This window comes from Pagrus major, chromosome 19 (genome assembly GCF_040436345.1).
Source record: "Pagrus major chromosome 19, Pma_NU_1.0".
Classification (NCBI taxonomy): Eukaryota; Metazoa; Chordata; class Actinopteri; order Spariformes; family Sparidae; genus Pagrus; species Pagrus major.
This window is the reverse complement of record NC_133233.1, coordinates 21,123,449-21,184,396: the sequence shown is the minus strand read 5'-3', so window position 1 is coordinate 21,184,396 and position 60,948 is coordinate 21,123,449. Positions and strand designations below refer to the sequence as shown.

The 60,948-nt window shown below is 41.1% G+C and overlaps 3 protein-coding genes across 4 annotated transcripts; all 3 read right to left on the bottom strand.

Moving 5' to 3' along the window:
* Positions 1-520: 520 nt before the first annotated feature.
* Positions 521-14,109, bottom strand: gyg1b (glycogenin 1b). Its single transcript, XM_073488040.1, has 7 exons — positions 13,977-14,109; positions 11,682-11,817; positions 11,393-11,567; positions 11,140-11,302; positions 4,154-4,280; positions 2,780-2,996; positions 521-1,471 (listed from the first exon to the last, which is right to left on the bottom strand). Exons 1-7 carry the CDS (start codon positions 13,981-13,983, stop codon positions 1,322-1,324), a joined length of 975 nt encoding a protein of 324 aa, XP_073344141.1. The 5' UTR covers positions 13,984-14,109; the 3' UTR covers positions 521-1,321.
* Positions 14,110-16,162: 2,053 nt separating this feature from the next.
* Positions 16,163-23,009, bottom strand: cpb1 (carboxypeptidase B1 (tissue)). 2 transcript variants are annotated; one of them, XM_073488038.1, is made up of 11 exons: positions 22,862-23,009; positions 21,668-21,743; positions 21,259-21,383; positions 21,051-21,150; positions 20,866-20,967; positions 20,658-20,762; positions 20,466-20,576; positions 20,269-20,359; positions 18,655-18,857; positions 16,790-16,874; positions 16,163-16,532 (listed from the first exon to the last, which is right to left on the bottom strand). In XM_073488038.1, exons 1-11 carry the CDS (start codon positions 22,960-22,962, stop codon positions 16,345-16,347), a joined length of 1,287 nt encoding a protein of 428 aa, XP_073344139.1. In that variant the 5' UTR covers positions 22,963-23,009; the 3' UTR covers positions 16,163-16,344. The 2 variants fall into 2 exon arrangements, with proteins under 2 accessions (XP_073344139.1, XP_073344140.1); XM_073488039.1 differs by lacking the exon at positions 22,862-23,009 and having other exon boundaries at positions 21,255-21,383.
* Positions 23,010-23,285: 276 nt separating this feature from the next.
* agtr1b (angiotensin II receptor, type 1b) lies at positions 23,286-30,848 on the bottom strand. The gene is made up of 2 exons (XM_073488523.1): positions 30,689-30,848; positions 23,286-25,309 (listed from the first exon to the last, which is right to left on the bottom strand). Exon 2 carries the CDS (start codon positions 25,201-25,203, stop codon positions 24,112-24,114), a length of 1,092 nt encoding a protein of 363 aa, XP_073344624.1. The 5' UTR covers positions 25,204-25,309; positions 30,689-30,848; the 3' UTR covers positions 23,286-24,111.
* Positions 30,849-60,948: the final 30,100 nt, after the last annotated feature.

The window sequence follows — 60,948 nt, the reverse complement described above, 5'->3', positions numbered from 1 at the left end:
TGTAATGTGATGCAAGCATCACAATATTAAAGTAATGTAATTTGATTACTTTTTCGTTACTTTTGGATTACCTCAATACCAAACGTGCAAATAAAGATGATTTTTAGTTAATCTTCATAACAAGTGTGTACTGTTTACTTGATTTCACTCAAGACCAGAGTGCTTGTGTGTTGTCATGTGTGCGCAGGTTACATCAGTGTTTATTTAGAAATTGTAAGCCTGTTAGTAATCCTCTATTTTACTGAATGTATCTGTAATTTAATTACATATTTTTGTCTGTAACTTTACTAGAATAATTCACTTTTTTTTTATTCCTAATTATTTAATCCTGTTACATGTATTCCGTTACTCCCCAAGCCCGCCTATCACTTGAATATAATCAATCTCAATCATCTATAAAAAAACATTTTTAAAAATTAAAAAACAACAACAATTACAACCTAGTTTTACCCACAAATATAAAAGAGCACACTCCAGTGGTAAAAAAAAAAAAAAAAAAAAAACATCCAAGGAAATCCAAAACTTTTAAAGACGGTTTTATTATACCAGATGAAAGATTTTGTGGTACAGTCAACATGCTGGTCAAGTAAAACACAAGAAAATAATAAATCTCATCACCTACAGAAAAAGCTGCTAGTCAAGTACAGATAGGATGATGGCAATAGAGAGAGCAAGACACTAAGGCACAAAGGATCTAGTGTATATGTATGGCTAACTGACCATACCATGGCCTTTAGAAGTGCTGTAAACATGTTTTATATCTATGAGGCTGTTTTAATTCAAGAGCAATACACTTCTGAGAGAAGGACATATTAATGCTCAGAAGATTTCTAGATGACTGCATGGTAAAAAAAAAAAGAAAAAGGACAGAATGTTCATGTAAGTGACTGCTAATCTGAGACACAGATACAAAACGCCAGTTTAACTCTTGTTGCCACATCCTTTTTTACAAGAAGCACTGACGTGAAAAAAAAATAATGCAACATTTTTATTGCAAAAAACAAGTGAATTAATCTTATGATAAATCTTTTGATTTTCTTCACAGTGTAACAGAACAGCTACCCGTGGCGGGTCACTGAATAATGACAGTCTTGCATAGACAATTAAAGCCGTTTGATATTTAACTTTTTATTTCCCATTTAAACGGCTCCGTCTTTGGAGTATGGAGAGGGTAGTGCTGGTGGAAGGAGAGACTCAACTCATTTCTAGTTGAGAAACAGGTACAAAAGGAAAACCTGTCTTACAGTATCTTCTTGAGAGACGCGTGGTGATGGTTTGTTAAACTGCAAGTGCTCTGTTGATATCCCGCTGCGTCGCTTCTCTATTTGAGGAAAGTGTCAAGCTTTTTCTTGATGTTGTCAAATGAGTCCATTCCCATGTAGTCTGCCTGACCTTGCTCCCATTTCTGCTTCCGTTCTTCTGAGGACAGCTGGGGTTCTTGTGCTTGTGCATATGAAGACTGGCTCTCAAACTGAGAAAAAAAAATATATAAAAACAATACAAAATAGGGAAACAAAGAGAAGGGGAAAAGAAAATTAATCTGTGACAGGAGATACAGACTGCGCAGAACACATCCTTAGCGCTCATTGCTCTTTGAAAGCACTGGACTCGCCATTCGTAGCATTTCCTAATTAATGGCCGTAGGCAAATGCAAGCTTAAGCTCTAATTTACGAGTAGTAATTAAGAGCAGTACTAGCATTAAACCAGCTTTGATTTTAGAGGAGGAGCAGTAATAGCATTAAACCAGGTGCCAACAAACTGCTTACAAACAACACCAATATTACACCATACCTGTTGTTCACTCTCACTCTCAATCTCAGTGACTATTTCAATGTACTGGATCTTTATGAGATGAATGGGAAGACAGAAAGAAGTGTACCATCCAGAATCGGAGACAAAATAAAATAAAAGGCATAAATTAAAAAAAGGGGGGAAATGTGACAGCAAAGTGCAGTTTAACACATTTCCAAACATTTCCTGCATTTACGACGCACCACGTGCAAGTATCCACTGGCTTTCACACCCATCAGTCACACTGTAAAAGAACCAACGGGTGAAATAAATTGAAGATTGCTCGTCTCGTTACAGTGCAATGATCTGCTGGGAAACCTTGGGTCCTGGTATTTATGTGGATGCCGCATCACTTACCAAAACATTGTCAAGAGACCAAGAAAACCCAGATGGTGGTGGCCTCCCCAAGCAGGACAATGCACCCTGAGACACCGAAAAACTGCTCGGGAATGGCCCGATGAACCTGACAAAAGAGCTCGAGGGGTGGCCTTCCTGCCTCCAAGTTCCCAATCAAGTCCCACAGATGCTCAATCGGATTGGGATCAGGCCAGGTCGAAACCTTGAGCTCTTTGTCGTGTTCCTTGAGCTATTCCTTTGCAGTTTTTGGGTGTGGTAGGGCACTGCAATCAGGGAGTGCAGTTGCCATAAGGGGGTGTACTTGTTCTGCAAAAGATGTTTGGTTGGGTGGTGCATGTCAAGTGGCCTCTACATGAATGCCTGAATCCAAGGTTGATCCAAGGATCAGTGTTATTCACATCACCCGTTAGTTCATTCAATGTTGAGGCTGATCGGTGTACACTTGGCCATAACTGTGGCATCTCAAGTCAGCTCTGAAGTAATTTAATTTTGTTGCAGGCTAGACATATAAACAAAAAGTGATACTGTAAAAAAGGCAAATCAACCACATCATTTGTAAGATTAAAAGATCTCCAACTCTCGGTGTAAATGCAGGACTGATGGTGCAAAAAAACAAATGTGTTCATTCACCTCCACACATCCGGACTGGAAAGGCTCATCTCCATATTGCTCCTGCAGCATGGGCACCACGGTGCTCGAGTACAGGGTCCACCAGTCCATAAGGAAGGTCGGATGTGAGGTGGCTTCATGCACACTCCCTGCGATCTGTTTGGCTTTGGGGTCAAATGTGTAACTCCATGGCTTGGTCTTCCCTAGGAAATGGACCACCTTGGCATTGCCACCATATCTGAAATGAGTGAATATACAAGTATTTTCATTTTAGAGATGAATTTAGGAGAAGAAAATTAAGGGTCAAAAATGCTCCCTGCTAACTGCTAATTCCATTTGTGCCAACACGTGTTTCAAACAATTTACTTTAGCATTTGTTTAAAAACTGACAGAAATGCCAGACTTTTTTCCAGAACCAACCCGTGGTATCCATCCTCCGTGGTTGTTAACGTGTTGTAGCGATGCATTACTTTAAAATTAAACCCTAATGTCAATAATGAAAGAAACACAATAGTAATAGCACTCTGTAGAAAGCTGTGGTCAACATGTTGTCAGCAAGCAGAAGTATATTACAGTTTTAGAAAAGCTCTGCTGTCTCAACCCGTATCACAACAACAGGAAACTCATTTTAAAATAAGGCTTAACGTTGCTTGTTGTAGATGTGTTATCAGGCTTGCACTGGACTACATTATATTAAATTGTGATTATTACCAACCGTGCCAAAACTGCATATGAACACATAAATATGAATATGGCCTGGGGCTGGGGGGTTGTTTTGCTGTGTTTGGCAGCCATTGGAAGCGCTACAACTGCTGACAACTACCAACAAGCAAATACTTGTTTATCACCCCTGTCATCCTGATTTGATTGCCAGGAAATACCAAACCTAAGAGCTTGTTGATGAGGTTTGCATCTAAACCTCTCTCCTCATAGAAACTAAGAGGCGGTGAGGATGGGAGGGGAGGGGGAGCTTTAGACGTAGTGCACAATGACCAGTCCTAGACGCGAGCATAAAAGGTCTTTAAATAAACCACTCTATTTTAGGATTTGGTTTCAGCTGTTGGGAGCTCAGTGGTGGATATTCAACCCAGCTCTGAGGCCTGTTGGGGGATGCACCGGCAGAGCCGCTGGAATCTTCTCATCTCGCGCGTAACCTGATGTCATGTCACGATGTGACTGCACGTTCATGTGATCCAGTATCTGCTTACAACCTGGCTTTACCTGATACGCAAGACGACAGTTATGTTGACGGACCGCTGTAGTATAATACAACTGTCTAGTTGAAGTAGCTTAGACTGTGGAAACACACCAAAAGGAAGTATTCACAATCTCACGTCTATCTACCGTGTGAATGTTTTTCTTTTTTTAGAAATATGACCTGTGATTGACACTTACTGCTTGAATGCTGGAAGGTAAGTGTAGATGGCTATGCTGCTGAGGTTGTAGATGAAGGGGAGGTGTTTTGATATGTCAGCTGTTGCCCAAGTGTTGAAGTAACCATTCAGAACACCTTGGTCTCCTCCTGCAGAGAGAGGAAAACATAAAAATCAACATATGGCACAATGCTTACAACATACTACAGGAATCATCTGTGCAAAACTGCAGTTTAGATGTGGTTAAACTCTCTAAAAAAGGTTTAAAGATTATCACTCAAACTGCTTTAATGGTTCAATTAATGTATCATCTTTAGATTGGTAATTTATACTTGTAGATTGTACTTCTGCAGAGTCCCAGTGAGCAGTCAACAAAATCTGTTTAGGCATATATTTTTTTTTTTTTTAAATCAGTCAGTCAATCAAGAGCTTTCTCTTCCGATTAAAATTCTTCTCAAAAACTACATAGTGCGCCTTTAACTGTACGGATGAGCGTAACAAAATATTTGTTAGTTGCAGCCCTAAAACCGAGGATTATGGTGTTTTATTGGTCTTATTTATTTGTATAATAGCGTGGCCGTAACAGTCGAGTGACCTTGCGAAAACGCAGCCGACAAAAAGCTTTGACAGCTTTATTGTAAGACTGGAAAAGCTTATTTGAAAGAGGAAAAGCTGTGAGAGAGTGCAGTCAAATGATCTGCCCACCTGTGACAGCCAGATTAATTAGCCTTTCCGCCCAGTCTACATTAGTCAGCAGTCTGCTGCGATCAGTAATGACGAGCTGGTAGAGTAATGTTCCCACACATTCTGAGCACAGAGCTGCATTTCCTTCTTTTACAAACTGCTGTGGTTATTTGAAATTAAATGATCTCATTTTTATTATATACACTACAATATGAAGCCACGCATGTGCACAGAGTAGATTCACAGAGACATAATGTACAGAACGTGTTGTCACATGGGCATGTCTGTGACACCCTACTCTTATCCTCTGATGGAGAAATATCAAAGATCAGTGTGTTGTCGAAAGGCCCGGGGGTATATATATAGGATGGCCAAGTTCTTTTGGCTTATCCACCACAGCAGTGAGGATTTATTCATCTCATATCTGACAAAGACTGATTGCCTTTTGCGCTCACTGACCTCCAATAGTCAGCTCAAAGTCAGAAACTGCTCAGTAACACCAGAAGCCTTTCAATAGGCTGCAGTAAACAGATGGCAGTGCTGATTTGAATGCTCCATTGTGGACTGACATCCTTCGTGTATTAAACTCCCCTCACACAGGTGCTTAATAAAGTGTATTGTATTCCATATGGATATACTTAGTCATATAATCGTCACAGAGCTTAATGAGATAATGGCAACATAGCTTTTGATATTAATATCTAAACTCGTTCTCCGCTCGAGGTGCGCAAAGTTATGGCGCGGTGTTGTCAGCTGCCTGAAGGTTTGTCAGAGAGAGCTCATAAAAAAACACTGCTGTGTTTCACGTCATTAACATATTAAGTTTGCAGCCTCGAGACTCAAGAGATCAGATCATGTAGACACAACAATTTCATCACCACAGAAAGTTGATATGCCAAACGTGTTACGAAACAGTTGCTCGTTACGCATCCAGCAGAATGAAGCAACAGTAGCATTCATCTGGACTCGTGTTTCGGTTGCCATGTTGGCCTGCTAGTGGTCAACTTTGCCATTTGGTGCTGAGCGTCAGAGCTTTGTCACTGACCACATCTGCTCGCTGCGGAGAATAACTCAGCACAAAAAGGTACTAAAAGGCTCTGTAGAGCTGAGAAGAACTGCCACGTCTGGTAATAATCTCCGGGTTTGTCAGTATGAATCACACAGTGAGATATTTGATCCATTGTGAAATATCTCTCTTCATTCAAAAAAAAAAAAAAAAAAATTCAAGTCCGGGAATGACATTTCAAATTAAGTTTGATGTGATATTAATTGATAGCTCTTTCCCTGAGGGGCAGCACAATTAAACAAGTTTGTGAGCAGTCAAGCACAGCCTATACACACCCACACAGCCGTGAGAAGAGGCCTCGAGTCAAAGCTACTCTGTGGGTTATTTTTGGCTGTAATTTTGATGTTTTACTGTAAAATTTAAAAACGCGAACAGTGTTTTAGGCCATTAAAAACGTAGAATACTTGAAATGCCTTTTAAACTGCAGATTTTTCAGAACTCCTCCCCTTGTGCGTCTGTGTGGACAAGTAAAACGAAACGTTTGGAAAACAAAAGAAATCACATCCATTCATTCATGCATGATGCCCATTGTCGTTTTGTGTCATGAGAATGCCCTGAAAGAACAATAATGGCAGAGTACCAGTTTGTTTACGTCTGGACAGTGGCAGACTCAGGATGTTTGATGGCAGGGGCAAAAACAATAAAAAGGGCACCAGCTCTGTCTGGTGGGGCAGAAAGTCGTGATATATTTGTAGTGTAGAGAGCCATAGAGGCATCCAAGAGGGCACTTTTTTCAGCATTTATTCGAACATGGCAGTACCGGAGTCCACCAGTGCATGGTTAGCACCAATCTAAGCTCTTTGTTAGCACGGCTAGCTCGAATTACGAGTTCACAACTTTGTGTTTTTCTATGCTTTTGGACAATTTTATTTTGATAGAATAAGCTCACTACGCAGTCTCAGAATGTTCTTGTCTGGTACACAATTTATCGTTAACGTATACTTTATTGCCACCTCCTGTCCCAGCATGCTTGTTTGAAGCATGTAGACAGAATCTTTTTTCAACAATGGAGGGGGAAAATATCCGTTTTGAAAATTATCCCTATACTTGTTGACAAGGCCTTATCCTTTGATACGGTTTCTGATTTAAATGATAATTTTACCAACTTTTGAAGTTTGGTTTGCTGTACTACATGAAAAAATATATATTTCTCATGTAAATAATCTTCAAAAGTATTATTTCATTATCAGTATTGGAATGCAGGGATTTTTTTCTGTAGTTGTGTTGTGATCCTCAGCCCTGTTCATGACGACTCAACTTTAAATAATACAACGAGACATGGCTATTTAAAATGTTGTGGTACTCTCTGGGCTGGTGACTTGAATTATCGTTGCCCCCTGGGTTGAACCCATTTTAAAGTTTGGACTTGAGCTGCCCCAGGTCCCGGGGGCCCGACTGGAGGGCTGGACAGCCACTCGCCCTCGCTCAATTTGGCTAATTTAGAACTGGGGCATTGTCGTGGCGTTGGCTTACGTAAAACACAGAACTGGGAGGACAGTTTGGGACGAGGGGATGCATTTGACGCTAAGTAGGTCGGTTACAGTTAAGAGTATACAACCAGATTTGAATTGAGCCTTTATTAAAATCTTTTTGTTTTTTGTGAACATCTCCGCTGTTACATCACTAAATCTGAAAGCAAGCAAAGACATGATGCAAGCATTCACTATTCATGCTAAATGGCTTCACCCAGCAGCCACACAGTAATTCACAGGGCTGACACTGGCACAAGGGGGGATGTTGGCCGTTAATAGAACTTTCACATGTAGCTCCTAAAAAGCACAGGCCTGTACAGTCTGTGAAACCGCAGCCTGCCGCAGTTTAAAATAACACACATAGCTGCTGTTTGTCCGAACCCACAACCTCCACTGGGGATTTCAAAACTTAATATGGGGCCAAGGATCTTCATTTTGAGGGGATGAGCAGAGCTCGGCAAGAATGTGCATCGAACTCTGCCAGTTTGTCTTGGCAGCAGACAACACTGGAGCTACAGATGAACAGATAGGGTTCAACCGCAGAAATGATTTTCTTGTTGTCTTTCCTCAGCTACTTTTCAATATCATCTCTGTACTGCAGAGAGCTGCATGTGTACATCATGTATTCCTTACAGTAGAGGAAGTGAAATGCTAAAGGTCAAAGAAAATTCATCTCATGCCTCAGCGCACATGAAAAGACCATCCATGTCTATAAATAAGACGGCTTTATTCATTAGGATGCCATCAGGCATACAGACACAGGAACATCACATGGAAATATTGGATATAAGAATATAAATAATATTAAACTGAAAAACACATCAATATCCAGTGACAACAAGGATTTTTTTTTCTGAAAAAAGCGAGACAATAATGTCTGTGTCTGAGGCAATTCTGATGGAAAAATTCTTGCCATCAAACACTGGTGGCAGCCAGAATGAGTCGGCACTTGAAAGCTTTGGCCACTATCAAGCAAACTAATTGGTTTTTCCGATGAACTCTCCCTGATGAAATCTCTTTCAGAGTATCACAAGGGAAAACAGCTCGTAATTTAATGTTAAAAAGGTTCACTGCTGCTAACAAGGACAAGCTCGGCTGAGCCCTGCTATGGAACTGCATCCTGATTTGTTTATCCCACAAGTATTTCATTTGTTCGGTTGCATTTTGAGGTCACAATGAATCTGAATAGAGCCCAGCTGGTACATAGGCAGGTGTGATTTTAGCTCATTGCACACTTGCATGAACTGAGTTTGGATATAGTATTTTGACAAAATAATCTTAAAACTTAAACACGCAGTATGCGATTTTTGCCGAGTCTCTCACTGAAAACCGTAAAAACAACAGACGTAGCTTGATGACGTCATAATGTAGCATGGGATCATGGGAGTTGTTGTCACTGTTTCACCAAAAAAATCTACCTGACGTGACTCCGGCAGGAAGGTTCACAGACAACTTAATATATTAAAGTTTTATTCATGTCACGTTTAGTCACATTCGCCGACTTCCTTCCGCAACGCATCATTTGACGTTTTCCCAGAACTTACAGCGACAGGCTACCAAAGAAACAGCACCACTACCTTGAGTAAAATTTCTCTGGGTTTGGAAACATTTGGGATAATTTAAGTACACAACTCCAAAAAAATAGATAACGGAGGTCTAGTTGATTTTAGAGGACCTTTTGAGATGGGGGGTATTCAGTTGGTTGCAATCTGCAACCTCACTGCTACAAGTTAATATTCTTAAGAAAATAAAAAGATTCTTAGATTTGACAAATTTCTGAATGAATCCCTCTGCAGTTACAATGACAGCTGACAGAAACAGGACACAGTTAGACATCTTAGCACATATACGATGTACAGGATCATGTAAGTCCCAGGTTCTAGTTTTACATTTGATAAGTGGTGAAAGCTTCTCAACACAGCAATGTACAGAAGCTATGAGCTAGTGTGTTTGAAAAAGGTATGTGAAGCTCGACTGGGGTGACGTAACTGTATACTTTAGGAGGTTGAAGTGTTTAAAAAGGATATTAAAAAAAGCTGCCCATGAATGAATGAATGTTCTGTCGAGGCAAAATGTTTACTGGATACCCATTGGAACCCACTTTTTAAAAATAAAAATGCCAGTGGCTGAGTTAGGTTGAAGCTGCTGTATGTAGCATTCAAACACTGCTGTAACTTCTTCCAGAAAGCAAAGCTGGTAAACCTGCAGAGCACCCTACAGCTATGCAGCAATGATCCCTTCAGCCGCCGATTTGAGCTGTTCAGTAAACCCGATATGGAGCCAAAACGACAATTCAGTTACAGTACGCCTCACCGAGAAGAGCTGCTGAATGTCAACCGGTGCTCTGTGCAAAAACAGGCCCTCTCAAATTTAACCTCCACCCCACCCCAACGAGCCCCTGAGAATAACTCAGCAGAGCTAGACGGTCTGTGACAGGAGGCCCTTGTGCCTGGGCACCGCGCTCGATTAAAAGGACTTACTTAGAGCAAAAGATAAACAAGCTTGGTTTAACATCATGTTACCAAGAACTCAATGTCACTGAAGCTGAATGTGTGAGCATGACTGGAAAAAAGACTACCGACATCATCACACGTCAGTGGTGGTAAACCATTTCTGGTTAGGCAATTCGAGACACCGAAATCCTTTCTTGTGATGCTTTTGGCAAGAAATGTGAAATGTCTATTTTAAAAAAGGGGAAAGTTGTAAATGGCATAAATAAATACATTTCATCTAATGCCAACATATAGAAAATAAAAAGGATAACTGATAGTGGGTATACTGAAAATATTTTGGGAGATACATTTATTTGGTTCTAATCAAGAGTTGGATGAGAAGATTGTTACCACTCTTATTCAACATGCGTCTGCTAAATATGAAGCTACAGGTAGAAGATGGTTAGCTTAGCATGATGACTGTCCTAACTGAATGCGAACTTAGTAATGACACAATTGCATTGTTTTCCGGTGCCAGTTTGAGCTGCCCTGATTGTACTTTTTCCTGTCGCTTGTGCTGAAAGCGTTGCATCATGGATGAAGAGTTGATATATTAAGTTGAAATAATAATAATAATAATAATCTGGCCGAAGGGAGACCACCAGGGAAAAAAACACAGCGTCGCTATTACAACCACCTTGCTGTTTGCTATATTTCATTGTCATTTCCAACATCACAATATATAATGTGTATTTTCTGTTTAAAAAGTACAAATGTAGGTAGCAAGTACCCATCTTTAACTCGACCAATCACGTCTCCAGTCTGAACTCAACAGTTCACGACATAACAAAAGTCCATATCTAACAGCGTCTGTGTGGACAGAGCGTCCGATGTTACGCGATGCAACGCGATAGTCGGAAGCTCACCCCATTAACATGTTATATTACAGTGTTTAATTCATACAATTTGGTTTTACTGGGGTTATATTTCGTGCTAATAGCGCTCTATTAATTCAAGTCTTTGCGCGAAAGCTAACAAGTGTATTCCCCAAAATGTCAAACTACTCCTTTAAAAGAAAGTAAGTCTACAACTAATGATTATACTATTGAGTATTTTCAATTAATGGTTTAATCTGTGAAATGTCAATTTAAAAAAAAAAGGTCCCAGAGGCCAAGGTCATGTCTCCAAATTATTCCAACAGTCTAAAACTCTTCAATTTACGATTACAATTTCTGAAAAATATCAGGATTTCAAGGTATCTATCAATGCAACCCCATTTACAATATCATTAAAAACAGAGAACATACTTTTGAACACAAAACCAAAGCGTCGAAATGTGTTCCTCTTGACTTACCGTCAAAGCTGCCGTGTTCTGTACAATACTGAAGCAGTTTGCCATAAGTCTCCATAGAAGGACAGAAAACAAACACACCGGAGTTGAAGCAGTCGGGCCAGCCAGGGTCGGGAGCAGCTGACAACTCCTCTCTGTCAAACAGCTCATCTATATTTGAAAGCACCTAGGAAGCAGAAAACAAACAAATGGACAAACACGTACACACACACACGCATAGTAACAGTCTGTCTTGCAAAGCAAAAATTTGTCTCACCAGTGTGTCTGCGTCCATGAAAACACATTTGGAGTAATGTGTGAGAGTCCAGCAGTGGAGTTTGGTGAAGGTGACGCCCAGGTCGGGCCTCTTCATCATGGCCAGGTGCGCCGTGTCGCCGCTGTCCAGCACGTCCACCACCTTCACCTCGTCGAAGATCCTCTTCAGCACGGACCTGAAGATTCACAACGCTAAAGAATGAATCACCATACACAGTCCAGTTGGGAAACATGACCATCAGGTGTGATTCAGAGATGTTTAACTGCTTTTTGGAGGTGAGGTATCTTACTGGCAAGCCTCTGACACATGTGGACCAATGAGTGCCACCAGCTTCTTGGATGTTTTGTGGTTGCGGAGGGACTTGGCCAGAACCATGGCTCCCCGAGCATAGCTGTCATTGGTGGCCAACGTCACAAAAGCCTGGTCTGCAGAGGACAGAAACATAGAGGGTTAAAATTTAACAACACTGATATGATGAGTCCACTTTTTGACACTAGATCTATAGAAACTATATCATTTATTCCAGATATTTGACGGTAGACTCTCCTCGTCTTAGACAAGTGTGTAAAACACCGACACTCCCCTGGTGTTCCCAGTTCACAGTCCTTACCGCTAGCTGCACCGCTAACTGAGTTAACTAGCTAACAGCAGCTACAGTTAACAGTTACTCTGGTGACATGCTGTCCCCTCTTTGTATAGACTATGAACTTACAGGTGGCGAATTCTTACATACTGCACCTTTAAGATCGACATTGATGCTTTACATGCCTAAAAAAGGTCCAGTGTTTAGGATTTAGGGCTTATTTACGAGGATCTTTTGACAGAAATGAGAAACATTTGGTGTTCAGTTGTTCGCCATCTGAAACCTCACTGCTAAATGCCACTATATCCTACACACTGCACCTTTAACTGTATTGTAACTATGCTGCAAATGTCTGGACACGAAGTCCAATCCTTCACATTTGGTTGGTTATTCACATGAAGATGAAATATACACAACAGAATTTGCCCAAAATTGGTTAAAAAGTGCAACTGCAACAGCTTCTTCCATGGATCCTTTCCTGTCTGAAACATCTGGAAGCTTAGCGTCTCCATCAATCCACCAAATTAAACACATCTGTCATTTTGAAATACTCAAAAACAAGCTGAATTTCCACTAGCACTATGGTCTGGCCTCAACCTGAGAGTTCTCACTCGTTTCAAGAATAATAAGACCGGTAGCCGATTAAATGTCTCATTACGGTGAGTTTTATTTGCAGAGCGGTGCCTGTTCTTTTACCTCCCCCTGAAACGGCAGGGAGGGAAAAAATCTGTCAGCTACCTGCCAGGTCATGTTTGAGAACAATGACTAGCCTGTGAGAGGACATATAAAATCTGGGATGATGAAGTCATCGGCGCTGGAGAGGTTGTGCGACTGTCGCACACGGGCCAACACGAATCCCACGTGGATGGTATATCAACCATACCAATAATGAGCAAGAAGTGAGAAGTAAGACAATAGGAACAGTGTGTATGAAGTGTTTCTATAAGGTGGAGCCAGTCGTGGCGTTGCCAGGAGAAGTTGTTCCCTCTCGCTGGCTGTTCGCAGGCACCACACCTCCTTCCTCTCACGCCCCCTTTTCAGTGGGTACAACAAGTACTGAAGTACTGACCCAGAAAGTTAAAGGAGTAATGTGCAGTTTTGGCGAAGAAGAGACATGATTTGAGACAAACTATGTTTTCATGACTGAAAAAAAACTGACCTTGAAAGAGGACAACACAATTTCATCCTGTGGCGGACCCTGCCACCTTTCTGGCTTCAATACAGTAGAGAACAGCTTGTTTTTTCAGTTATGGAAAAAATAAATGCGTCTGAGTTTGTATTATTACCTCATTAATTGCAAATATTGACATTATGAGTTTGAATTTCTTCTCCAAAACTACAAGGAGCCTGTTTAAAGTTAAAAAAGCTCAACTCTAACCTACATGTAGGCCCAGTTAATGCTCAGGCTGCACACACACACCCCTCTCTTCCATTTTAACCAGTAAGATCATACCACCGGTGGGAGTTGGGACACATACAGTAGCACACAGTGTTTCCAAATGTAAGGTCAAGGACCTGAAAGGGGTCCCACTGCAAATATGATTTTTCTTTCAGCTGACATGTCATTCACTTAAACGCATCACGACCAGATTTTTTTTTTTTTCTTTTTTTTTCTTAACAAGTCTCCACACTACACTTACAACATGACAAACGCAGAGGAGCACACAGTCATCGAGGCTGACTTGTGGTCAAATGACTTGTCATATATGGTGGTCGTGTTTCAAGACATGGCTGACAGCTTCAATCACAGATGGGGGGGGGGAGACAACATGTACTTTTCGCTCTCACTCGCGTCAGGAAAGCTGCTCCAACATCACAAACCAAAGACCACACGAGCGACTTTAAAAACCGATGTTTAACTAAAACACCGCGAGAACTTAAAACGCTACTTTGAAAACTTTTTTTTTTTACAGAAAACACTGAAATGCAGCCGCGAGGACGAGGACGAGGACGAGGACGCAGGTTGGAAACGTTTGAAATGTTAAAAAAAAGAGTACTTACCTGCCATGACTGGAGAAGAAAAAGTCGAAGCTACTGTTTTGTAGCCTGGACTTGAGGAGGCTTTGCGTGGAGACGGAAAAAAGGGCTGACTAAATACACCAGAGGTGGATTTATACCAGCGTGACAGTAGCCAGGCTGTGCGTCACGTGACGAGCTCCACCACATACACACCCACCTGCTCCCAACATGTGCCTCCACCACACCCCCAGCAGGTCAAGGGGTTCAACTGCTCACACATTCACAATAATTCAGCATTAAAGTGGCACAAATGTAGCATTGTGATATCTAAACATTTCATTTTAAAGTTTAATTTTCTCAACAATTTTCTCTCAAAAGCTAAGTACACACTCCTGAGGCATCAACCTGCAGCCTTGACCTTTCAGACAACTGTCACGTCAGATGCCTTGACCGGTGTCTGTCCATCGCTCTTAATGACAATGTGGGGAGATGGTGATGATGCTGTATGATGAGAACAGGAACAAGATGTTCTGTAAATGTGCACTTGTGGGTTTTGTCGCCATCTTGTGGATCCAAGGCAACAAAAAAGCGAGACGGTGGCAGGACAAACAGGCAGTTGTGCAGGCCCGTGATTCCCCCTCTTGTGCTGTGTTACACAACAGTGAATTATTTTTAGTGGTCTCAGTAGAGATCTATTCAGATCGAGTGGTGCTTTTAGGAGACTTATACCAGAGGGAGGGGGGGAGCAAGTGTGTCTGTTGGTCATGTTTGCGTTAAAGGTGCAGTATGTAGGTTTGGGGAGGACGTTTGAATCAGAAGAGAAAGATATTTCATGCCTAAACTAACTAAATAAACACTCTCGTTGTTGTCATGGCTGAATAAACTGAATAAACAAACTGCCCTTGAAGGACAACACAGTTTCATACTGTTTTACTGTCCTCAAATGTCTTGTTTTGTCCAGAGGAGGAAAGAAAACTGAAAACATTTACATTTAAGAAGCTGAAATTCGAGATTTTTTTGACTTTTTTTTCCTTACAAATTACTCAAAGTGCGAGATTGTTAAAATAGTTGGTGACTTATTCAAAAGTTCACAACTAATCGATTATTAGATGTAGCTGTAGTTAAGAGTAAATAAGCAAAAATATGTGATTTCACATTTTAAAGGTGCACTGTGCAGTTTTGGGGAAGATCAGAAGAGAAAGATCTTCATTGACTTGTTTTTGTTTTGTCTAAACAAACTAAATAAATAAACAAACACTCTTTGTTTTCATGACTGAATAAACAAACTGACCTTAAAGAACAACACAATTTCACACTGTTTTACTTTGTTTATATTTGGCGGACCCTGCCACCTTTCTAGCTTCAAACAGTGTTCTGGGGACCTTATTTTCCAGCAAATATTTTTACATTTTGCTTGAAAAATGACTGGAATTATTAAACGATTATCAAAATATATGGCAATTCTTTGTTTTTTCGCAGCTCTGCTTTCTTATGACCGTATATCGACTCCCGACATTGCCTTTTTCCGTTTTCCGTCCTTGAAAGACACTTGAAAATGCCCTTTGAAGTGATTTTAAAGCACAAATTTCTTCTCCAAAACTTCACAGCGCGCCTTTAAAAAGTGCTGGTGATTGTACTGCACTGCCAACCTTTGATTTACAACTGTTTACAAAAGCAATCACTGAAATATACCTTCTATTTCTACCTTCTGCTTCACAAATGTGTGCCAGTGCAGTGAGAGTCCCCGCTGATCTTTGGCTCCTTTATTTTCTCCACTCAGGCAGATGCTTGGCCGAGCGGAGACGCTGCCAAGGAGTACTCTGCGGTCGTCACGTACTGTGCTGCTGGACTAAAATCCTTAAAAGACCGATACACCCCCACCACCCGCCCGGCCTCCACCACTGGAGCGGTGCCAGCTCAACGAGAGGGATCACCAGGGTTCAAAGGGGCTGATACAGTAAATTAGAGGCTGCTTTTGTTTCTCGTGTGCTTTCTCTGATTGAAAAGTATCGTCTACTCGACGTCCTGTCAAGTTTCAGCGTCTCACTATGTTCTCTTGAAGGCAGCGCACAAGTTTTCCGGCCTATTAGTGATGGGCTGTAAAGTGTAAGCATTACTTCTTTCACCACACTTCACTGTTTTTGTTGTGTTTTTTCACACAAATGACAAAGACTCAGTCCATCAGACACTATATTATCATATACACATAAAAAAATTGATTCAGCATGTGGGGATGGATCATTGATTTTATTGTTTGCACTCATCTTGACATTCTGTCAAGCACAGCGAGGAAACATGGCGGGTGGTGCCCCGTATCCATGGATACGGGCTGGAGATGGCTGAGAGATTGGAGGGGCTGGGGGCTGGTACAGAGGAGCTGAGTTGGCAGGGGTCCTGGCAGTTCCGCTCTTTAATAGAGGTTCTTCTGCACGTAGGCGGCAATGTACTTGACGGCCAGCATGGTCTCCTCGCATGTGGGCTTGATCTGAGACTCGGGCAGCAGGAAGCCGTAACGACCAGTGTCACGCAACTCGAAGGTGTAGGAATACTTCACACCCAGGTCGTAGGCCCAGTCGTCAGAGCCACCAGCAGCAGGGTCTGAGGGCAGATAAGGAGAGGGGGGATTATTCAGATATGGGGGATATGCTGATGACCTGGGACAGCCAAAAAACTAAAAATCCTTTGTTTGCTAGAAATAGCTTTCTCTCAGGCTAAGTCATTGCTTTTTGTTGCTACCAGAGGCCATATCTTTCAAAAGACAATTGTGCATCATGAAAACATCATAATAAATATCATATAGGCAATCAAGCAATACACTGTTTCAACATGCTTCAAATAGTATTGGTTGTACTTACAGATGGTTGTGGCACCGGGTCCACTGGTGTATCTGGTACCATACAGACTACGCAGAGCAGCAGAGGCTCCCTCAGCAACCTTCATCTACAACACAGAGAAGAAAACAAAGTGGTTAATGTGTTAAAGGACAAAACAGAAGTTTTTCAACCATATCAAAGGTGCAGTATGCAGTATGACTGCCGCTAACTGTGGCTGCCATTTGCTAGTTAGGTCAGTTAGCAGTGCAGGTAGTGGTCAAGGGAGCAAGGGAGCTTTGGACTGGGACAGTCGAAGGCTAGGGATATCTAATAAAGTTAGCATGCTAACTTTATTAGATATCCCTGCAAAACATTACATAGACGTCATGTCAACACTGTTACAGTATTTCTTCACATTCTCTTGGTCAATTTTGTTCATGTTCTTTACATTTTGCATCTTTAAAGGTGCTGTAAGTAACAATTTGCAGCGATTTACGTGTAATTTATTGGCCAAATGTGAGCAGATTGTAACATGGTGAGAAAAATAAGACCTTCCCCGTCTCCTTCAGCTTCCTAAACAAGCCTGTGGATGATTTGTTGAGGGTCAGATTTTCTGCCACAGTCCAAAAGATATGACTGAAGATATGAATTTAACTTTGGAGTTTAAGTTTAAGCTTAAAGGTGCAACATGTAAGAATTTTAGTTGAAACAATTCAAAAATGTGCGAAAGTTATCAACAAACTGTGAAGAAAAAAACAGTTGTGATGAAATCTATGTCTCTACTGAAGTTAGCATGCTAGCCAGCTAGCCTTGGTCCAAAGCTCCTACGTTAGCAGTGTAATGCTCCCGGCCTGGACCGCTAGCTTCACGGCTAACTGAGCTAACTAGCTAATGGCAGCTAACAGCTGTAAGAAGTTGCTGTCATGATATGTTCCCCCCTGTTTGTTTTGGGTTTAAATTAAACAGGTGGCTGATTCTTACACACTGCACCTTTAATTCTTTTAAAAAGAGAGCAAAACAACTATTAAAATACAGCCAGAAGTAAGGACACTAAATATATGTTTTCTGCCCTGAAGCATCAACCATCCCACTAGTTCAACATTTTTTACTGGTCTTACAGAAAATATTAAAAAGCCTCAGTGAGTTCCAACAGGAAATGAAAACCCCAGAGAAATGCACGAGCAGGAAATGATATTTCTGGGAGAAACAGATGAGTTATGACAGATACCCGCAGTTCTTTTGTTCTGTAAAGTGTCAGAGGAGAGCTTAAATTACAAGTGAGTAATAGCGAAGGCAGAGACGTGTGATCTGCCTCAGTTAGTTAGTGTGAGAGCTGGAGCAGGGGTGTGAGTGTTCGCTGTGCAGCCCTCGGACACCCCAGTGAGAGGTAAAAGAGCCATGAGAATGAGGCGTATGAGCAGGGAGTAAATGATTTGCAGCAGCTAAATGTGGCCTTTAGATAAGACTCATAATGGGACCGGGGTTGGATTCTTGGTTAAGCTTTCGAAACACCTTTAAAGATTCTAAAATTGGTTTCTTTTACGTTCATAGCATATCAGTGTTAATTTTCTGCTGGCAAATTGAGATGCGCATCTGGAAATGCTATGATACAGACATCTTTCATGGTATACAGTCTGTGTCTAGTGAATAAAATGGCCTTACAGATGTAATATAATTGAAGTTTTCCATTAATTAGTGGTTTCCAAATCTGCTGTCATTATAATTCATATTGTGACAGTACTTTCACCTTTAAGAACCAGATTGGTTATTGCGCTGCTGCAGTGATGCATGTGACACCACCATGATGAATAATTATATAGCCATTGTGACTCGCCAAGCCTTCTAGTTAATACCCAGCTGTATGGACAATATACAGTACATATCTATGGCATATAATGATGACCTACCAGCTCATTATGGTCAGCAGCCAGATCGTAGGTGTAGGAGTAGGGGAAGAGCAGCAGCTGGGAGTAGGAGTGGACGGTGAGGTAGGCCTTGATGGTGGACTTGTTCCTGCGGATGAAGTCGGCAACATTCTTGACCTCGATCTCAGACTCGGGAGTGTACCCGCAGAAGGTGTCGCTGCAGGGGTTGCTGGAGGCCCCCATGGCTGCAATGAAGATTACATTGTGGGGAAGCATTAATAGATATGTATTTTATATTATGTCTTATATACTTTTTCACTCTATGTGCATTTTTGACGTCATAGTGATTCTGTTTCAGCCCTTCACATATAAAAAGATGACGACGTGTCCGCACCATGAACTGAAATTCGGTGAGATCCTATAAAATTTGCTCAGTTGTGTTTGTAGCCAAAATAATGTTCAACTTCCTGGGTATAAAATTACCTGGATCTTAGGGCCCACAGAGCATCCTTCCGGTTTAGCCCTTGGCTAACTTGCATGGGGATAGCATAATTTAATGGTGCGGCTCTTCTAGACTTTCCAAATTTCATCAGAAATGTGTGAAATAACTTCAAACTTCAAACTGATTTTCGTGACCATTGCTTTTTGTGTCTGTGAATCCTAACCGAGTAGTTTTAAGTCTAAAAGTAAAAATCTAATTTCCAGTCGCCTGCATGGAAGTCAGGTGCAAGATTCATTCAGCCAATACATCCTGCTGTAAAAACAGGCTTCCTCGAGGCTTTCTGGCAGAAAACATCTCATAAAATCAACCAGACTGTCTTACAAGGCAGATGATCACATTCCTCACACGTAGATATGAGGTCAAATACACAATTACTGAAAAAAGCAACATGCACTTAGAGCGCAGGCTGTGACGGAGCTCGTCGAAGCGAGCGCTGCTACTCCTGAAAAACCACACCCAGCTGGGTGAAATACCAAGTTTTAATCACTCGTCTTGGAGGTTTGGTCTGCACACACTCCCACTTGAAGCCAAAAAATGAAGCCAAAATATCCCACATAGAAATGCTGCCTTATTTTTCTGACGATGTCATTTGGAGCCAGAGACCTCACAAATAGTTTTCCAGCATTAAATAACAAATTAAGACCTAACTTTTCAGAAGAAAGAACAGTTGTACTTACATAAGCATGACAAGAACTCCCTAAAATGACAGAAACCAGCTTTGGGAAAAATGTGTTTGACATTTAATTAGATTTTTTTTCCAATCTGCTGAGAGGGCGGGGGTTTATTATGACTTATACTGCAGCGAGCCACTAGGGGGCAATCAAGATGTTTTGGCTTCACTTTCAGGGAGCTGTCATGTTGTGCATCTTTATATATGGTCAGTGGTTTCAGGAGAGACCATAAATTTATAACAGAAAGACTGGGGGTGTGGAGTTTGAAAGATGTGGCTGTATAATCTAGTGAAATATGCATCATGGGAAATGTAGTATTTAAGGTTTTAAGGGTGTGACTCATTGATATCTTGGCTTCGGCTGCACAGATTTTACCCATCCTTTTTTTAATCTGTTGCTCGTAAACTCCTAATCTTCATGCAAGCGCACCAAAAAAATCACTGGAGTACCCCTTTAAGATGTAACCATATATGTTTCACTTACAGCACCAGCCGGCATCGAAGTTCCTGTTGGGATCAGCTCCAACGCAGCTGGATCCAGATCTCCTGGAGCGAGTCTTCCTCCACATCCTGTTCTAAAGTCCCCGAAGTGGACAAAATAAACATGTCAGACAAGATAAACAGGACAGCATGGACTCTATTGGCTTGAAGTCCAAAGTTAGGCCTGAAGTCGTAACATACGCTCTTGTGGGTGTAGTCGTAGCCATCAATGTTGAAGACGGGCAGAACGTAGACATCCATCTGGTCGAGCAGGCTGGTCATCTGAGAGTCAGTGCCATAGGTGGACAGAGCCTGAGGAAGAATGGAAAGCTGTAATCTTTGGAAGCCTCTGTATTAATATTTTTCACACCCAAACCCAGGTGTCCTCCTTACCTCCTTGACGAACCACTGGCAGAAAGCAGGAGAGATCCACTCTCTGGCGTGGATACCACAGTCCATGAAGATAGCGGGCTTGGTGGAGCTGGACGCCTTACCGAGCTGTGGTCGTTAGAAGGAATCATGAAACATTAGCTTGATGTAATTTTTAGTAGATAAATGCAAAATCCTCAACACAAAGTACAAGAGATGAGTCTGGAGATACCTTGAGAAGAGTCATGGGGCGTCCCTCGTAGGTGTTTCCAATCACCTGCCTGCTGATCAGACCTGAGTTGGAGGAGGCCATGGAGGACATCCAGGACAGGATCTGAAATTCAACAAGTAAGAAGATGAAATAACAGTCCAATCAGGGAAGAGATTGTGACTTGATGATCTTTTTTAGCTTCTTACATCATTCCAGGTGTTGTACTTGGTGTAGCTGTGGGCTCTGGGGGAGGGCTTCAGGTCAGCCTGTCCATCGACAGCAGCCTGCAGATCCTCAATGAGGACGCTGAGGGGGGGGATTCATTAAAAAAGTCACATTAAACCTCATGTTCAAGGAGTTTTTGATTGAAATCTGAAAAATACTTCAATTTTGCATCATCTTCTGGTGACTTGCCTGTGCTCCATGTCACTCTGCTGCAGCAGGGTGTACAGCATATCGAGGTAGATGGCAGGCACACGGATGTCCACATCAGTGCCGGTGGTCACAACCTCAGCACTCTCGGGGCTCCAGAAATCAACCTGCAGATGGCGCCAGAGGAAAACACATGAGCATGTCGAGATGATATGAAATCTGAACACAGCATTTCAGCTTCTCATTTCACACTTGAGATGAGATGCCAAAGAGCCGGCAAATATTGACAGTATTTGATCTAAGTTAATGTTATTTGCATATCTGATTGGGCATTGAGTGATTTTTCAGGTCCAATTTAGCCCTTTTTAAACAATTAGCAAACCAATTAAACCCCTGTAGTGAGTGAGAACAGCACTATAAGGTGTGTGAGAGAGAGCAGGCGGCAAGGTACCTCGATGCTCTTAGCCAGGTCCTTAATGAAGGTCACATGCTCATCTTGCACAGGCTTCAGACGGAACACTTTCTCTCTGGTGAAAAGAAAATGAGAGAGATCACAAGTACGGTACGATGGCCGCTGATTTTGTGCTTCACACTATGAGGCAAACTTCACAAGTGCGGGTGAGGATTAAACCAGTGGGTCTCAACCTTTGCGTTGTGACCCCCCAGAAAAAAACAGGATTGTGTTCCTGAAAGTGCGCACTCACTTTGACTCAATGAAATGTATTAAGTCTAGAGTGTAACTTGATGAAGGCGCTCTCTGCTTTTACGCTAAAGTTCAAAAACGAGAAAGATCCAAGGCACTCTTCTGACGAAAATGTTGAAGAGCCTTTCTTTAGAAGGCTATTTCATACTTAAATTCTTAAAAACGTAGACAGTGCATGTTGAAAATGAGCTGAGTAGCAGCAGGCATTGTCAGTGTTTTTAAGAATTTCATTTGGATTGGATTTCTCTCTTTTTTGCAAATCTTTTTATAAGGCTAATTATATCTTTGGTACATGCAATGTGATGTAACAACTATTCCCCAGTCTAAAATATGTCTCTTTTCTCCACGACCGCTTGGCGAACCCTGGAAAATATCTCAAGACCCCCTTAGGTCCTTAACCTAGGTTGAGAACCAATGACTTACATGTAAACAACATACTTAAATGTTAAAATTACCCTATTGCATCACTTTCCCCTTCAAAAGTTGTTTTATTTCTGTTCTGTTATAGTGGTCGAATGGTTTCTGGGAGGCCTTGAAGCTGTTGAAGCTCCTGATTTGATCCACGTAAATAACAATGTACAATACTGCTGAATCTGAGCAAATCAGTCCTTTTGTCTGTCTTTCTCATAAAACGCCACCCACTTGCTTTAACAAATTGTTCACCAATGGCCAAATATTAATATTGACATGCTCTCAATTGATGGCAGACTAATGACACTGAAACAGGATGCTGCCCTGTACTGTTCTGACTCGGTTCGCTTGTTAACATTGGCTAAATATCTCCTCTAATACACAGTAAACAGGTTATGACTCACTTTACAGTATGTCATCCTGCTTACGTCAGTCCATAACTTACTGATTAACCATTTTTATAGCAATACTGTCACACATAATTGATGGAAATATGATGTCTTTATGCTTTAACAGAGACTACATATTTACCCCTCGAAGCGAGCGACATCAGCCAGGGCAACAGCCACCAATCCGAAAAGCACGAGGACCCTCATGGTTGCAGTGAGGCTGATCTCATTGCTCGACAGCATTTATAAGCCCGAACCTGCCGCCCGTCCACCAATCCCCATCTGTGCTGCAGCAACATGTCATACATCCCCCCCCCCCAAAAAAGATCTTGCACGGTGCACCTGTTATTTTTAGGTGTTGCATGGAAGAACTGAGGCCTGTGTGATGTGTGGTCAATGATTAATAGATGCTCGAGGTGCATGTGGACATTTTAAGCCAAGGTCACTTGATTCTTACTTAACGTTAGATCAACTCTTATTTCTGGATGGTTTGGTCACTAATGACTGAGATCATGACTAATGAGACTTTCATCATGAGAGAAGGAAAAAAAAAATCACCTAAGAACTGTGGATTGTTTCATTTTATTCATATTTTCATATATTCACAAACTGTACACTTACAGAGTAGGAAAAAAAAACTATCAACATGTTTAAATACCACAGACAACTACCAGAAATATGGACAATGACCACCCTACCTGGAGTGTTTGTGTAGCACTCTTTTTTTGTACAGCTTGTTACTCCCAGAGTAGGACACTTTTCAGCATTTCAATCTTATTATGCAAACACGTATTATACACAACAAGGAGAACATCATTTATCATTCAACATTTCCACATACAGCAACTTTCAATATGTTTTTATTCGTTGATATAAACTCACATCACAAATTTTGCTACACTTGTTTAATTGTTCCATGTATAGACAGAGCATGCATGGGTGGCGTATGATCTTTATTTTTATTTTTTTTAGCTTTGGCATCTTCGCCGAGCACTTGATCACTGCTCCGACTGGTGAACGACCTGCTGAGCACACACAACGGTTATCACTGGACAATATATTACTGCACTGTATCCTGAAGGCACACAAAATCCTGCAGTGCATGCATCTTATATATATATATATATAAAAAATGGGATTAATTATAGTCTTTTCTCGTTTTGTGTGACATGCAATGGTTTATGAATAATTATTCTGCAAATAAGCCTTGAACAAGGTAGTGATTGTGTCTTGGACTGACATGAATACAACATTTCAACCATTCTGCATGGTTCAGTGCTTGGTAATACAGTTGGGGTTTTAAAAGCATGGAATGTCTCCATCCCCGGCCTCTTTACCACAAACCAAAAGAGCGGGGAGAGTGAACTTGTACCCTCTGTCTTGATTTTTCTCTCACTTTACGTCAGAGGAGGCCTTACTTTTGGCCGTGAGGCTCAGGGCCTCAGAGGCACGAAAAGAGAGGGTGCTCATCTTGGAGCTGATGCTCGGGTGAGGCCTGGTCGCTCCACCCGGTGAGCAGCACAACAAGCGCAGTAAGTTTTTGCGGAAGTTGTTCCCAACAAAGCCGTACACGATGGGGTTAACACAGCTGTTGAAGTAGGCGATGCAGATGGTGAAGGGCATGGCGGTGTCGATGATTTCTAGGATGGCGCAGTTCTCCGACAGTGTCAGCTGGGTGAGCACCTGTATCAAGTGGAACACCTGATGGGGCACCCAGCAAAGGAAGAAGGCCAGGACAGCTGCTGCAAGCATGCGCAGCACCTCATCCTCACGAGAACGGGAGCTTTTCTGGATGTGTTTCGCGCCCAGCAGCGCCCGTCCGATGAGGCAGTAACAGGTAATGATGATGATGAAGGGCACCAGGAAGCCCAGCAGGCTTTTCATCAGGCCGATGGCCAGCAGGAGCTCCTTCAACTTCACAGCATTTTCAATTTTCGTGTGCAGAATGCCACACACTGTCGTGTTAAAGTCTGCGATGTTGTGGACGTCCCTGGTGAGCGCTGTGGGCACACTCAGCACAAAAGCAAAAAGCCAGATCACCACACAGGTGATGCGTGCGTACAGCACAGTGCGGAACCTGCGTGATCGCACCGGGTGGACGATGGCGAGGTAGCGGTCGATGCTGAGTGCCGTGAGGAAGAAGATGCTGGTGTAGAGGTTGAAAATCACCAGCCCTGCGCTGGCCTTGCAAAGGAATCCTCCGAAGGGCCAGTGATAGCCGGTGGCCGTGAAGGTGGCCCACATGGGCAGAGTGATGAGGAAGGTGAGGTCAGAAATAGCGAGGTTGAGCACAAAAATGTTGGCCACCGTCTTGAGCTTCATGTAGCAGTAGATGACAGCCACCACCATACTGTTCCCGACGATGCCGATGACAAAGATACAGCCGTAGACGATGGGCACCAGGGTGAAGATGAATTCATGGCTTCCAGACATGCCGCATGTCAGAGCTATCCCTTCTGTCGTCTCTGCCGTTATATTCGGCATTTTCCCTTTTTAGTGCCAGATCCTGGGACTTTTAAACAGGGGGCCCTGTCGGCAGGGTGCGTCTGTGGTGACTGATACAGGCCTTGGGCGAAGGCCTCAGCAAGTCCTATAAAAGAAACACAACAAAAATGTCACAGGCAGTCTGGGGGAAGAGTCATCATTACCGCTGGCATGGTCCATAAACGCTAATCCACACGAGCACCCATGAAAGTGCTCACCCTACACCAGCTCATTAAAGACCTGCACATTAAAGCCATCCTGACGCTTTATGTTATTTCTGTAAAATAAGAAGCCATGAGAAACAGATGTTGTATGTTATTCAATATTCCAAAAATGCCCTTTGAAACATCATTATTCAGACAGTCTGCCTTCTCCCCTCTCCTTTAAATCGTCTCTCGGCTAATGAACGGCAACAGTAAAACTGTACAGTGTTTATCAAATGGTCCGTCCATCTGGGTGGACCGTCAGCACCCGGAAGGAGAACATTTATGCCTCGTGTTACGACCTGTGTTAATGAAGACTGCATGGCAAAGTGCGAGCTCGGGTAACAACGCCATTAAACACCGAGGTACTGAGGGGAGCGAGGGAGGAGAGAGAGAAGGAGAGGGTTGAGACTCCAGTCACTGTAAAAGACATGTCACGTTTCAAACCCTCGGTGTGCGGAGATACATTGTACCCAGCATGAGAACTTCTAATCAGTACACACCTAAACAAACAGGACAGCAGGGATTCGGCTCTGTGGAAACTTTGCTCTGTGAGAAAATCAAACCTGCGTGCTGCGGAAATTTTGCCTTGGGGCTGCTTTTGTACAAGCAGAATGTGGAATGGGACTAAAAAACAAATTGCTGAGAGTCTTTATGTTTAATAGAATAGCTTAGCGAGCATCATTAGTGTGGCTGATGTAATAATATTAGCATAAACCTGATGTGTACTATTACCATTGCTGCAAAGATAGTTAGTGCTACTAATTGCATGAAAATGACAGCATGTTTGTGGTCGTACTACAACCAAACAGATGCCAGGAGAGCTCAAACATGGACAAGTAGCACATACAACCAATAAAACAACAATTTTATGGACTGTTCCTTTACAATATGAAGTTGAATATTATTGTGAACTTCCCACAATAGAAATCCTCTGATTAGCAGTTTGACTAAACTAAGCAGGTGTTTTAGCCACAAGATGGCATTCTAGTGTCAAGATTTTACTCCTCTCATCTCACCGTTTTAGCTACAGAGTGAGATATCTCACCTCTGTTCAATCTTTGATGAGTGTTGCATATGCGCATTACTTATCGGGCAAGATGTAACCAATCAGAGGCAGAGTAGGGCGGGTCATGCCGAGTAAGGTAGTGTGATCTAAAATAACGCCGCTACAGCAGTAGCAACTGTAGGTCTGCTGACTGACTGGAGTGTATTTTATAATAAAAATATAAATGTATACAATGCCTGTTACAAAGTGACGCACATACGTTACGGAAGTAAAGGATTGACTTTGACCTTTAACATGAACAAGAAATGCTACAAAACACAATAAAAGAAAGGCAAAAACCCTAAATATGACGTCTTTAAGTGACTAATTTATAGTTTTGTGGCACAGGCTCGTGATATACTGTACTTTTTTGGCAAAAAATACATATTTGCTAACTTTTCAAATAGAAATAAGAGAGATAAAAAGAGCTCCTTCCAGCCTTGATACCCTTCATTTCATCCCTTTCTTTCTCTCCCTCTGTTTTAGTCTCATATGCCATCTTCGTTTCCTCCTTCCTGTCGAGTTTCCCTTCTTCCTACCTAGTTTACTCTCTTTGCTCAAGGCTCTTTGTGGTGACAGTGTGCGGCCCACCTTAACTCAGCTGCCTGGCGATGGCGCTTCAATGACGACTTAACAAATTAGTTTAACACAAGTAATTTTAAAAAGTAAAAACTGGCCCAAGTCAGCCAATCCAGAAATGTGTTTATATAAAAAAAAACATTTAAAAAATTGCCCTTTGCTGTTGCTGTTGCAGCTACTGTGGAACTGCGCACTTATAAAAACCTTCCCTATCTGCATTCCTGCTGCCTCTGGTTGGCATTAAGACAGTCTGAGCCCCTCCACTCGAACCACTTTATCTCCAAGTCAAAGATCTTCTCATTTTCCACCAGGTTTCGGTGGATGAATTCTTTCAAAAAAAGCACTAAAGCAACAGCCGTATCGGTTGCAGATGTGTGGATTGTCGAGCGTGGAAGATGTGTGGCTGCCAAGGGCAACAGAATAATGAAATATCTCTGCGAGTTTCCTGCACAGGCCCTGCTCTAGTAGGTGTACGGTAAAGCACCAACACAGATGTCATCCCCTGGATTTATTGTACATGTGTTTTCTTTCTTTAATGATTATAACAGTGGGTGGCTGTAAATTTAAACTAGGCAGAAGAGAGCGACAGCACATATCATTTACTCAGTTTAGGGATTTGAAAGCGTTTTAGACAATCTCTTGATGCTGCGAAGATTTCTGATGACCGCAAATGGAAATATGAGAGAAAATTGACACCACTTGCCTTTTACTGTTATTGGTAGGGTTGGCATTTTAACCGCTGGTGTTTTTCCATGAGGGAGATGCTCAAGGCGAGGGAGGAATATAAACAAAGCTGAAAGTTATTGCTGCCTATATATGTAAGTGAGGCCCATAATAAAGGTGAGGTGGCAAGGACAGAAGGCAACTCGAGCAGGTGATTTACTGCAGCCGTGTCCAGCGAGCTATAGCTCCGAGTGAGATGGCACATTACTGAATGACAGCCATAAACCCTGGGTGACCACAGACAGGAAGGTAAACACCCACTTCACAAGGTTCACAAACAAGCTGCATCCTCTGGGGCACGACAATGCACAGCGAGGCTCGGCACTGTTTGCAACCACACAGCTGCTTACAGTGAATGATAAGATCAGGATCAGGAGGAAGTTTGGGGACATTTCGGCTCCCGAATGCCACTGTAGTAGCGACATTCCATTCCTAATCCTATTTCAGGGGTGTTTAAATGGGGCCTCTTCCCAGGGATCATGGGAAGTCCTTCGAAAGTTTCATCTTCACATCTGGACGGGCCAAATTAGACAGAGCTTGGGTTGAATCCCATCAACAGAGCTATCTGAGGCTGCCCTCGGCCCGGCTGCTCTGACATGAGCACCACCATCTGGCTGCCCTCAGAGAGAGCCACTAAAATGTCTGGTTGATGGAGTTAATGATTTATATCAGCCCATTATGAAGTGAGGTTCATCTTACTAGGAACACACCGCCTCAGCCGCCCAGCTCATGATCATTCACTCGTTTAGGCCTCATTTCAGGTCAACGGGTGCCTGTAAACTAAACTTTTCTTTTATCTTTAAAGTGACATAATTGAACTTTTTACCTTAAAATATCAGCTTCAAAATCATGTTGATGGTTCAGTGTCTTGTAATAGGGTGAATGGTTTCTCTGTCTCAGCCTATCACTTGTTTCTGCACTATGTAACTTCGTTGAGAGGGTAGGATCACAGCGTTACATACATGTTTACTTCAAAAGTTTTCAACACATAACATTGTGATGACGTAATGAGTTTTGGGGGGGCAATATTCTACATAATATTGCTTTAAACATGCTGCAGGAACACAAATTGAACCTACCACCAAAGAATGCCAGTCTCAAAACCCCATTACAGCTTAATCGGCCACCACTACACCTTGTAGAGTAATAATATGGGTGTCTAAAAGTGAAGCACACCTCAACCGCAGCCTCCTACAACTCACTTCCTCCTGTCTCAACTTACAAGAGTGTCACTTTACCTGAAGGGTTTTTGAAGTAGGAAACTTGACCAAGTGTAAACTCACCTACTGCCACAAAAGAAACCCTGCGAAGTCTGATTCTGCCGCGCAACTAAGACGATTACGAGATGTATATTGAACGTATATATTCAGAAAGAGAAAGAACAGAAGATTTTGATTGATTGTGCGTGTGACAGAGTGACGGTGTCCATGACCTAAATGAGGACTTGACTTCTGCGCGCAGGAAAGGGGGCTAATGGAAATATTGGCTTCAGTGACCATGTCTGAATTTTTCTGTTTATAAAACTGCTCTTTCATGTGACAGCACAAACTTACAGCCTGTTAAGCGTCCATTCATTTCCTGTCCTGTATTTTTAAGAAACAAGCCACCGGCATTTTCAATCACAAAAACAAAACACATTCTAAAGCCTCTTCTCTTCTCTTATTTCAATCATATGGAGAGTTTGTTAGTAGAGTATTTCACTGGAGAACCTGAGATTATATCATGTAATACATTTACTGACCCTCAGTGTAGCTTTTATGTCGGTATAGAAACATTAGGTTGGGAAGTAAAGGGCTGTAAAAGTGAAACCCATACAGAGCTCTCGTTTTAAAGGGGCACTATGTAATTTTGGAATTTTAATATTTACAATATTAATGAGATAAACTAAGAAATGTTTATTTTTTCTATAATAATGAATAAACAAGCTGTTCTCAGAGGAAAATAAGGTCCCCAGAACACTGTTTGAAGCTAGAAAGGTGGCAGGGTCCGCCACATATAAACAAAGTAAAACAGTATGGAATTGTGTTGTCCTAAGGTCAGTTTTTGTTTATTCGGTTTATTCAGTCGTGAAAACAAACAGAGTTTGTTTATTTAGTTTGTTTAGACATAAAAAAACAAAATGACAAACAAAACTAAAACAATCTGTCCCTTCCGATTAAAAATTTGACATAGTGCTCCTTTAAGAGCATGATACTGAGCAGCTGTCACTCCGAACAACCCAGGAGGGTCTTTTCCTCTCTTCCTCAACATGTTTCCCACCTTACTCCCTGACTAACAATGCAGAAAACTAAATTTCACCTGCTCTTTTTTTTTTCTGTGACCTTTCCCTGTTATTCAGCATCTTCCCTTATCCTTCCTGTCTGAGGATTGAACTCCTCATAAGTGTGGATTTTCAGGGAGCGCGGGGCTATTGTTTATCAGGAAGCTGATCTAATTCTCTTCGGGAATACGAGACAATGTAAACCAAACTATAGCCTCCATCCTTCCCTTCTTATAGTTTGCATGAAGCAGTTCTGGATTCTTCCCATGCCAACCGCACAGCTACAGTGGCTCTATTAAAGGCTCTGCACACACACACAGGACTTTCACATGAACTACTTGAACAAACAGCAACAACATGTAGTGCCCATTATGTCACTGAATACATCTAACATTTTGCTCTCTGCGATTACCACATTGTGTCGGTTCCCAAGGTAATATGAGAGATTTATAACAAAGAGGTTATGAGATAAATATTTACAGAACCTGAAACCTTTTCGCGCCTAGTTGGAACATTGGAAACAACTAAAAAGCAGCCGTAACGACTTAATATTTGATGATCCAATGAGAGAGGCTCTTGCAAAAAAAGTCGAATTTTAAAAAGTTCATGGAGTTAGACTTGCAAATCATTATTTTTAAAAGTTCCTGAGAATGGGGTAACGCGAGCTCTTACCTGTGGAGCAGGACCAGGAGGTTGTTGATGCTTTCAGAGCAGGACAGACCGAGAGATAGAGAGACCACCGCGGTGTGCCAGTGGCTGCCTCTGATTTAACTTAACTGGTGGAGCGAGACGAGCAGGAATACCGTCTGACACACAAACACACTCACACACCCCCACTACGACTCTCTCTCTCTCTCTCTCTCTCTCTCTCTCTCTCTCACACACACACACACACACACACTGCGATGATGAATGAATTACATCGGAGCTACATATTGTCCTGGCCAGTCTCTCTCTGGGGCCGACAGCCGGCACACACACAAACAAACACACGCAAGATCTTACACAATAGTACCACTCCTCCTCCTCCACCTCCTCCTCCTCCTTCAGCCCTACTCCGATAGCACCATCTCTCTCTCCTCTCTCTTAATGTCTGCTTTTAATCACTCAGCTTTGATTTCATGTGAAACTGATTGCTTCTTTTGACAGGTGGAGCTGACTAAGGTGCCAAATAGAGGGCATTTTTGCTCAATCTTTTCAGGACATCACAGTTTCATTAACCACATCATGCACACTTACACTTACACATCTTACCTGAAAAGGACAGTTCACCCCAAATTCAAAAATACATATTTCTGCGTCTGGGGCCTGGCTTCATTTTGGCCTGCCAGGTGTTTCTAGCATCAATTTAAAACAAAGTCTAAAAAAGTAGAAAAACTATAAATTACTGCTCATGCTGTTTTATTATGTGAGGTAAAAATGTTTTTTTTAAATGAGCTACAAAGAACTTTTGACTGGCTATGAAAGAGTCCCAATGTAAGAGTTATCTTTCCATATGACATATGCTGAGAATGAATTGAGGGGCCTCAAAGAAAGAAGCTGCTCTGTATTATGGTGGTTAGGCACTAAAACAAAGTCGACTTTGTTTCACCATCGCCATCTTTTATCCACATCATTTAAAGGGTAACTCCACCAATTTTACACATTAAGCATATTTAAAGGTCTTGGGGAGTACTTCACGTGCGTGAAACGAGTAGTTTAAAGCGTTTTGTTGCTCCAGAGGAAGCTGCATGTAATCTTATCGATTGCCTCGAGTGATGTCGTTGAGTTGCTAAGTTGCTTTATGGGTGATGTAGAAACCAGGTTTTGAAAAGCAGTCCATTGGCCTAGCATTGCACCACTAAAACACTGTTACAGTACAGTTAAAAAACAAATGATCAAAACAGATTCAGCAGAACCAGAGATATCCCTTTTTATTATTTTATTACATAAAGTCTAAGTGCATCCACAGAGTCTGAATCTTATACACTTTAGGGAACAAATAAAAGTATTCCTGTTATTCCGATATCACCTAACCAACGTTGGATCCTAGTAGGCTTACCATTATGCATTTTTTACAATGCAATTCAGAAGGTATTTGCTTTTGGATGGTGGCCAACCAAGTTTCAGCTTTGGGCCCCCATGGGATCTAGACTGTTTTGGTGCGAGTTGCCAAGTATTGGAGATGTCCGCTGTCTCGGGTTAGGCTATTAATTCTGACATGTTACCAATCAGATGGTGTCACCAATACCGATAATCGAACAGGGCAGATAATTGGTCTACCACGGGCAAAGATGGAAGTGTGCATCTTCTCATGGACGAGTTCTTCTCAGTTGAGCTGTAACGTAGCTAGCCTCTCATCCAAGAGTAGATGCATGTTTCCCTCTGTAAGTACCATTCAAATCCATTATATTTGAGAGAAGGCAGACATCTCTACGGCTGATATCTCCACAACTTGACAACTCGCATCAAAACAATCTAGATGGATAAGTAGCACTACAGGTAAGAGGGTGAACTGTCCCTTTAATATCTCGACCATCTCTCTTCCCACACTAGTGATCATCTCTCATGCTATGACAGTCCCCTGTCTCTTGTCCTCTGCACAGCATGAAAGGAATGGCTAGGCTCTGACTGTGATTGGACCTGTCGACACACTGTATTAATAGCCGCCATCAGCACGCCCTTGGCTTGGATCAGGGTGTATCAGGGGCTGGGAGTGGGGGGGCAGAAAGTGGTGGGGTGGAGCCGGAGAGTTGGGTTACTGCTCGTTCTGTCACTCCTTGCAGGGCTTCCGGAGAACATTTCCCGTTTTCCAGTGCGATTCAGCTGTCACTCATTTGTCAGACTTCTTTTTTTAAAAAGAAAGAGGTGGATGTATTGTTGGAGTGTGTGAACGCATGTGCATGTGTGTCAGGGTGACCGAACTGACGGCTCCCTGCGGTCAAGCGGACTTTGTCGAGACTAATCATCTAAGTGTGATTGAAGCACTTGAATGTGACTTGTAAACCTGTAAAGAATAATTTCATGTGCGATAAAATAATTTGATTGGGAGGAATTTGCAGCTTGCACACTTAACAGTTGTGTAATCCAGCTGTAATAAGAATTTCTATTTTTAGCAAACATCCATCAGACTCCCCCTTGGCACTGAAGATATTTGCCTTCCACTATTCTTCTCTTTTTCCAGGTCTTGACAGGTGATGAGAAGTAGGTCACATTCTCGCCTCTCCACCTCAGTCCGAAGCAGCTATCGTAACTGTCATGGAGATGGATAGTGACGGATGAGACGGCATGGCTGTCATCCGCTAAATCCCCTCAGTTTCTGTGTCGGCAGTGTTGACGGCGAAGAAAGCCATCACCTGGGTTGAAGGCAAACAAGGAAAGAAAGGAAAAACAAACACTTTGGTCTAAGTGAAGGTCCTGTTTGGTGGCTTTTGCTCGCTCATGTGTGACCCAGTCATTTGAGAATGATCACATTTACTGAGCTTTCTATGGCTCGCAGCTCCTCAGAGGTCGCACAGGGTCAAAAGGCAGCAGGTACAAAGATCAGGAGAACTTTTTGAAATCATCACATGCACCAGAGGGCTCTTGAGTCAGAGAGGAGAAGGACAGTGACTCACTTTGTCTGAAACACAGCAACAGAGCCATTTACACCTCCAGGGGATTATGATCAGGCTCCATTATGTCTTCAATTACTGTGAACGATAAGAATCATCCATTAGGCGAACGTTATCTCATTGCGTGTCCTGTCACAGCAGCGAGCACCCGTATGATATCAAATGGCCTGCGCCGTCTTGGTCTCGCTGCCACAAGAATTATCAACAATCCAAATCTGACCTTCGAGACCCCTCAGGAAGTGAGGAGAGAGTTATGCATCGAGCTCCGAATCTGCACTGTATTTTCCACGAAACAAATAATTCTCAGCGTGGACAGGATGTTATTGCAACACCCCGCACTACAACACTGATTTACACTCCTGGAACACAAGCAGAAACAGATGTCGATGATTTAAAAATGGAGATCTGCTGGGGGAAGATTAGGTGGGAAAGGAAATTTCCTGTGGGACTGTACCTTTTTAGGATGGATGGGTGGTGTTTATTTCCAGGTCGTGGTCGGTAAAAGAGTAAAACCCCATGTCCTAAAATGAACTCCGTAATTCACTCCATAAACAACACATAAATGGTCATTCCAAAATTATTTCTAAATTCAAGTTGCGCAACATTTAGGAAGCTGAAGCAGCTGTACTAAAACCCGTGGAATACGCTCGTTTATCATCTATTGGGTAACACATCATTTCTGGGTGAGTAAGTTCAGAAAAGAGGACAAGGCCTAATCTCAAGTGCTCATAAAAGGAGGTGTGATAGTGGGCGATGTTCTTGCTAATCAGATCACACTAACAAGATTAGCTGAGTTAGCGCTTAAGCTGTAGTAAAATGAATTGGTGACTGGGGTAATTACTGGTAGCCCAGAGCACTGTGGGGAACAACGGATCTTTTACACCAGAACAACACAGGCAGCAAAATGCCAAACCAGCACATCATAGCCACCTGCTGAAGAAAGACAATACTGTGTGAGGTCTGAAGACTGAGCTCCAACTATAAAAGGCTGACCACTATGGTGTGACTGACCTATAAATACATTCTACTTGTTCCTGTGTGATTGATTTGCATTTTATATCTCGTGACAAGAACCAAGCTGAACTTTATTCAAATAAAAATAAAAATAACAAGAACATGTTTGTTTCCTCAGATGGTTAACATTAGTTTCTGTTGAAAAGTTAAACTTTGCCAAACTGACAGATTTTTCTTCATATTTTGATGTTTTTTATGAGCATCACCAGTTTCTCTGGAAGAGACTTGTACATGATTTATAGTATGCTATGAAACTCTTTCTCATCAGTCCCAAATGAATTGTATTCATAGACCAGTTTCACAACACCGGGAAAAGCCCAGGTGGAACTAATAACATTAGGGATGTCTACGTTCCAGCAATCACTGCAATGAAATGCAGCAATCAGTAATGTTATTAGATACACCTGTGTGTGAAATGTATACAGCGCAAAGGCCAGTTCAACTTTTCCTTTTAAGGCATTGCCAGTGGGGAATGATGTATTCAGATCCTTTACTTGAGTTTAAGTACTAATCCAACACTGTGAAAATACTCTGAGACAAGTGAAGGTCCTGCATTGAAAATTAGTAGTATAATCAGGAAAATGTATTTAAAGTAGTAAAAGTAAAGGTACTCAATGTAGAAAAAATTGCTTCTGTTACTGTTAGAAAAATGTAAACATCATAGTGCTTTTTATTCATTAAAATGGCAGCGCCCCCTTTTGTTTGTATTGTTTACAGGCCAGTCTTGCCCGGTCCAATATGGCGGCGATGTTGACGTACGATCCAGCGGGTCAATGAGGCATTTACGTCTCTATATCTATGACTCCAACCTTCAAAATCATTAAAAAAAAAAGTTAGCAGAACCGTGTCTTTGCTTGAAAATGATTTACATGATCATCAAAAAAGTTTCTAATCAATTTCTTGTCATTCTGCTCACGTTAATCAGTTTATTATGATTATTTCAGCTGTGCTTGTGTACTGTTGGGTAGTTTAATTTATAACTGCATCAGTCGCGCTATTTACTCCAACGCACATTGAACGCACCGCCTCAAGTGCTGCTACGAAAACATTTAATGCTAGTTGTTACTCCTGCTAATGTGGAGCTAACTCACCGGTATCTGTCCCTTCAGCACGGCTTTGCTGAGAAGATATCTGGGGCTCCCTCCTGCTGCCTCTGGCCCAGTGACACCTCCTGTTTCCATCGTTGGCCTCAAACCTGAACTTCAAACCGGAAGCCAGGTTTTCTGTCCCTGCTGTGGATGTTTGGTTCCGCTGCGACCCTGCTTCGCTTCATCAAGGTAAGAACTTGCTGCTAGCTTTTGCTATTGCCAGTAGATGTCTTGGCTCTGTTGGTGTTTGTGTTTGTGTGACCTGTGGCTTTTGCTTTCGCATGTTGAATTATGATGCTTTCATAAATACTCCTGTGTTGACTATTGTGAGTGTTAGCTGAATTTGTGTTGCATCATTATCATCCTTCCTGAATGGATGCTGGTGTCCCCTTGTACTGTTGACTTCATTGGAAACTAAACATGGCTTTAATCCACTGCACTCCATATTCACATATTCTTTTAAAGAGGCCATATTATGCAAATTTTCAGGTTCATACTTTTATTTGGGGGTCCTAGTAGAATAGGTTTACATACTTTAATTTTCAAAAAACACATAATTTTTCTCATATGGTGCATTGCTGCAGCACCCCTTTACACACTGTGTCTTGAGCGCTCCGTTTTAGCTACAGAGGGACACATCTCGCCTCTGTTCAATCTTTGGTGAGAGTTGCACATGTACTTTACTTAACGGGCAGAATGTAGCCAATCAGAGGAAGAGTAGGGTGGGTCATGCCGAGCAAGGTAGTGTGATCCAAAATAACGCTGCTACAGCTGGTAACCATGGCTGGTAACCATGGCTGCGGTACAGCCTTATATATTTTATTATATATGTAAAATTATATATATAAACGCCTGTGACATTGTGACAAACACAAGTTATGAAAGTAAAGTCATGACTCCAAACAAGGCGTTTCAAACTCCAGGTTATGAACTTAAAATACAAATATGTGAAATTATTATTGGTTATCGGTATCTGCTGATTAAATCCATATTGTGCGTCCCTAGATAAAATTAATCAATTTTACGGCTCCTCTAGACTTTTCAAATATTATTGCACCAAATGGCTCAAATTATGATAGTGAAATGAGTCATTTCGTGGGTGTTTGGCCACTGCAAAAGTTTGCTTCAAAGCCTAGAGGTCTTTTTGGGGCTTGGTGTCCTCTCATAGTTGCCATAAATCAAAAGTTGTTGACGTTGTGAAAATATGTGGTAGAGAAAATGAAAAGAAGTTCATTGCTGCCAATGTCGTTACGACGCCAAGTCCTGTTTGTTATATTCTTATTAAACCTATCAAATAGGTTTCTTATTAAATTCCTTTCTGCGGGCTGCTGTTCATGTGTTTGGTGCAATCATGCCTTTTGTTATTTGCGTTTTCTCAATATATTCTTAACTCAGCTCTGTTTACCACTTCTATGTCCCCTAATGGTCATGTGCTGCTTGTAACTTCTGTATAACATTTCATAAAAACAGACTGTGTGCTCCATTGCTCTGCCAACTGTTTTGCTCTGCTGCAGCTGTGCTGCTCTTTTTCAAACTCTTGCATTGTTGTTCATATATGTTGCATTTCACAAGCTCCACCTCCACCACGACATCCACATGTGGAGTCAAAGTTCTTCTGTGAGAACTCATTTGTCCTCAATTTCTGCTGTGCTGAACTGGATGAGGTCAGAGTCTACATGCCAAGTATTAACTTCTGTTCACAACTGTTCACATTATAAATCTCTGTCATGTCAGTCAGCTGTCTGAACCACCCATATCTGCCATTTTAATACCCAAACACTATATGAATGCAGAATTTTATCTTGTTCTGTCTGTCTGATATGTGATTTTCATTCTGTCATCATTTATCTACTTATCCTGCTTTTTAACATGAATAGCTATGTTTAAAATATTGCCGTGAAGGTTGTGTTAAAATAAATAGAACATATGAACTGTGTGTTTAATTTAAGACTGATGTTCATCGAGGGGAGTTGAGTCGTAAATCTGGTCAGGGATGTTGAAGGCTATAATTGTCTTAAAAAGATGGTTTGTATTGTAGATGATGTGACAGGAAGGCTGAACTCCAGAACGCCACCAGAAAGCCTTGTGACATGCATTTTTTCTAATGGCCACTCAACGCTCTCATGCTGTATGTAGACATAACAAACATCCATCTGTACAGAACTAATTTCTGGGCTCCTGACAGTCCTAAACATCCAGAACTACATATATCACCCTCGGATGGCCCACAAGGGACCCGTCCAATGTGACTTTAACAAGGCTTTTATTTTCTCGATGTGCTGCGTAGGTGTCAAGGACAGCTCCACCACCATCCCTCTGGTGCAGTCAAGGCTCAGAAAATATTTACTGCAGCTCTCACACTGAATGGACCAGCCTTGTTAGCGTTGTTGCGCCGTGTGATCGTCTGGCTTAAAAAAAAGTGTTTGTGTGGGAGAACGAGGGGAACGTGGAGAACAGAAAGTTTGTTCTGTCACGTAATTGTTTAAGTTGTTATTGTAAGAAAGCCAGGAATACAACCTGTACGCATGCTGGTTTTGGGACTGATCTTTGCCCCTTCGAGCTTCTATTCCTGCTCAGCATCACGGAAATCACTGACCCCAGATGCCGACCTTGGAGATGTAAAATTATGTGGTCGCCACACTCCTCTTGATCGTAGCGAAAGGACAGATACGTCAAAGACAACAAATCTTTTACACAAACAGGAAACGACTAAGAGATTGGGAAGAAAGTGGTGGGAAGTCCTGCAACGGGCCTCGAAGAGATCATATTGTTTAGGTCTGGGCTCCCCAAGGTTGCCTTTTTACATCTCCACGCAGGGAGGGATGGGAAAATACTAAGGGGGATGCTAAGGGAGGCCTGCTACTTCTCTTTTAGTTTAACCTCTCCCATGAATATTTTGAGAAAAATGAAAAAAATAATTTACTTCCTTTCACTGCTGTAAAGTTTATCATAATACATCTGAATTTGATAAAACAGTGAGCTGTCATGCAGACGAATTTTTCTTACTATCTGCTCAGCCAAAGGAGCATTATAGACTGAGATAATGGAGGAAGAGGTAATGTTGCCCTCAAGCAAGGAAGTGAGTATGTTGCTCTGAAGGTTTGGTTCTGTTTATTAAAGAGATTTGTCATTAGATTCAGACATCTCGGACACAGATTGTAAGAGCGTAAACAAATAAATCTCCATGTTCTTTTGTTCTAATAGTTTGTTTTTTAGTGTTTTTACTCAGTCATTTAGGTGCACCTAATAATACATTTGAATTTTATTTCTAAACACATTATGTAAATGATTGTAAACAGGAAAAAGGAGCAGATTAACGTTTTCTTCATTTGCATCACGTACCTCGTAACAAGGGCTTTTTAAGCTTCAGTGAGAATTTCCCGTGAATATTCGAAGCTTTGGTGGTGGCCTGGGGGTTAGGGGCTGTGGGGGTTGGAGGTCGTAACTCGTGACAGGACCAAAAACGTGAGCCACAAAAAAATGTATAGCAGCTGCAAGACAGCTAAGCTATTACTTACAGTTTTCAAGTGATTAGCCCAACTCCTCTTTGCAAATTTTAAATATTTTTAGCTGTTCCAGACGCTTGACTTTGTCAACATCTTACTAGTGTTGTAACTGGCAAGCCTGGCTGTGGCGGCCATGCGTCACTGTCCCCAGTTCAGTGCAGTGCAGTGCTGGTGACTGTCGATGAGAGCTGTGATGCACAAAACTATCAAGCTTAAATCTCCTTGCATAAAAATAATTAATGTTGCCCAACTACTACTGGGGTACTAGGTTATACTGATTTGGGCATCAATTGCCATGGCAACGGTCAAAGCTTTGAAGCATTCAGGTCAGCCATACTCAATTGTATGTAAAGAATCGAGTTACAAAGTGTTGATGTTGAAAGTAGATAAGTAAAGTAAATAAATCAACCTCAAACATTATTGGGGGTAATATCAAAACCATTAATTGAAGTTTTTCTAAAATAATCTACAGAAAATATTTTTACAGGCTATTATTTGTTCAAAGGCAACTGTCTACACACCCAGTTAAAAAAATATTTTTATACAATTTTTTAAATCTGACCTGCTGAATATCAGGCCTAACAGTGTGACCAATGAGAAGTCGCATTTAACAGATTTTGTCTATAACCGAATACTGACTATCTTTGGTTTATGGACAAAACAAGACATTTGAGGATGTCATCTCGGGTTTTGGGAAACAATAATTAACATTTTTTTTAAAAAATAATTCACATTTTATAGACCAAACTAACGCTTTGGTCACAAAATAATCAACATGTTAATCGACGATGAAAATAATGGCTAGTTGCAGCCCTACACTGTCCTTGCCACTAAGCTTAAAAGTATATATAGGTTCTTTTGTGTGTGTCCATATTAGGGGATGTTGTTGTATGCTCTCTGACTGTTACTACTGTATGCTTCTCTGTAGTAAAATTCACTGTGTGTGTACGTGCGTCTGCATGAGAACTTGTGTGTGTAAGACACACTGGTGTACCAAGGGTCTGGAACCTGTTCTTATCCCCAGCCAGGCTTTCCTTGTGTAAACAGAATGTGACCGGCATTGAGTTTTCTTTCTCACCCATGACCCTCTCTCTTGTAAAATAGCCATGACCAGGCAGGGAAACATTACCAAAATACCAAGTTTTAGAGTAAAGTCAACCCCAGTTGAATGCAATAATGAAACAAACATCCATGAAATCACATCTGGACACTAAATTGCTCTTTTTCAGATCCATATGTGGAAGAGGGTATGCTCAGTATCTCTGCTTGTACCAACCACTTCCCTTTTTAAAATCCCCATTGGACAAGCTGTTACTCTGTGGGGCTGCTGGGGAGTTTGGGCTCAGCTGAGTCAATAGCCCTGAGGCCCTTCTGACCGCATAAACACCCCCGTCCTCCGGGAAGAGGGCGACTCGCGCCGTGCTGGCGATGTTTTGTCATGTCCTCATCTCTGTAGTAACAAACAGATTAGTCTTTGACAGATGTGTTTGGAGCGAATCGGTTCAGCCTTTGAAGGCCTTGTCGTATCACAAATAAACAGGCTTTCTTTTGTTATAACATGATTTTTTAATTGTTTCAGTAATCATGCATTAAAAACAAATCATGATTCACTTTATTACTTCCGCTCAATAGAGCAGATTATGAGACTGAAATGAAAAACGTAAATGATCAGTTTAGAAAATATTGTCTTAGTATTAAACCTGTGGCTCAAATGTGACTCAAAATTCGTAATTTTCTTAGGGAACTGTGGCTTGGATTTATGGTGTATACAGTGGCGATAAGAAAAATACATTCATATTTTCTCAAAAATGTTGCTAAATACATAGCTTCTGTCTTAATTTTGAAATGCTCTTCCGTTGGTTAGGAGAACTGCTCTGTCTTATCAGTTTTTCATGGTAATATTTCATAATTACCTAGTTTTTTAGTTTGAAAAACACAAACTGTAAATCCACCATAATAGATGTATGTATGTGTGTGTGTGTGTATGTATGTATGTTTATGTATGTGTGTATATATATATATGTATATGTGTATATATATATATATATATATATAAATATATATATATATATATACATACAGCAAAGGAGGAAGTCAGGCATTGGGGAGGATGTCGGGGACAGATGCTTGGGTCAAACAAAAAACAGGACTTTCACCCAGGAAATTGCTGTTTTTGTCCAGTGTAAAGGCGTAAGTGAAGGGTTGGCATGTTCGGTTGTCATATTTAGACCCTGTTTCTTCTTAAAAAATGATGAACCAAAGAAATGTGGCTCCATACCCAGTTAAGCATTAATTGCTGTAATAACCTTTTAAAACAATTTATATATCCACAGAAAGGATGGGAAAGTATGAAAGATAACAAATCTACAAGCAAGAAGCCATATGATTATTGCCCTAAAAAGGAATTGTAAAGATTTTTATTCCACTGGGCTCTTCTTTGCTTTGATTCTCTTTGGACTGTAATACACTCTTGAGAACTGCTATTGGTATTTTCCCTTGCTATTCCACTTGAGATTTGTATCCCCTGTGTCTTATAAGAGCGTAAATGGAGACATCAACCTTTTACAAGAACATACTATATTGCTGTAACATAACTCTTAACCGAGCTCTACTGGTGACTTTGAGTGCCAACACCAATTTGTAATCTGGAAACCAGACTCCAAATGGCCTTAATTTGCATCTATCAGTCATCTTTCTCTTCGTCATCAGGTTCCTGCATGTTTGCTGCGTAGGCCTAGTTTGGGACGCTGAGTTCACTTGACCTAAAGTAAGCAACAGGTCAAGAACTGTGTTCCAGCCAGCTCCAACAGTCTTGTGTCCATCCCTGCAGTCCTGCTCTGAGTCAACAGGCACGTAAGAAAAGAAAATACAGTACTTGTGTTTAGTCAATTAATCCTAATTCCCTTGATGGATGCGCAGCAGTATTATTCCCTGATGTGTCTGCCTGGAAACGCTACGACTTTTGAACATACTGTAAAACCTTTACTGCCCATTCCCATTATTTTCTGCTGAGTTGGCCTTACTTTGGGAGTTTGTCTTGGCCCTGCTTTAGAGGAGTGCCAGCTAGTGGATGGCACCGAGGTCTTGTAATAAGCTCATAGTCACTGGGAAGGAGGAGGTCATAGTGGGTTCTAATTTTGTTTTCTGTTTGTATTTGGAAAAATGGCAGTGGGAGCATTTTAAAGTGCAATGTGACATAAATCCCAGTGGAATATTAGTGGATGGGATCATTTCAGGAGAAATATAATCGTTCAGGGATTTTATTGGGTTTCACAAAAGTGGGCGTGACATAGAGTACATGAGTCTCCAGGGATCCACATGATTCAGAGCAGGATACAAATCCTTCACCTACGCCTTCCTCACACCGTCGTTGGAAGCAGAAATCAATTAATTCTAGCCACTAAGACATCAACCAAGCTACTTTTGGAGAAGTCTCTATTTATACACTTCTCCAACATACAGTATTTGGTGTCTTCTCATAAGTTTTTGAGGTAATGACATGTTTTGTCAGAGGATATTCTAATGTATTAAGGGTACTTCAATACCATTTTTTTTTTTGCCACACTGCTCCTATAGGTGTATCCACATCTAAACTGGTTATAAATAGTTCCTCGTAGAAGTATGTCTACTACCAGACAAAGCAAAGAACGTCTTTTGAGCATGCATACTCACTTAAATACGAACTGGGAACAAAGAAATTAAAACCTTTTATATGGCAATAAACGCTTTTTTAAATCTCAGATCAATGTTTTCCTGCTAGCTGTTAAAATGTGCGCCATTGTTCCCTTTTAGTACGATTTTTTTGGCAGTTCGATGTTGCTATAAGCCTAATCCAATATCAAACTGGATAGCGCTGTATCAATCTATATTTTTAGACCACCGATAACTGCTTAACCATAATTTAAGGTCACCAGATCTAGGATCCATATCAATTTGTACTCATTCATAGATACCAGCTCAATAATGTGCCTGTTTTTTTCACCAAGATCCATACATAATTTCCTGAGAAATTAAGGAAAATGTAATTATGTATTGGTGGATTCGTCCCTTTATCCAGGTCTGCACCAAAAGTTAATGCAGTCTTTTATGGGCTGTGACCAATCCCCCATTTGTTTAAAGTGTTTGTGTAATCCTGCTCTGAAAACCAACCAACAAACAAGTCGCCAAAACTTAGGTCAACATTTTCATGGGAAAACATAATTTTGATATGAATGCTCGAAAAAAACCAAAAAAAACTTTTGGTATGACAAGAGATAACTCATGTTGGGACACAGGAAACCACTGTTTTTAAAAGTAGAGTAAAGGCCTATGTACTGCACACTTATCAGTCTCCAACCACAAAACAGAAGAATAAAATAATGTACTAATGTCAATTATTCACATATATTGTTTGATAAGGGTGAGTAAACCCCCTTTGTTGCTGAGCATATTGGATATGCTGGTATGTCATCTCCTTTCAGTGTACAGCTTGTTCAACTGTTTGGATTTAAGCCAAGGAATTCCCAAACTTGAGCCAAAATGGCTCAGCTTGTTTTCAGAGGCAATGACCAATGACTAATACATCATGGCAACTGCCCTCGCAGAACTAAAATAAATGTTACATGGAAAATATTTGTAGTTTTTTAATACAGGACATTTTAGGTAGACTCATCAGCAAATTCTTGAATCATAAGTGTTGTTGCACATCTGCCAGTTTCAGTGTTTCACCTTCAAGTTGTTGTTGTTGTTAACCTTGAATGGTTTGTTGACTGGCTTTATTGAACATCAGCTCATCAAACTGTTGTGTTGTCTGACTCAGAGGTAATCATAGATGCCTAGCACAATGGTTCAAAAAGAAGAGTATTTTCTTTCTTATTTGTATACCATTATTGTTATGGATTGGAGTCCAGGACTCCTAAATTGGCCATAAGACGCATGTACTTTGTTATTCCCCTGATAATCACAGAGGCATTCAGCTGCCCCATGGGTGCTCATACTGTGTGTTTCTGAGGTCAGTTAACCCCTGCTGAGAGAGCTTGAGTGTATGGGAGGAGGAGTACAGCTAGAGGAAATAACACAGCAGCGGGGTATCTCATGCCAATCAACATACAGCAAAGTGAGAAACATTAGCCAAAAGACTGATGCTTACCGATTTCCCAAGACTGTGTGGGTTGATGTTTTTACCCTTGAGAGGAGAGAGTGGTTAATGTGTGTACCATAGCTTGAATCATGTTGTCTCTGTGGGATTATCCTTCATATCCTTGAATCTTTTAGTTTAGCCTTTTGTGCTCTGATGCAGTTTAATTCCCATTACTGTATATGTTTTGTTTGACTCATCTTGTATTTCCCAATATAACAATATAAGTAAAGGAGCATCGTGTTTTCTGTCTGATGTCTGCATGGTCTCGGTTACCACATGACTTGACATTAAGGGTCAAATTTTAGAGTACTCCCACTCTGTGTCGGCATTAAGAGAGAGGAGGCGACTCACCACGAGTCAACTCCTAATGAAATCCCTTCCTGGGAGCTCTGTAAATATTTTCATCCTCTCCCTCAGCCTGCTGATATACTAATTCCACTCTCTTACCTAATTAATCATCGAGGAGTTGAGAGAGGCAGAGACGGGAGGACCTGGATAAGTGGTCGCACGACTGTTGTTGGAAACTGTCCACATCAACACCATGTATGCAACCCCATCCTGTCCTCTGATCACATACACACATGTGTGCACAGGCAGGTAAAAATAGCCCGTCATTCATTTTCAACAATACTAGTAGCAAGGTTACGTCAACTTCCAGGTTTTTCAGCCATGCCGTACAATGGTATTTGAACTTTTAGCCTTTACAGGCAATTCATTTCAGTTTCCAGCGTTGACAGTATTGTAGTTTAGCTTCCAACTTTCTGAGCATTACATATATTGTATTTCAGTTCTTTGTTTTGTCTAGGTTCAGGTTCAGCAGTGCAGTAAAATGCATCAAGGCTCTAATACTTTTCATATATCCGCAGTTTCAGCAATGCTTTATAGTGTATTTCAGGTTTCAGCAATCACACGGTAATGCAGGAAATGCATTTGATAAATATATTGTATAAATTTCATCCAGAGCTGAAGTGATAATTCGGTTAATCTATCAATCAACATAAAAAAGTAGATATTGCTGTAATAATTAATAAAGCATTAAGTGATTTAAGTTGTTACCTTGTTACATTTTCTAATTGTGAGAATTGACTGCTTTATTATGTGATAAAAAAAAAACTCCATGTATTTGGGTTTTGCACTGTTGGACAAGACACAACTTTGGAGTTTAAATCCTTGTGTTGAGCATTTCTTCACTATTCCTGACAATTCATAGAACAATCAAGAAAATAACCAGTAGATTAATTTATAAATGAAAACAAGTGTCAGTTGAAGCTTTAATTCCATAAAGTTATCAGAGCTTTCTTAAACAGAAAATCATGGCAATCTATACCACTTGCCTCAGCTGATTAAACATGAAAGTAATGTGGTCATCACATCTTATTGGATTACATCTTCAGTGAGCAAAGCAATTTCCTAATTGAAAAACACTCGGGATCAATACGGCTTAATCATCGTTGAGGCTTTAAATTGCCCATAATGGTCGGAAGCTGAAACATAGCTCTCGAACCTTTTGCAGTATGCAAGCATCATATGTGATTAAAGTAAATATAATATATATAAAGTGTGTATAGCTTTTTTTTTATTTTTTACGCCTACAAAGACAATACCATCATCACATTGACACAAACGATCCTGTAAATCCAGTATTTCCACAAGCGAGTCCTGTTGATTGATTTGCAACACTGACTGTGACTTTATTTAATCAAAGATGTTAAAAGTACAACTGTGCTTGTAGTAACTGTAAAGGGGAAATCTTTTTATTTCTATCATCTCAAAGTGTGTATATATACTCATAACCCATGTCTATTGCACACCCACTCATACTGTGATGTCTTGCAGTGACTATTTATTAAGGACATGCTGCTTTTAGGGTCAAAATCCTGTTTTAGTTTCTTTCCAGAACAGGCATTAACGATATTGAATTGTCTCAATAGCCACAATTATCACAGCAATAAGCTGCTGATAGCCTCACATAAGGGAAATACTATTCCCTTTTATAAGATGGTGCTGTTTTCTTTAATAAGGATTAATCTTCAGCAGGGGATTTGGTAGAATTAAGAAAAATATTACAAAACTGCTCACTAAAACACAGTCTTTCCAGATTTTTTTTTTTATTGCAAGAGGTGAATCATTTCACTCCTAATTGAAATAATACACTGATGCTTGGATTCGTCTCTCTGCACAGCGTATAAATACACACAGTAACGCACGTAATCCATCTGTGACAGATGATATGCAGCAGTCATGCAGAGGAAACTGTTGAATCTGTGTTTCTTCCAAACTTTTGCAGAGCTCAAACTCCCTCAGTCATCCTGGTGATTTGAAAACTATTACTTACTGATGGCAGTGATACTGATTGATGAAGTTGAGTTTCCACATGAGCCTCTTGTCAGTTGGACAAAGCCAAACCAGAGATGGATAGCATGTGGGTTTTCATCATACCTGATTGAAACCGCTCTTCTTATATTCATAGTTTCCAGCCTCTTCTATATTGAAAACAGCGCCAAATGTGTGGCCTATTTGACTTCATCTGAAATGATTTAGCTCATGAACAGTGTCTGTATTTCTTATTTTAAGACTAAGTAAGTAAAGTTGTGAGTGAGGGTCACACCTTTGGACTGTAAAAAGCCAAATTTGATGGTAATAGGACGCACTTGTACAGACAAGCACATGCTAAACAGACGTCACAGTTAATATGTTCTCAGAAAACTGTCCATCATGTTTATTTAATCACTCCTGATGGGCTTTGGGTGATGCAGGCAGATATTGGTCTCCGAGCTAGCGCAGTGCAAATCAGGTTAACTCTTACACTGAATGTGGAAGAGGCCTGTAAACCTGGCCTCTGTTCCATTTCCCCTGTCTGCATTACCCACTTCTAACAAAGTTACCGCACACTTCTCGTTTTTCATTGGATTAAAAGGGCCATATAGATTTGGACATGAGACACCGCGGTACATCAATCGCCAAGTGCATCTGCCCTACTGTTCAGATTGTCGCATGCGCACACACGCCTTCTCACTTTCTCCTCATGTCGGGGTTTAGTCTGTCGCTGACCTTCCTCGCGACAGACGATGCTCATTAGCCTTTAGTCTCTGTCACATGTTTAATTACATCAGAGAAAGGACAACAGTGTTAACAATGATCATTTACAATGACTCAGACCCATTAAAAGCTATAACAAGGCAGACGATGGAAAGTAAGGACGCTGATAACTGCATTCATTGTTTTTTGTGTTTTTCTGTCTGGAGTCTGGTCGGGCCGTGTGGATCGCCTTTCGCTTAACGAAGGCAAGTTGATTAAAACACATCCAAATTGATGTGAGATTAGTTGCTGACGATGATGTTTCTTTAGTCCCAGCTTTAGACTCTGGTTTCATAACAACATGTTCATCCAAGGAGTTTGAGTCATGTTTTTATTTTTATGTTTTCGGGTTGCCTGTCTGTTCATCCGTCTGCCTGTCTGTCCGCCTATCTGTCCCTCCGTCTCATTCTTGTGAATGCGATATCTTGCCTTCAGGGATTAAGGTGCAAATGTTCACTTGAACTGAAGGATTTTAGTGGCCAAAGGTCAAGGTCACTGTGACCTCACAAAACACATTTTTGGCCATAACAAGTATTCATACAATAAGTAGACTAAAATTTTACACAAATGTATAATTGAATAAAATGACGAAGTTGTGACATAATAATATTTTGCCCATTTTTCAACGGCAAAGCTCAAGAACAGCAACTTGGCTGGTGCACGGAGCCGTACAACCCTAAAGCGATTATTCTCGTCTTTATGTTTGCAACTTCCAGCAAGTCTCACTTTTTTACTCCCCAGTGGGCCGGTTTCGTAAAAAATAAGTTTCATTCACGTAGAAATATATGTAGCCTTCAGTCACATCCATTATACAATACTTTAAATACTAGTGTAAACCAAGATCAGAGTTTAAAAAGGGGCTATGTATCAAACTCCATTAACTTTACATTCACTTTTCCAGGGCAGCAACAGATTCTTAAATTAAGAACAAACTCTGTGGTTCTTCCTCTCATGGGTCACTTCCTATACTGTACATCTGTTTCATATCATCTATAGAGTAACTCACACTCCCCAGGGCAAATAACTTTTAAGGGAACCCTCAATAATTGTGTCCAAGTGACATTTGAGGGACATCTTCCCATATTCCTCTCAGCAACTGACGTTTAGGTTTTGTTATCATGACCTCTGCGTTTAGTCTGGGACACATGTTAAACATTCAGGAGACACAGTTACCCGCCACAGTAAAGTTGGGCTCCCTGGCCGTCGGTTTGCAAGGTTCAGCCTGTTTTGAAAGAGAAAGTTTCCCATGCCTGTTTCCCATGTAGGTTGTGCAATAGAATTTATACAGAGGAAACGCCGGGGGTCTGGATATGTACTTCTCGTACTTCCAACAGGTTGCATGACAAACTGTACCCTGACTGAAATTCAAGACAGTGTTTTTCAAGATGAGATGTGAGTTAATGATTAGACGTGATTCAGTTATGGCATTTTAGGTATTTCTCATTAGACACACTCCATCATATGCGATGTCTTCCTTAACCTTCTGTTATAATCGAAAGGCAAACACACATGACATGATATAAAGGCTGATGAATGTAGAGCCAGTCTAGTCTGCACTGATCTGTTAAAAATGGAGGATGGTCACCATGGACAGTTGCACTCATTATCTTGAAGTGAGTGTCAGACAACTCAGAGTAATGTGAATGTTTCATATGCTACGTATGATGTGTACAAGTCTGAATGTATCTGTGGTTTGCAGAAACATAAAATGCCAACATTTTATTCTGGTGACTGGGCTGTGATTAATAGACCGTCTCAGTACACTGAAGTAGTCTAGATTATTATAGTTCTATTTTGGACTCACGTATTCATAGCTTGGCTAAATATTTAAAAGACAGAGTCAAAAACTGTCAAACACTACCATACCTTAGCCATGATATACACATTATATAGGAGGGAGGCCATCTGCTCACACCAGGCACACACAACAATAAAGAGGACAGTACTGACGTCACCTAAAGGCCTTTAAAGTCGGGACATGAAAGAGCCATACTCTACCATTTTCCAGGTTTACATCCATTAGGGACACTCATCTGGAGCTCGCTGAAACGCAGAGAAACAAAGGCGTCACCAGACAGGTTGTTAAGTGTGTAACCAGGCTGCACTGATGTCACTGCAGAGGATACATACTACAGGTCATCGACACAAAAAAAAACTTCCTAGAGAGAGGAGGTTCTGTTCTGTTTGATAGGAAGGGAGCAGGCCACTAGATCACTTCCAGTCACAGCTGGCACTGTACTTGTTTTCACGTAAGAGATTTGTAATTTTCCACTCGCTTTCACAATGTGACCAGTTTTATGTGTGTGTCTTGGTTCTTTCCTGCCACTCATGAGGAACGATATAACTTTTATGGTCTATGTCTTTCTTCGTCATGTGTGGTGCATTTGAAATATAGAGCTTACATGGCTTTAGAAGACATATTTTCATTTTATATACACCATTTTGATGTATTAGGTGATTTGTTTTTGATTGCCAGTGAAGTAAACAGTGAAGTGAAATAAAGCAGTTCTACTCCTGAAGTTTTTCCCATGTCTCAACTCTGCCCCACAGTGGACACACATATTAACTGAATGAGAGCCTCTTAGACTACTTATCCGCCTTTTAGTAATTCTTTCTCCTCAGTTGACTTGAGTTAAAATGATAATCCTCTATTTCCAGTAGTCTTTTGTGGTTCTCATTTCCCATAAAAAGGAATAAAAATGGGTCTCTGACAGGTTTGAAAACAGAAGGTAAATTAGGTATAATCATTGAAGCATTATTTTTCTTTAAAATAAACTATACAGAGCAATAATCAACTCCGGTTTCTTAAAAAGAATATTGGATATTTAGGATCAGTAATTGCAGCCATGAACATTTGGTCAAAGTTAACCTTGTGGCTCAGTGGAGATCATGTCAATCTGAAAATCAATAAATAAACACAAGTTCTCACAAGGAGACCAATATCTTGATCTGAAATGAAGACATCACAGCAAACATTTTATTCAGATATTCAGTGTGCAGCAAAGCAGACGTTTTAATTTGAGATGTGAATTGGATGGCTGCCATCTTGTGGTTTCTCATCTCAATTACACAACATCCCATCAGCGAAATGAAGAAACAGAATCCACTTCACTTCAGCAGCAGAGTAGTTGGAGTCCTGAGATGAAGCATCCTCAGTCCCTGCACAATATTAAATCAAGATATTTCAGAGGTGAGCTCACTGTTGAAAGTATGATAGAGTTTTGAAAGAAATTCATTCTTTCTATCGTTTTGTAAACACAAATGTCAAACATTTTCTGCTAAATAAAGTGAGAAAAACAGTGGATCTGTCCCTTTACCCTGATCTGCACAAGACGTTATTGGAGGTCTATTTTGGACTGAGACCCATCCTTTATCCAGGTTTCGTCGAAATCCATTCTGTAGTTTTTGTGTATCCTGCTGACAAACCAACCAACCAACAAACAAATGGACACGGCGAAAACATAACCTTCATGGTGGAGGTAATAATCATCAGTTGCAGTCCAGGACAACCTAAACACTTTTCTTAAGGCCGTGTCATATTGAGGTTATTGCCTTTTGTAGTCAAGACCGTCTCTGACCTTTAGTTATATTATGTATGGCCTTATACCAGCTATTGTTAGGAATTGTCATAGAGTTGCACAGCAGTGAAACAAAGGCTTGAAAAGTCCCTGTTTATTTTTGTCATAGAGATTTTTTTTCTCTGCCTTATGTTCTTCACATTTCCCCTCCACATTAAACTCCTTCCTACTTTTCTGCTTCATGAAATTTCTCCACAACTGGGATTCTGGAAATTACAGTGACACTTAAATGACCCCGTCCCTTTATGCGTTCAGTTTTAAGGTGCTCAGCGATAAAATGGCAGCTAAATCACTGGGAGTGTACGCCGTGATAACTATTACGTTTGACCACGCCACTGGAGCTCAATTGATGCGTTGTAGCATGCAGTTAGCGGCTGAATGTTTGAAAGTCCCATGGTGAGAAGTTGGGGATGCTAACTCTGTGCCTGCACACTAAGCACATCAACCAGCTAGCCTTGGGCAAAGGAAGCAAACATGCAGGAGTATTTGAGTCAGTTTGCATCCCTAATGTCAGAACAAAACGGTAGCCCCGGCGGTTACACTCAACGCTTTACTTGTTTATTTATTTCAGTATTTTTGCCCCCTTCTAATCTCCTGTTCCCGAATTAATTACTCAATTAGCATAGCAAATTAGCGAAACAATTATGATGCATGGAAAACTTCCAGCACACACCATCACACAGCCAGTCTGGATACATTTTGTGAAGTGAGGAGGAAAAAAAATAAAAAGGGGAACGAGAGCACGCAGGGTGGCTTGGAAACTAAAGCCAGAGAATTAGAGAGTTTGTAGTGAAATAAAACATTTTAACAAACGGTCTTGCCAAATGAAATGTGATACCCTCTCCTCAGTGTGAGATGTAATAAACATAGCAGTGCAAATTTATTAGCAACGTATAAAAGTAGCAATGAATTAATTCTTCATGCTTCTTAGAAGGTTGCATGGAGTGCACAAAGAATTAAATGCTTTCCTCCTTCGAGCCCACACAGACACACACACACACACACACACACACACACACACACACACACACACACACACACACACACACACTCACAAGCAAACACACACTTCAAAAGGATGAAGCTAAGAGAAAAGACATTTTTTCTCATAAGTTTTCTTTCCAGTTTTTCAAGTTGCTGCTGCAAACGTATATAGGTTATTTGCATTTACATGTACAGCAAATGCATTGTGTGCAAATTCAGTCATTTGTACACCATGCAGCCATCATTTTGCGCAATACTCCCTATTCTCCCTATTCTTGGCATCCACCAGATTAGTGGGAAAATTGGCCCTTTGGCATCCATGTATCCCACAACTGGATAACAGTGAAGCCACCCACTTTGTCTGCTTCTGCCAGCTGAGAGCTGGAAACCTGCTTCTCTACAGCTAGAGGGATAAGGAATCAGTTGAATGTTAAAACATACTGTTCCTCCTTGTAAGAACATGTCCCTGTACGCTGTGAAACAAACAAGAACACCACTTTAGCCAAAAGAACTCAACTTACGGACATCTGGACAGGTTAATCATCCAGTTTGGAGACTGTCAAGGATCTGATGGCAGAATAATCATCACCACCCTTACAGTATAGTATTGAAAATACCCTAGTGGTACTCCTGGAGTTAGGGAGGGTCCATCTAAAATGGCACCTCTCCTGTTACAGAAGAGCAAGCTTACTTTGTTTGCGGGATGGTGAAGTTGCGTGACAAGCACAGGACCTTGCGCTGCCTGTATTACCTGCACCTCTGGGACAGTACTGGACCAGAACCAGCCTGCTGTAAAGGTAGTGGGAGGGATTGACATCCCTTGGGTCCTCCTGAATGCAGGAAGTTGTAACCCCATGCTATCTAGAATGGCAAGCTGACAGTGGTGATCAAGCAAGACACTTTTTTTCTATCTGCTGCAACAGAATATACTCAAGGCCCTTAACTAAGTTCATCCAGACTGCAGGCTAGGTAAGGTCGTCCAGGCGTCGAACTTCCTCAGCAACTTTTTCCATTGCCATTCCCAAGCCGGATGAGATACATAATCTTACTAGCATGTTTGGCTCTATCTTGGCGTCTCCTAGCAGTTGAATGTACTCCGGAAAACCTCCAGAGGAAGGCGTCCAGGAAGCATCCTGATCAGATGCCCGAACCACCTCAACTGACTCCTTTCAATGCAAAGCTCTACTCTGAGTAGATCTGAGCTCCTTATCCCATCCCTCAGGTTGGGTCTGTAGGTTTAGTACATCAAATCCAGACAGAGTTTAAGTGAATAATCTCACTTTTTTACTGAGGTGTACAAGCCTTCTGCAGCATGTGGTTCCCTATAAGTGGTGCACTTGGAAGAAAAATTAGGTCATCTTTCCTAAAAGCAAAAATGTGTACTGTATAGAAGTAAAATGCCATTCTAAGCGATGTTAAAAATGTTATTTGTTGTGATGGTGAGACTTGAGGAAAGATCACATTGCTTGTCGTTAAAGGAATAGTTTGACATTTTGGGAAAAATGTTTTAAGACAGTTAGCTCCACACAAAGGAAACAGCTAGCTTGGCTCTGTCCAAAGGTAAAATATCTGTCTACAAATGTTGATATAACATGTTAAGTAGTGAGATTTGAAGTTCCTGGTTAGCAAACTTTTATTTAATCCTTGGACAAAGCCATGTGGGTTGTTTCCATTCTACGCTAGCCTAAGCTAACAATCTGCTGTTCGTAACTTTGTATTTAGCATTTCGGTCTTCTCATGTAACTCTTAGGATGATGACAATATATCCTGAAGGTTGTAGTTTTCCTTTCAAAATAAGAGAGATTGCAGATAAAGTATTCATTATCCCCATGGATTAGCTCTAAACGTATACGCAGAAAATCAATAAGGTTTGGATACAGAGCGATTCTCCCTCCAGCAGCCCAGAAAGTCCAAATCAAACAAATTAGCCAGCTGTAATAGTTTTGAGGAAGCAAATTATGTTTTCACTGTATGTGTGGTTTCAGGCAGGTGTGGAATGGTGGCATCACAAATTTCCATTGGCATTCTCCCAATGGCATAAGTTCCTTGTGAATATCACATACCTCATTACGCTCCACTCAGTTTAGGTTGAATGTGTAATTAGTTTAATGAGTGTTGTCCACCGAGAGTACTGTGGAGGGACCCATCTCCTAAGCTAATGTATTTGCATGACAGTATGAGAGGCGAGCAGATTGCACATCACAGTCTAACAGTAGGCTACTCTCCTATGTGTAATAAAAGATCAAAAAGTCACTGATGGTTGAAGTGAGAGGACTGACATTACGTACTCGACAGCTCTCTCCCTCTCCGCTTTAATTGCATTACATTGTTTGGCAAATATCTGCTTTAATTTGTCCAAGTTTGTTTTTTTTCTCCCCCCGCTTCTTTCATTTATCTTTTCCAAGGCCGACGCAATCTGTTCAGTCTTGTCATGTAAATAAAAGCTGCATCGTGAATAGAGGAAATTAAATTCAAAGCATCCCACTGGCTGCCTGGCAGCTACATCAAATGGCTGAAACAAGAACCTCTGTTATACTTTCTTTGTTTGTTGTGTCGTGCTTAAGAGCTTAAAGCCACTCCGGGGATAAAAGGCGAGAGAAAAGAAAGTCAGTGGCGGAAGTGAAGGAAGATGAAGCAAATCATGGAGAAGAAGTGAGTTGATTAACGTACCAAGTGCGCCGCATTCTGCACATTTTGGCACAATGTCCAGTCTGATCGAATTTTTCCAAAGGCTTTAATGCGATGGTGTGATGTGACTGAGATCAGGCGCTATGTAGGACTTATTATTTCTTCTTGTACTTACCTGATCTGCTCAGAGTGCAAACAGACAGCTAAAGTCCAAAACATTATGACAACTTATATTTAAGAACTAATAAAACTCAATTAAACATCCCTAAAACAGTCTTCTAGCTGTAAAGAGACAGGCTGTTACACTTTAATTCAAAACCCATCTATCTCTCTAAACTGCTCGAGATTGCAAATTCAGTGGTCTCCTCTCTCTCGTTGTCTGTTTTCTTTTTTCATCGGGAAGGAAAGTCAGCAGTCGGAACGTCACCAGTCTTCGCCTGTCAAGGCTGTCACAGCTGGACTCCGCTTGTGAGTTGATTAAAATAGGAGAGTCCATAGCTAATTAAAAAGCTCTTCCCTTTTAATGCGAGAGTGTTAAATAAAGGAGCGGGCGAGGGGATATAAACAGCCTCCTGACAGATCGTTCATTTGCAGAAACTCCGGGGCTCCCTGTTGGCTCGAGCGGAGCGTGTGAGCGGAGTGTTGATTTGGAGTGGAAATGCGGTGTCAAAGGTCACCTTCATGGAGACACCGTGCCGTCCTTTAATTGAGTGTCCGTTCGGGGTCGTCTCCAGTGTGTTAAAGTTTTATTTTGTGATTTCATTCCAGGTTTTTGGCATTACAATATTCTTTTTATGTTATTGGTTCCCTTGTCCACAGTAAGATGGGAAGAAGAGGTAAAACGCAGCCTTCCTGTCTGCATTTCCTCTCCCGGCTCAAAGGGCAGGTAAAGTCTTCAGCCCGAATTTTGTGTTTATTTTACGAGCGACCCCCGCTGCTGCTGCTGCTGGTCTTTGGAGCTGCCCCTGGAGGTGGAGATGATGGGGTGGGCAGGGAGTGTTTTCCAGTTTAGTGTTACAGTATTCTTGGACTCTGGTTTTAGGTTTCTACTGTAATTCCCCCCTCCTGCACCGTCAGAGTTATTGTGAAGTGACAACCAGACCCCCTTGAAAAATTGTAAGAATAAGAAAAACAAACATACAGGTGCTTTACTTTTTACAACATTACTTCAGCCACATTCTGTGTAGGTACATTTTCAGAATTAGCAATCTAATCACCAGAGTAAATGTTGGCGTATATATAATATATATGTTAAAGTGTTTTTATACCCATCTTATCCACATTTTTACAAGATGTATTATATGGATCCATTTTAATTTTATGTCATGACAAAGCTGTGACCAAGGTCAGGTTAAATTATGCACAAACACCACTTTGTTTGGGTTGGGAAAAGATCATGTTTTGGCTTAGATTATCTTGTTTTGTTGCAAATACAGCTGCAAAATGTCCAGAGGTTTGTTAAAAATATGCAGTTTTGTTGCCCCAAAGATGGCTGAAAAATGTCTCCACGTCTTCTCTAAAAGTATCCGGTTTCGTGGTGTCAAAGTAGTGTCGAACAGTGGTCTCTCACTGGGCAGCTATCTCACCCTAGTGTCACAACACCAACCTCCTGATAAGAATGTCATCTCAGATACATTTACATGTAACCTGAACGTAATATGATTCGTGTTGTGGAAATGTTGACATAATATGTACGACATTTAATGTATCCATGGTTTGCTGAAAGGTAGGAATAGGTGACATTTCATACACAGGAATGTATGCTCATACACAAATAGAAATATACTGCAGCATGTTTGAATTTCCAAGCGCCTCTTTGCCTAGAAAAACTGAATATGATATATAGTTAAGTTGGTCATGAACTCTGTCATTTCAACACCACAAGTAACCCAAGAGGCTTAGAGGTAACCGATGGTGAGATAATTATTCAGTGCATTGACCAAGACTCATTTTTGTTGTCATACTTTGTACAAACAGTATTCTTATTTTTGCTCAGATGGATAAAAGAGTCCTGCATGAGTTTAAAAGGAGACATTTTTAGGTATGTTTTTCAGCTTTTCATTGTGTCTCGGGGAGTGATGGCCTGCAGGAGACATGCCACGTTGCACTCGCTTGCTGTGAAGTGTTGTGTGGCCAGATTCCTGCCAGTGGTCCAGAAAATAAACAATACACTATAGGAAAAATAGCTAAAACAAAACACGCGCATTACTCAGTGATGATGGCAGCAGTAGAGAAATGTTCTGAAGTCATAAATCTTCGCCAGTCATTACAGCTACAAAGGTGGACAAGAAAGGAAATATTGTTTTGAACGTAAAAGAAAGGCGGACAACTTGACTTCAGCCTGCCGTTGCATAAATAAAGCCGGGCCGCACAAAACAGCGGTTCTTAAGAGCTTTTGTGTGGCCGTAGAGTTTTATGATCCTAATTCTATCGCATATATTGCCAACATAAATATGGCACTTCACCGTGGGATGCTCCACGGAGGGTCGTTAAGACCATAGGCTTGGCAGCAACAGGTTCGGATACACAACTTTTACTGCAGGCCCTATGAATTTCTCCCATCAATGCCTTTTTGGCATGTTTGGGTGTGAGCAGAGGCCGCTTACTGTGTGTCCTTTAAAAAAAAATAAATCTCGATCTCTGATGCTGATGAAAGATGATTTGGAGCTTAAACGCAAGGGAGAACACACACTCTTCCTTTTCATTCTGTATTTTACATGAACTGAACTGTAGGTCAAAGCCACATTATGTAGAAATTGGCATTTTGTGCATTTTGTGTCATAAATACAAATCCCAGGTAACAAAAAAAGTAACAATGTAACAATTTTTCAAACGTAATGTAGGTGCTAACCACAACAACTCATTACGGCATGTCTTGAAGTAAACATGTATGTAACGCTCTCACTGAGGTTACATAGTGCAGAAACAAGTGATAGGGGGGCGGAGTGGCTGAGAGAGACACTGTACCATCAACATGATTTTCAAGCTGTTATTTAAGGTAAAAAAGTCACATAATGTTGCTTTAAGTAGGCTTCACATACAAACGTGCAGGAAAGCAAATTACTATTTCAGCTCCTGTTTTTATGGTTTTGACAAACTGGAACAAATCAAGTGCACAGAAGTGATGCACAATATATATTAGGAATTCAATTTTTTCTGCTATTTATCGGTATGGGTGAATTATAACTGACAAATAGTGAAGTCAGATATTAAATCGCATTACTTTCATTGACTAAACAAGCACAGCATCTACACACACAGTAGGTAGTGGGGTGCACTTTTTAAAGTTTGTTTGTGATCCACCAAAGGACACTGATGAAGAAGAAGAAGAAGTAGAAGAAGAAGAATCAAGCGCAGCACAATCTTGTCATGAACTGCTGCACCTGAGAGCCAAGCATGTCATCACCAGTGCCGGCGTACATCTTAGACTTTTTTATCCTCAGGTCTGCAGAAACTACAGATTATGAACTTCTTTTTGAAATACAAAAAAATTAAATTATCTCATTCAGTATCTCATCGTTATCAGCCATGAGAAATAGGTAATTATAAGTTATCTGTATAAGCTAAAAAAAACACCTTGTAATGCCTTATCAGATTCAATTAAGTAGATTTCTATACATGAGTTTTAAAAGTATTAGTATTGGTCCCAACTCTAAACAAAATGCATACGTACACACAACACTTGATCAAAACATGTTTTTGTCTTCAAATGTCTTCCTGTAACCATAAAGACAGGAAACAGGAAACATTTCTGCTGTATAAAGACTGCCGTTAAGTGCATACTATAAACAAGAAATACTGTGTTATGAACGTAGGAGAAAAAGAAGAAAAGATTACCATTCGGCTCTATCCAAATTATTTAAGATCTTCGGCTTCGGGAAAACAGAATATGAGCAGCTCAAAGGCTATGATGCACAACAGGAAAAGAGCAGTTGACTATATCATCATAACCCTTTGGCAACAACACTGTGGTGGGTGATTCAGAAACATGTGCTGCCATTTTATCATGCCGAGGGCCAAGTTTTGGAGCCTTAAACACCCCGCCAAGGCTTGATAAATCTGGCTTGAAAAATCTCATTTGCAGAGAGTTAGGCATCTGCAACAATATTTATCTTCTTCCCTGTCCAAGGGTAATGGGTTAGGCAGGATGGATGAGGGCACAGTCCTCTTGCCTTCAGGTGCAGCCATCTCACAGAGGACCCGTAGACAGGCTGCTTATGACGAAGCAAAAGGAAACACATCAACTCCCTCAGTAAACATATCACCACGGTTGAACAATTGGCTATTAGCATAATTAGCCAGCCTGATCTTAGACTTTTTATGTATGAGAGTGTGTTCATGTGTGTGTGTGTGTGTGTGTGTGTGTGTTTGGGGTGGGGGGTGGGGGGCTGTTTTGCTGTTGTTCCACAGCAATTAAACCCATCTAATTTCAAGAAGAACAAACATTCTTTGGTGGCTGGGGGAAAGCTTCGGGGCGCAGAAACTTCAGGAAAAATAAAGTCCTTGGTGGCACCAAGTCTTGTCTGATGATGTTTGCTAATTATGCAGCCAGGCACTTCCTGGGAAAACACAAAAAGTAATGGGCAAGGGTCTGCGCCTGAAGCTTATCAAGAAACAAGCAGGCAACTCTATCTGGATATGGCCTTTTGTATCTTGTACAGAAAAGAAAGGAAAAAGAAAGGAAAAAGAACGGGAGAAAGAAAAAGAGCAAGAAAACAGAAAATCTAAAGGTCAATTTCCAGTGAAGGACTCTGTCTCAGATGTAATTAACCTTTTGATTTAGGACACTCCGTCTCGTAAATAAGCTGGCAATTAGTTTATTTGGCTATCATGTGATAGTAATGACTCTCATTAGCATGATGTGACCTCCTCTAATCTGTTGCCTCCCAGACTCTTTACTGCATTTCTTGTCTTGCCTGGTGCCTGGCTTCTGATGGCTGCTCATGCGTTCCCTCTGATCGAGCACGCACACGTCTATTGTAAAAAAGATAGAAAGACTTCTGTCATCTTTTTTATTTTATTTCTCACACATTCGATCATTATTTTCTTTGCTCTTTTTATCTGCAGGAAAAGGACGGTCAGATTTGGGAGTTTTGGCATGTTCTCTTATAGTAAACACTCGACCGCCAACACGTGCACAAGCAATCAAGTGCTTCACAAGTGCTTTCCCAAATCAGCTCGGAGATAGCAGTCATTTATTTTTTGTTCTCATGTGAGTTCAGATGTCAGTTGGTAAAGGCAACTTGAGTACTGGAACTTTCTGAAAAAAGTACATTGGGAAACAAAGGGGCGCCCCTGTGTCCTTGCCGCAGCAGCCAAGGGTTCGAATCCGACCTCTGGCCCTTTGCTGCATGTCACCCACCCCGTCTTTCTCACCCTGTTTCCTGTCACTCTTCACCTGCACCTTTTTAAATAAAGCCATAAAAAAATAATAATAACATTTTGAAACAAAGTTATCCGGATAACAATCAAGAACAACAAAGCAAAATGTCTTTTCACACTATCAGGTCTGAGTAAGAGTTAACGAGGCAGAGCGTACAGGAAAATATGGAGAGCATGGACTCCGAAACTGTAAGCCAGGAAACCACGGGGTGGTAAGATGTGTGAAATGGTCTTCCCAGCGCAGCCTCGCTCAGCAAGGGCCACAGATGTAAAAATATGGCCTGTTTTTACAGCACACTGACTTTATTGGTGAATTTTTGATGTAAACGGCGGCGGCGATCGGCCTTACATGGAAGTTGAAAAGCTTTAACGCCATCACTCGCTTTGACTATAACCCCTGGGCATGACTTGGTGTCTGTGATGCTAAATGATGTAAGCCTACCTATTAAACCTCCAGTGATTAATATGATTATACATATTTAAATTACTGAGCAGACAATAGTGACATTGTGTATACACTTTTAAAACACTGCGAGAAGCCTAAATGTGACATAAAAGTCACACAGTGAAAACAGAAACTCTTTGCTGTGTGTGTGCGCAATATATCACTGAATGCTTTAGGGTGACAAGCTGCAATTAACCGTGCAGTCAGAAGACATTTATAAGCGTTTCATATCTCATTAAATACATTTATTTATTTTGCAAGAAAGGGCGTTTTTGTTTTCAAAGTTTATTTCTTTCAAAGTGACGCACTTGCTTTTTTGGTGTTATGTTCAAAGTTGTGGAAGATTAGTCAGTGGAAGAAAAAAAAGAAATAAAAAAGACAGACGTGAATAAATAAATAAATGTGAACAATCTGTCTGTTCATGCTTGAGAAGGCAGATGAGGATGGAGGAGTTGCCTTAGAGACACCTTTTTATTCCCTTTTGGGAATTTATAATTCTCTCTCTTTATTACAGCCC

Bases quoted from the DNA above. Each gene is read 5' to 3' on its own strand.
- gyg1b (XM_073488040.1), bottom strand. The intron at 11,568-11,681 runs GTAAGATACCTC...GTGAATCTTCAG, and splicing joins CATGTGTCAGAGGCTTGCCA to GTCCGTGCTGAAGAGGATCT. The intron at 4,281-11,139 runs GTAAGTCAAGAG...CTCTCTCTGCAG, and splicing joins AGAACACGGCAGCTTTGACG to GAGGAGACCAAGGTGTTCTG.
- cpb1 (XM_073488038.1), bottom strand. From the start codon at position 22,962: ATGCTGTCGAGCAATGAGATCAGCCTCACTGCAACCATGAGGGTCCTC. The intron at 20,577-20,657 runs GTAAGGAGGACA...ATTCTTCCTCAG, and splicing joins GCCAGTGGTTCGTCAAGGAG to GCTCTGTCCACCTATGGCAC. The intron at 16,875-18,654 runs GTAGGTCATCAT...TCTGTGTTGTAG, and splicing joins CTGCTGACCATAATGAGCTG to ATGAAGGTTGCTGAGGGAGC.
- agtr1b (XM_073488523.1), bottom strand. From the start codon at position 25,203: ATGCCGAATATAACGGCAGAGACGACAGAAGGGATAGCTCTGACATGC.